The sequence below is a fragment of the Papaver somniferum genome, chromosome 7, assembly GCF_003573695.1.
Source record: "Papaver somniferum cultivar HN1 chromosome 7, ASM357369v1, whole genome shotgun sequence".
Taxonomy (NCBI): domain Eukaryota; kingdom Viridiplantae; phylum Streptophyta; class Magnoliopsida; order Ranunculales; family Papaveraceae; genus Papaver; species Papaver somniferum.
In genome coordinates, this window is record NC_039364.1 from 81699286 (window position 1) to 81771374 (window position 72089).

The 72089-nt window shown below is 37.1% G+C and overlaps 2 protein-coding genes across 4 annotated transcripts; both read right to left on the reverse strand.

Moving 5' to 3' along the window:
* Positions 1–21253: 21253 nt before the first annotated feature.
* LOC113297750 (probable receptor-like serine/threonine-protein kinase At5g57670) lies at positions 21254–24497 on the reverse strand. Of its 2 annotated transcripts, none has more exons than XM_026546325.1 (9): positions 24239–24497; positions 23995–24122; positions 23789–23919; positions 23563–23681; positions 23049–23453; positions 22680–22934; positions 22306–22463; positions 21850–22215; positions 21254–21755 (listed from the first exon to the last, which is right to left on the reverse strand). In XM_026546325.1, the coding sequence occupies exons 1-9, from the start codon at positions 24369–24371 to the stop codon at positions 21603–21605; spliced, it is 1848 nt and encodes a 615-aa protein (XP_026402110.1). In that variant the 5' UTR covers positions 24372–24497; the 3' UTR covers positions 21254–21602. The 2 variants fall into 2 exon arrangements, with proteins under 2 accessions (XP_026402110.1, XP_026402109.1); XM_026546324.1 differs by having other exon boundaries at positions 23995–24128.
* A 94-nt stretch (positions 24498–24591) lies between these two features.
* Positions 24592–27266, reverse strand: LOC113297752 (PTI1-like tyrosine-protein kinase At3g15890). 2 transcript variants are annotated; one of them, XM_026546327.1, is made up of 4 exons: positions 27108–27266; positions 26497–26644; positions 25767–25837; positions 24592–25696 (listed from the first exon to the last, which is right to left on the reverse strand). In XM_026546327.1, the coding sequence occupies exons 1-4, from the start codon at positions 27158–27160 to the stop codon at positions 25027–25029; spliced, it is 942 nt and encodes a 313-aa protein (XP_026402112.1). In that variant the 5' UTR covers positions 27161–27266; the 3' UTR covers positions 24592–25026. The 2 variants fall into 2 exon arrangements, with proteins under 2 accessions (XP_026402112.1, XP_026402111.1); XM_026546326.1 differs by having other exon boundaries at positions 25767–26029.
* Between the last annotated feature and the right edge of the window lie 44823 nt (positions 27267–72089).

Below are 72089 nucleotides of genomic sequence, written 5' to 3' on the forward strand. Positions count from 1 at the left end.
TATGCGACACATTGTACTTCCTTAACAAGCTTTGCAAGAACCTGTTTTTGAAATGTGAACCTCCATCGCTAATTATGGCTCTTGGAATTCCAAACCTTGCAAAAATATTATCTTGCACAAGATCTGAAACAACTTTAGAATCATTAGTTGGGGTGGCCTTAGCTTCCACCCATTTCGAGACATAATCCACAACAATCAAGATATAATAATTCCCACTAGAATTGACAAAAGGGCCCATAAAATCAATTCCACATACATCAAAAACCTCAACAAATTGAATAATAGTTTGTGGCATTTGATTTCGAGCACATAAATTGCCTGTTCTTTGGCACCTATCACATGTAGTACAAAATGCATGTGCATCCTTAAACAAAGTTGGCCAATAGAAACCACATTCTAGTACCTTGCGAGCGGTTCTCTTGCTCCCAAAGTGTCCTACACAAGCATAGGAGTGGCAAAAAGACAAGATAGAATTGAATTCTGATTCGGGAACGCACCTTCTTATTACTTGGTCACTACAATGTTTCCATAAGTATGGATCATCCCATATGTATTGGTTTCCTAACTTCTTAAGTTTATCCCTCTCAGCACGAGACAAGTTCTTTAGGATTTGTTTAGAAACTAAGTAATTAAAAATATCAGCGTACCATGGTTATCCAAAAGCAATTGAGAATAGTTGCTCATCCGGGAAACTTTCACGCAACGGGATAGTTTCCTTGTCCACAGCAAGACGTCTCAAGTGATCCGCAACGGTGTTCTCAATTACTTTCTTGTCTTTGATCTCTATGTCAAACTCTTGCAAGAGTAAAATCCATCGTATGAGCCTCGGTTTCGCCTCTTTCTTTGTAAGCAAGTACTTAAGCGCTGCATGATCAGAAAAGACAACAAATTTTGTACCAATTAGATAAGAGCGAAACTTTTATAAAGCAAAAACAATGGCTAACAACTCTTTTTCAGTGGTTGTGCAGTTTTGTTGGGCTTCATTTAATGTTCTAGAAGAATAATAAATGACATGAGGTATCTTCCCCACACACTGCCCAAGCACCGCACCGACCGCATAGTCACTAGCATCACACATAAGCTCAAAAGGCTTGCTCTAATCCGGTGGTTTAATGATAGGGGCTGAAATCAAAATTTCTTTCAAACGGTTGAATGTCGGCACACACTTTTCATCAAAGTTAAAAACCACATCTTTTTGCAATAAGTTGCAAAGTGGCGATGCTATCTTGGAAAAATCCTTGATGAATCTTCGATAAAAACCTGCATGACCAAGAAAAGAACGTATCCCCCTCACCGTAGTGGGAGGGGTTAGAGCACGAATAAGGTCTATCTTAGATTTTTCAACTTCCAAGCCTTTAGAAGATATTATATGGCCTAAAACTATGCCATGAGTTACCATGAAATGGCACTTCTCCCAATTCAGCACAAGATTTGTTTCAACACATCGTTCAAGGATCAGTGAAAGGTTGTTCAAACAAAGGTCAAATGAATCACCAAATACACTAAAGTCATCCATAAATACTTCGATGATGTTTTCAACATATTCTGAGAAGATACTTACCATACACCTTTGAAAGGTAGCTGGAGCATTGTACAAGCCAAAAAGCATCCTTTTATAAGCAAAAGTACCGAACGGACAAGTGAAAGTGGTTTTCTCTTGGTCCTCCGGTGCTATCACAATTTGATTGTAACCTGAATAACCTTCAAGGAAGCAATAGTAAGAGTGTCCAGCTAAACGTTCAAGCATTTGGTCAATAAATGGTAAAGGAAAGTGATCTTTTCTAGTAGTGGCATTCAACTTCCTATAATAAATACAAACCCTCCAACCGGTTTGCACACGAGTTGGGACAAGTTCATTCTTATCATTTTCCACCACCGTCACACCTGATTTCTTTGGTACCACTTGTACCGGGCTCACCCACTTGCTATCGGATATGGGGTAGATAACACCCACGTACAAAAGCTTGAATATCTCCTTTTTCACAACTTCCATCATGGGAGGGTTCAAACGACGTTGCGCTTCCTTTGTAGGTTTTGCATCATCCTCCAAACGGATCTTGTGCATACAAACGACATGGCTTATACCCTTGATATCAGCAATTTTCCATCCTATGGCCGTCTTGTACTTCCTTAGCACCCTTAGAAGTTTTTGCTCCTGTAATTTACTAAGATCGTTAGAAACAATCACAGGTAAATCTTCATTGTCACCCAAGTATAAGTACTTTAGATGACTTGGAAGAGGTTTCAATTCCAAACTTGGAGATTTAACAATAGAAGGCACAAGTTTTTTATCATTGCAAGGTAAAGAAGCATATGAAATATTCTTAATTGTTGATTTTTCCGATAATGAGTCAAGACAACCAAGGGTTTCTTTAATCTCATCACCATACTCATAACCATCGTCAATAGGTGAAGTGAGCACGGTTTCCAAAGTATCAACACCATTCAACTGAAACATTTGTTGCGCCAATGTGTCCATCACATCAATGGAGAAACAAGAGTGGACATCACTTGGATATCTCATCGTCTCGAAAATGTTGAAACATATTATTTCTCCATCAAATTCCATAGTCAACGTTCCCTTGTCAACATCAATAATGGTTTTCGCCGTTTTCATGAAGGGACACCCAAGTAACAATGGAAGAGACGAGTCCGATGAACCTTCATCCATCTCTAACACGCAAAAATCAGCTGGAAAGACTAATTGATTAACCTTCACAAGAACATCCTCAACAATAACCATTGGGTAGACATTAGAACGGTCGGCTAATTGCAACACATTTCCAGCCTTTTTAAGAGGACCCAAATCAAGTGAAATATACATGGATGCCGGCATAACATTTACGGATGCACCTAAGTCCAACATAGCTTTATTAAATGTGGTGTTACCAATTGTGACGGGAATGTCAAAGCTACCGGTATCCTTGCACTTAAGTGGGAGCTTGTGTTGTAAGATTGCCGAAGCATTCTCCCCCACACTTAGCACTTCATTACCTTTGAGCCTTTGCTTATTGGTACACAAGTCTTTCAACACCTTTGCATACTTTGGAACTTGCTTAATAGCATCAATGAGTGGTATGTTCACATGGATCTTTTTAAGAACGTCTAAAATCTCTTTTTCTAGTTCCGCCTTCTTGGACGTTGCAAATCTGCGAGGAAAAGGCAAAGGAGGAACATAAGTAGAAACCGGAGTTTTAGACTTAGAAATAGGTACCTCAGAAGTTTGGGGAGAATCCTCATTCTTCTCTTCCAAAACAGGTTCCTTTGGAGCTTCCTCTTTGCCCGAATCAGTAACTTCGGGTTGCACAAGTTGTGTACCACTTCTTAACGTAATTGCATTGACACCCTCTTTTGGGTTGATAGGTTGAGAAGGGAGTTTCCCTCCATTTTGTGCCTTCAACTGGTTCAACTCAACAGCCATAGAACCAACTTGGGTTTGCAATTCCTTAACCGTACTCTCTGTTCTTTGCATAAAAGATTTCAGCAACTCTTCCATACTTGACCCCTGATTTTGAGGTTGTTGTTGTTGTTGAGGTTGATGAAACTGTTGTCGCGGCTGGAATTGTTGTTGTTGAGGTTGAAATCCACTTGGATGGTTGCAATTAAGCTGTTGAACCGCTCCTTGCTTGTTTGCATAGATAAAATTGGGGTGATCTCTCCATCCCGGATTGTAAGTGTTAGAATAGGGGTCGTACCGTCTTTGTTGATTTGGAAAGACCGCATTAGCTTCTTCGTCTTCATAAGCTTGAGAGGAACTTGGTATTACTGCGGCTGAAACTTGTTGCATCATTGCTGTCATGTTACCCATTTGTTGACAAAGTTCCTCAACCTCGCTCACTTCATTCACTCTCCTAAGAAGCACATCCGAACCACGACTCAAGAATTGTTGTGAGTTCGCTGCCATGTTCTCAATCAACTATCTAGCTTGTGCCACCGTCTTGTTCACTAGTGCACCACCACCCGCAGCATCAAGGAGATTCCTATCACTTGTTCCGAGTACTTCATAAAATTATTGGATAATCATTGCGTCACTGAATTGGTGGTGAGGGAAGCTTGCCACTAATCTCTTGTATCGTTCCCAACATTCATATAAAGATTCTCCCACATTTTGCTTCATTCCACAAATATCCTTGCGAATTTGAGTAGCCTTTGATGCGGGAAAGTATCTCTCTAAAAAGAGTTTCTTCATCCCATTCCATGTTGTGACACTTCCAGCAGGCAGATAACACAACCAATCCTTAGCACTATCCACCAAAGAGAATCGAAAAACTTTCAACATTGCACCATCCGCATCCATCTACGCAGGAAGCATGGCCATGACAATGGTGTGGAATTCCATAAGATGCTTGTTTGGGTCTTCATTCACCATGCCATGAAACTTTGATAATTCTCTAAGCAACCCCGGCTTGATCTCGAAAGTAGAGTTTGTTTGAATACAACCCTGTTGTGTATCCAACTTGTGAGAAGCCAATTCCTTGAGTGTACGGTTTGCATCACCCATTGCTTCTTCTTCTTGTTTAAAAGGTGGTTCTTGTTCAACCGGAACCTCTTGTTCTTCTTCTTCTTGATGAAGAGCTTCGTGTTCTACTTCCAAGTCTTGTTCTTCCGTTGTGTCTTATCTTGGTTGGAGTATTGTACTTCTTCGAGTAGCTATCCCATACCTTGGATAGTTCCAATCTTTAGAAGCCAGAGATTAGGTACCTGAAAACAATTCTCACAAACGAGTGAGAAACAAGACAATAAACGAAAAACAAAGATAAAAGCAGAAATAATGATAAGAAACTAAAAACTTAATAACAAGCCGTATGCCTCCCCGGCAGCGGCGCCAAAATTTTATCGGTTGTCAGCCCGTCAAAAATAATTCACTTTCTTACTCGACAAAATTTAAATGAAGTACTAGGTAAGGAAGATTTCTTTTCCACAGAGAGGCAATTGTTGTTACAAAATTCTAGTTTCTTAATAACCAAAGGGGAAATTTTGTTTTTATTTAAGCAATAAAATTAAACAAAGCAAATAAAATAGTTGAAAATAATCAATGGAGAGAGATATTGGTCAAAGAGTTCATCTTCTATCTTAAACAAGTGCTTGCATACATGATTAGAATTATAATTTAATCTCTTTATCATCAAAAGCCTAGAGTATCAAGAGAGCGAGACAATCTATTAATTTCCTATGTTCATCAACACACACATTAGAGCTGCACCTAAAGAATAACCTAACGTCTTGCGCTAATTAAGTTCAATTCCTAGGGGCATTAAGTTGGGAAATAGGCTAATCAATGCAACTGTCATACATTGCGCATAACAATTCGGACAATGGTCAAACTCTACATATGATCACAAGAGTGTATCACTACAACCCATAATCATATCATGCTACTTGTATTCAGGGTTATCGCTTAATGAGAACTCTAAAATAGCTATGGACAAGGATGTGAATTCAATTGATTGGCCACTCAACTAAACAAACACCTAAATCCTATCATAATACATCAATCATGTGATATTAAAAACAGTAGAGATAAGAACGATAATCAAGAGAGAAAACTAATGCATTAATCAAGCACAAGTCATAGATATAGTACTACATCCTTAACCAATAGTATTAAATTAGCTACTCATGGAGCATCCATGTTTAACATATAAGAAAAGTAAAGATATATCGTTACGATTGGTGAGAACCGCTCCGAAACCCTAACTTTTGCCTCCGTTGTTATTTCTCCTCTCCAAGATTTTCAAACTCAAGTCCAAGTCTCTCTTAATGTTTTGGAGGTATCCTTATATAGTGCTCACGAAATTAGGTCTTCAAAATCCTTCCGGGCCCGTGTATTATCGAAAACGGGGTCAAAGACGCGTCAAAAGTGTCCCAGGAAGTTGTCAGGTTCGGCTCAAACGTGTGTGGACTCTTCTGGCCGAACCTGACAAGTTATTTTGACTCCGCATGAGTGTCAGGTTCGGCTCAAAAGCGGTGGAGAGTTATGATCCGAACCTAGGTTCGGCTGGAACTTTTTCGGCCGAACGTTCTCCAGAAACTTATTATATTTTCGTCCAAAACTTGCTCCAAAGTTCGGCTCACTTCATGGTTTTGTTTATTAGTCGAACCTTCTCCAAAAACTTTGTTGAAAACTCATTTATAGGTTCGGCCTAAGTCATTAGATCATCTTATAGCCGAACGTACTCCAGAAACTCTTCCGAAAACTTGATTTTTATGTTGTAGGTTCGGCTGACTCGAGCTGCATGTTTTTGAGCCGAACCTGACACTGTATCTTCAAGTATCAACTTTGTTTTGCCCATAACTTTTTCGTCCGAACTCGGAATAACCTCATTCTTTTTGCGTTATTTTCATATTATAGTACTCTTCAATATGGTATTGAGAACTCCTAGATTTGAATGAGTTGAATTTGGACTTTGGCCTTCCTTCATTGATAGACTCCACTTCCTTGCTCATTTAAGCACTTTGTAGCTCCTTTTTGGATGATTCACCTATTAAGACACATAAACTAGAAAATAATCATAATAAAAAGTAATATGCAAGAATTATAGCTAAAACAAGTATGGCATCGACATTCTAAACATGTAAATTAAGCACCTATCACTCCCCCTAAGGAAGACAGGTAGATATTCAATCTGCACGGTTTTGTTATACACTCAATATGACATGTTACTCCCCCTTAGTCTGTGCTTTCACTCTTTCGTTAGATATAGCATTCAAACACCAGTGTTCTTTTCCCTAGAGATACCAATTGATATATACCTAGTAAGATAAAATCAATGCCAGTATCACCTGTTTACTCCATATATTTCTCCCCCTTTTTGTCACAAAAATGACAAAGAAACGAACAGAATCTTACAAATCTCAGATATAGACTTGCAAACCTGTAGAGTTAGGCACGAGGGTTCCACACATCACGTTCTGATAACCAATATCAAAATCGAAACTACAAGTAGTTTTATTTTGATATGTTACCAAGGAAACAATTGCCCGAAACAATTTTTCCCATTTAGTTTAGCAAACTCCAAAAACGACTAATCACATTAGCTCATTTTATAAACCGATTGTTCAAAAACAACCGCTTAATTCAATAAGACCAAAATAAAGTATAAACTCCATTTTTCTCATCAGGTTCTAATTATCCATATACTTGGACCTTTCCATTTCAAACAAACCAAATACTAGGTTAGTTAACTAGTATTTCTTTGTTTAGGAATTCGATTAGACTTGAATAACCGAAACCTCACTTTGATAAGACAAACTAAGATCAGAATTAACTTAGTTTCTTACACGGAATTGAATTGGACTAAACAACTCATCCCGTACACATATTATTTCATTAAGCCTTAAATAATTCATACAAACCGATATAAATCAACTTGCAAAATTATTCATCTCAACCGGAAGAAATTGAATCAACATAAGACGTTATAAGCACCGCAATTGCACCGTAATTTTGTAAGCCTAAACCATTGATACAATACCAAAGCAAAATACCAAAGGTTTTTCTTAACCGGAACCAATTGAATCACACACACATCAATTGTACCGCACTTTTGTAAGCATAAACCATTGTAATCATACAAAAGCAAGATGACAATAGTTTTTCTTAACTGGAACCAATTGAATCATCACACACATCAATTGTACCACACTTTCGTAAGCCTAAACGATTGATACCACACAATAAAGTAAGATAACAATACTTTTTCTTAACATGAATCAATTGAAACACACATCCACACACACATCATGGAATAAAAATCAATTGCACCTCAATTTCGTTAAGCAAAAGCAATACATATATATAATATAAACTCATGATTTTCTTAAACAGGAAAATAATTAACTAACAACATTGTTACCTCAATCTCGCATCCATTCCTCCAATATGATAGCATCTTCATCCAGGGAGAATTGAGATCGAAATTTCCCTCGTTGTCATCCTTATACGTAAACAAAAAGAATAACAACATACCTCAACCTTTACCAGAGAAAGGTTGAAAACCGGTTTTAACTATTGCAAGCAAAAGTTGAAAACCTTCGAAACACATATGCTTTTATGCTAAACCAAAACCGATTCAACATATTGTGACTTTTTCACATATTGTTTCTATCAGAACCCCTCATAATCCTTTGATGAAGCCTACCTACTTGGGTTGGAACTTAATCCTGCTAAATCAAAAAGTCACCCAAACCATGAAGGTTCACACATATGAGATCGAATATTAAGTTAGTAAAACCGAAAACATACATCTCATAATCATACATAGCAATAAGATAAAAGCAATAAAGCACAAGCTATGTAAACCAAAAACTATCACAAGAAAATTACTCAAAAACAAATAATTTCATTCATAATAGTTTTATTCATAATAGACCAATACAATCAATGAAAGAAATCACAAATTGATGTCTATTATACTAGATTAAGTAAAACAACAAATAACTTAATCTCTAGTGGTGCTCTTGTTGTTCACCGAGGTCTCTTCAATGTTCAAACTCTTAAATCATGTCTCTAGGGACTTGTCCGCAACCACTTCTTGTTCCTCAAGTTCTTGAATTAGAGCCTTGAGCTCACAGAGACTTCCTTTTGTACATTCGTACTTTTCTTTTATCCAATCTTGATGTTGAATAGTCATAGAAAGACTGGTTTCAAGATCATCAAAACCCCGAAAGTATTGAGACATACTATCAAACTCAATCCAGTGGGTTTTGGATGGATCTTGTTTGTTGTGAGCCAACAGACATGACTCGCCTTGAGTTTCATCAGAATAATCAGAATCATAATCAGACATGATATCAGATACACTCTTTCTCTTCCTTTCTGTATTGATTCCGTGACAATCCTTCATTTTTGAGCTTCCTCCTTAATAGTCTTTGAGACACTATGAGTTACTGGAGGCATGTTCGGTTATGAACAATTATATATATAAAGGATTCCTCAGGGTTTCAAATACAGACAGGGGAAACTTTCTCTTCTTAAAAGAGAAAACTTTTTGACCAAAAGACCTCCGGAAAATCTGAAAATATAATACAATATATTACGTTTCCTTAGTCCAAGAATACTAAGTTGGAAGGTTTATTAAACACATCCGAAAATTCCAAATATCACCTACTTTTGGAAAACATGTTAAACATGAACAGTTTAAGACTCCCATGGATTCTCAGAAACCCACAATCTATCACAAAATATTTTCTGATAATCAACTACACAACCAATTGTTATCCTGTTTTATTGTGCCTTTCTCATCAACAATTATGAGCACAAACCGATGAGAAAGCACAACATTTGATACAACTACGTCGCATCGAAGTACGCTTTTTCCATCTTACAGTGAACATCAGAAACATAGTTCATGTCTCTTCCAGGGAATTTCTGCCCAAAATATTTTCTCCCAAACTGATGATTTTTTCTAACACTGAAGATGTGATCATGTGGAGAAACAGTACTAATGTGAGAATTCTCGGAGATAAATAGATCTCTCTTAATTCTTTCAATGAGATTTTCATAAGATTTTCTCATCCTAAGGACTTCCTTATTATTCACATTAGTGTGATCATCTGAAACAATTATCGGAAAATACTCATTGTTTCTTTTGGCAGAGATTCATTTTTTCCCTTCCTTTTGAAGTTGTTCCTCATCAAAACCAGAACTGTTTCGATATGGGTGTGGAGGAACCTTTTTCCAGAAGCGATTATCAACTCTTTCCTTTAATTCCTTCGAGTTGATCTTACTGGGATGTAGTATGATCTGTCTTTCTACTGAGGAATAATCTTTCAGTTTTTTAAGAAAAGAAACTTCCTTCAAAATTTTTACCACTGTATGTTGAAGAAGAACAAGTTTCCTATCAAGTGACTGAAAATTGTATTCCTTAGAGTCAACATGGAATCGGTTCAAAGTTTCCTCTGGACATGATTTCGTTTGATCATCAGTAGAACTAGAGGCTGGTTTCTCATCCTCTTCTGACTTGATGTAGTTAGGCAAACTACCATCATCGTGATCTGTTTCAAATGTGATTAAACCGGTCTTAACACCATCTGTGAAAGTCGAGCAAGGACTTTTAGTTTCCTCATCAGAAGAAATCACAACAGAATCATTGTTCAGAATCATAGGACGTATCTCTTTATCTGTAAGAGATTTACCAAGAGCTTCTAGTTTGACAGCAAGATCCAATTTCTCTTTGACTAGACAGTTCAGTTGAATGTATTTTTCTTTAATCTCCTGCTTAAGAAGATTTGACTATGTCTTTAAGGTAGACACTTTAGAAGACAGAGATTGTATAGGCTTTAGGAGTTTTATCAACTCTTTATCAGCATCTTCTTTTTCATCAGAAAAAGACGTAGATGTTTTCATCACTGATAGACGCATTTATGTGTCTATTTTGTTCTCAATGTTCTGTATTGTTAGACTCGATTAAGTACTTATTGTGTTATTTTGTGTTCTTGTAGGAAATTTTAGAGAAATAAGCCCTTGCGGAGAAATGGGCTCAAAAAGAAGTGTTTTACACCCCAGAGAAATGTACCGTAGGCACCCCAGAAATGCACCGAAAGCGTCCCAGAAATGTCCCGGAGGAACCCAGAAAAATTACTATTTCCACCCCAATTGATATTCGCACCCCAACACTCTGGATAAGGGGCACCTTCTTCAACAATTTGAATTTGTGTTTTTGGCGGGAAATGAAGTTTTCAACTGGCAGAATTTTGATTGTCAAAATGAATGGGTTAGAGTGCGATTCAATCGCTGAAAATTGGCAGAAAGATGTGATTTGGCATAAGGAACAAAGTTTGGGTGGTGGTTTCAATCAAATTTGGTTGGAATACGTGTTTTGATTCTCGAGTTCAAAACAGGGCAAGCATGCACTGGAGGATGATAATCACGGGTCATGAAGAGTTATGGACGTGTTCTGATGATGTGGAATGGCTCGAGCATCACTTTGGGTCGTGAAGAATCGATTTGGAGCGTGGAGGGAGGAAGTTTACGCAAGAAATTCCAAGTTTGGTAAGAAAATATTGTTATTCACTGCCTGCATAATGAAGAATTATACTGGAGTTATTGGCGAGATTTGGAGCTGTTGTTGGGTATAAATAGGCTCTTTGGGTCTACTAGAGAGGGGGTAGAGAGTTTTGGGAGTCGATAGGAGGGCCAGAGAAGCAGAAATCAAGAGTTTTCAGAACTCTGCTGCTGCTGCTGCTGATGATGAAGAACGTGAAGAACACGAAGAACGGACCTGCCAGAGTAGTCGTTCCTCAACTATAACAGCGACAGCGGACCATGGGTCATAGTTTTCCAACGACTACAACACTTAAGAGATATCGTTCTTTGTAACGGGTTATGCAACGATTATAAACGTTGCAAACACCTGATTTTCACCATTTTCTCTCCTTTTCATCATTGTGAACCAATTTTGAGCCATAATAAATTATTTTGAGAGCATTTTTACTATGATGAGTTAATTCACTCGTAACCAAGGCAATGGAGGAATCTATTCACGCAACATAAATGGGTAACTATTTCATTTAATTATATAATTTACCTAATCGCTGCTTTTGCAGAGTTTTAAATTGTTTGAATGATTGTCTTAATTATTTGTTATTCAGTTTGATAGGTTATGCTTGGTTTAATCTCTTGATAATCTATGCTTAAGGTTTACAAATAATGTTTGAGAATCTGTATGATTGATAGTGAATTAAAGATAAAAGAGGACTTAAGAATTGAATAGAGTTTTGAAATATTTATCATTCAATTTTGCATAATAGTGGAATCTAGTGTCTTGGTTACCTCTCGCACCCATTGTTAATAATTTTGTATATAATTTTATTAAACCTTTAAATTTAATCTTCACAAGTCCGAGAGTTTGAACCTCATTACTACAACCCACGAAAAATCATTAATCAATCACTCCTGGATCATGAATCAATGAAGTATTAACATCTTCAACATTTGAGCATTCATACTCTTGCACAACGTTAACTGAATCGGACATAGATTCAATTCTTATAGGTTGGATCGCACCAAACACAGATTGTTAGATATTTTCGTGTTTTCCTGCTCTGATACCAATTGAAAAGGCGAGGGTACCCAAATACACCTCAAGCTAAAACTTTTCCGACCTATAAGTCCTTTCCCCGAAAGTGATTGTATATGGATACGAGATCGAGACAATACAACTAATCGGTTCACACTTTGTGTGATCGTCTATGGATACGAGATCGAGACAATGCGACAAAAAAGTGTGTTTACTTGATACAAAGGTTCGGACTTAACCAAACACAATAGGATTTCTTATCAAGTAAATAGGATATTAACATTTGTGTGGTTTACTTTAATTATAATAAAACAATTATAATGCGGAAAATAAAAGTAAATGACAGAGCAAGATTTTGTTAACGAGGAAACCGCAAATGCAGAAAAACCCCGGGACCTTGTCAAGAATTGAATACTCTCAGGATTAAGCCGCTACACAAAATTACACCTAACTTCGTATAGTTGAGACCAAGTAACTAACCCTATAGTTCACCTAGTTCCGTCTGTATTCGCACGCCTCCGACCTATGAAGAAGTCACGTACTTGGAACAATCCCTTTGGTTTGTATTCCAAACAGTAAAGGAACAAGAAATCTTTTTGGTAACAACTCTATTCAACCAAGTGATATGAGTCGGACAAAGGCTCTTCCGTTTATCTTAACATAAACTCCTTCGTCAGGTCTAGATCTATCTTATGTTCAATCACCCGAAGGTAATCAGTTAAGATTAAGCCAACAACAACTTTAATCCCAAAGGAACCGTGTTGATGCCGATCTACTTCAATTAATCAATCCAATCTACCATAATGATAAACCGATTATTAATTGGATTCTCTTTTCCCAAACAAGTATTGTGCACACCAAAGATTATAAAACCCAAGTCATATCTTCAATATCTTCTTTGTCTTTAAATATTCTTTAATCTTCAATAAACACCTGCACACAATCATTTGAATCTCTTGTGATCAATCACGCACAGAACGGAGTCTGTTAACAATGGATTATTACAAGATCGTCTTTAGAACTAACAACAGTCTAAAGATCCCTGTCGAAATTTTGAACTAGTTTGAGTGAATCTTATATCAGAAAAGAAGATTCTCAAGCATAAACAAACTAGGTGCAATCAGATTTCAACCACCATTAATCAATCAAATCAATCGAAAACAAAGATAAACCGCAATTATCTAGTTTCCCACCAACGGGTCGCGCTAGAGCTTCTCAATCCCAAAGAAGACTTTAAAATGAACGGCCGTAAGAGATTTCACCTAATTAGATTACACTCCTCTCCGATAGGCGACTCCACCAGTAACAATAACAAAAGAGGAAGTCAAATTGTTACGAAGGATTAGTTTGCTAGAAAGGAAAACTTCATGTATATATAGACAAGGAAGTTTGGACACCAAGGAATTTCCAAACCGAAAATATTCTCAAGATATTCATAAATGCACAGATTCGGTTTTCATAATTCCTGGAAATGCTCTATCTAAACATATAATTGAAATCTCTTTGAAAATCTTAATTAGCAAATGCACATTACTAATTCCATAATTTCCTTCCAAGATAAATTAATAACCTTAATTAAAAGATTCTTAACTTACTTATGTTTCGATTCTGGGATTCTCTTCCATTTGGCCTTTAAGGAATATCTTTGAACAATTATAAAAATAAACATTCTCAGCACGTATTCAAAGTTTATCGAGATCTTTACTTTGTAAGTTCTCTTTCACACTTACAACTTTGAAACCGATTTGCCACACTTCCAAACAAGTTTAGAATTGGTTCATCTGACTTTCAAGAACTATGTGATTGATCAAACCAAACATTCAATCACATTCATGGGTTTGCGGTTCTACCAAAACAAGTTTCGGTTTTACCTCTACGTGAGTACTAAGCATAGTCACACTAGCTTACCAAATATATGGTTGATTAGGTACTAGGATCGGTTCCCCACATATATATGGTATCTAACTTATATGTGTTGCACCCCTTCACAGGATCGGTTCCCCTTTCTACTGTAAATTTGTTGCACCCTATACAAGGATCGGTTCCCCTATTGCACTGCACCCCTTACTAGGATCGGTTCCCTTCACCCCTTACAAGGATCGGTTCCCCTCTTCCATTGGCAGTCACAAAACCGATACATACCAAGGTGATTTACTTAAGATTGGTTTTACTAATAAAAGTTCTATCAATACAAAAGTCAGGCCTTTGTGAATTAGTTCTACTAAGAACATAACAAGTTGTGAGCGGTTCTACTCTATCACACATATTGGTTGTTCATAAGATATGCAATGAATAACAAAACCAATAATGCCCGACAATTTCCTTTTCGGTTCACAAAACAAGTTTATGAACTTACTTCCTTAGAACAATGTAAACATTGTTCCCTAAGATGAAATCCTCACCTTATACCCATACATAATCACAATAGCATTCAAATGATTATGGCGATGTCTTATCTACAAAGTTTAATGGTTAAGCAATAAACCTCGTATTGTATTCCTTAATACTATGTCTATCTAGAGCTCAAACTTTCTTCGCAGTTATGTTTTCAATATGCACGACTTGAAAGATACGTTAGGGAATGAAACAGTTCAAGTCAAATATCACTAACCTCAAGTGGAAGGATGATTGTAGTTGTTGTAGCTCCTCGCTTCTTCACATATTCAAGACTTCGCAATACTTGTAATGTCTCATATCCTAATGTTTTCAAGCTAACCTATACGAATTTTAACTCTAGTACATAATCAAGCGACTCTTAACATGAGTTTTGGTTCACTAAAATATGACAACCAAACTTGACATACCAACGCTTGGTGGGTTCAACCGAGCAATGCTCTAACAGAACTACCTCAAACCAATTGAAAAAAACCTGATTCCTTTCCAACATATGGAAGATTATAGAAGACCAAGTACCTCTCTCAAGTCCAACAACAATATCAGAAAAACTCATGCAAATTTTCATAAAGCAGCCCAAGAAATTTCTATGAACCTAATCTCCAAAATCTCTCCTCCAAGAGTTCCTCTAATGATTTTCAAATAATCACCATTGATCATCGTCATAGTCATTATTAAATTCATCCTATTCATAATAAAAGTCTCGTCCACTGGCGCTGCTGGAGGAACTAGCGATGTCATAACCTCTATCCTCATCTTCGTCATCATCTTCTTATGGATCCTCATCGCGGTATTCTGGTCCTCTTCTTTCGCTACAATATTTCCAACATCCAATCCGAGTATATACGCACCGTCAGAATCCACCTCTAGGGATTTTGACATGGTTCGAGCAAATATCCAAGGGAGTCTCTTCTCGGCCAGATAACACCGGTACATGATATTTTCAACACGTTTCTGCCTTTCCCCCTCTCGTGCTACTTCATATGGATTTGTTGAGGATTCGCTATCGCTTCCTTATTCTTCAATTTCGTCTGCATCTTGTTCTTCTTCTTTGCTATCACTTTTTATTGCTCTACTTATTTTCCTCCAATAAGACATGTGGTTTTCCTGACTTTCCTGCCTCTCTATCGCCTTCCTTGCACTTCTTTCAGCGTTTTTTCTTATCCACAACTGACGATCGAACTCTTATTGATTTCTCTTCTTGTATAAATCCTGATTCAGAACTGGTATCAATTTCCATATCTGATGTAGTTTTTACAGTGGTAAAAAAAGGGTTTGATTCTCGGACTTGTAAAGTTGTTGATTTTAGACTTAATTATAAAACTAAACTAGTGAATAAAAAGAAGGATGATGACAATATTGAGAGATTACTGGGAATCAACATTTCACCAAACTCTTATTCTATGGTTTCAATTTTAATTCTTAGACAATTATAGCTCCAAAAACAATGATTACTGACTCTTAATCTTTGTCAAGGTAGATTTTATAAAACATTAATTGTAAATGGTAAGCATGAGTTATCAAAACACCTAAGCTAAGCATAACTCATCAAACTAAATGACAACGAATTAATTTAAAATCATAATTCAAATTATTTTTATGCAAAAGTCATAAAAAGAATTAAATAAAGTTACCACAGTGATGAGAATCGGCTTCCTCCGTCATCCCAGTGTTGGGGTTTAGCTCTTCATATCAAAAACACGATCAAAAGATTTATTCATGGCTCAAACGGTGTTTTTATTGAAGAAATATGAGAAAGAGAATCAAAGCCGCTCAATCGCAACGTTTATAGGTGTTGCAGAGGCTGTTAAATTAAAACAGAAAGAATAAGACTGCTGTGAAATAGACTGTTTGTACTGTCGAAGTTTTAGCTACAGTATCCGAGACTGTCTTCGTTAGTCAATGTTCTTCAGCTAGGGTTCTTCAGAACAACACTTTTAGCGGGTCGTCTGCAACTCTTCTTCTTCTTCCTCACCTGCTACTGCTGCAACTCCTCCTGCAGCGTTTCTTTCTTCACCGGAACCTCCCAAAACTCTCGATAACTACCCCAAGGTCTTGATCCTCCTCTTAGACTCCCTGAACTTGTATTTATACATTGAAGAATCCTAAAATCCCGAGTATCACCCTTTTTCCTCCTCCTCAAGCCACTGCTTTTCTCCATAGAAAGTTACGGATTCTTTCCCATTTATTCTCTGGTTTCCGTCGTCAACTTTCTTCTTAGGATAGAATCAAATCCAACAAGTGATATTATCTTCCCTTTCTGTACGTATTTACCAGAAATAAACAAACTTCCCATAACTTCTCTCTTGCCCTGTTTTTACGAGAATAAGTTGAAACTTCTTTCATTTCACGATTCAAAGCCAGCTTCCAACCCTGTTTGGGCCTAACCAATCAATCCCAATCCAATTCCGCAAAGAAATTACCGAAAACATGGGCCAAATTCTCTTCAGCAAATCTCGCAGGTGAATACTCTATTTTCCCGCCAAAACTGTTCATGAAGAATGGGTGTGCCCTTAAGCAAATTCTGGTGTGCCGATAGCAATTGGGCGCAAATAGTGAATCTGGGGTGCAAATAACGATGGGATGGCCCTTATCAACGGGGTACCCCCTATCCAAAATGGCGATCCGAATATTAGGTGTCCTCCGGGTGCCTTTATCAACTTTTCGAGCCAATTTCACCGCAAAAACATATTTCTCCAAAAACACCTACAAAAAAAATAAAATAACCAAATAAGTACAAAATCGAGCACTAATAATACACAGAATTGAGATCATATCAGACACATAAATGTGTCTATCAATCCTCATCGCGGTATTCTGGTCCTCTTCTTTCGCTACAATATTGCCAACATCCAATCCGAGTATATCCACACCGTTAGAATCCACCTCTAGGGATTTTGACATGGTTCGAGCAAATATCCAAGGGAGTCTCTTCTCGGCCTGATAACACCGGTACAAATATTTTCAACACATTTCTGCCTTTCCCCCTCTCGTGCTACTTCATATGGATTAGTTGAGGATTCGTTATCGCTTCCTTATTCTTCAATTTCGTTTGCATCTTGTTCTTCTTCTTTGCTATCACTTTTTATTGCTCTACTTATTTTCCTCCAATAAGACATGAGGTTTTCCTGCCTTGCCTGCCTCTCTATCGCCTTCCTTGCACTTCTTTCAGCATTTTTCTTATCCACAACTGACGATCGAACTCTTATTGATTTCTCTTCTTTTATAAATCCTGATTCAGAACTGGTATCAATTTCCATATCTCGTGACCGATAATGGTTCAATTTCTTTTTTCGCATTCTCAATTTCAAGCGAATCAATTAGATTATCTACAATAGTTTCATTATTTGCAACATTGACTGGTTCTCCCATCTTTTAAACTTCTAAACTTTGGAGATTTTTTTTACTTTTTGGTGCTTAACTAAAATTAATAGTGAAATTACTCGATTTTCTTCTAGAATGATGAGGGTACCAAGTACACCACAATCTTTTTGATATCTACCTATAGGACCAATACCTTATGTGGTATAATATCGATAGAGGTTGTCAAGAAAATGGCAACAACAAGTCATACACTTGGTACATAGTACAAGTCTGAAACCGTACCTAGTTATAGGTATCAATCCAAGTGTTTTGATTAACGTACAAGTGAAATTACTTTAATTATGACTAAAAGATAACGATAAATGCGGAAAGTAAAGTAAAAGCATTCAACAAGATTTTGTTAACGAGGAAACCTTCGAATGCAGGAAAAAAACAAGGGACCTAATTCAGTTTTCAATACTCTCAGAGTTGATCCGCTATACAAAGACCACTACGAACTTCGTATAGTTGATGCCAAGTAATCTACCCCTAGTTACCTAGTTTCCTCATTATCCCTGTGCCTACAACCAATCTGGCCAACGCACGTCAATCCTAAGATATACTCCATTATCTTAAGTTGCTTCAGCAACTGTGAAGACTCCAACCACTCAAATATTTTGGATCGTCTTCTGAAACAATAAAGGACTAATCTGTTTGGTAACCACTCAATAAATATCAAGAAGTAAATCATAGATTATTTTGGAGTTCAACAAAGGTATCTTCTGTTTGATCTAATAAACTCCTTTGTTCGGTTTAGACCAACCAAGATCTAGGTTATCAAGATAACCAGATATAGGTTTAGAAATTATCAAATGTATAGGTGGAAGCTGCGATAGGTGGAACTCAAATCTCATGTAAGATATTTTCTCAACTTAAATGGCTACAATTATCTCTTCTATTAATATTCGTCCTAATTAGAGAGATGTTTTGGTTTGGAAGTTGGAGAAAGATTGCCAAATAAGAAGATTTATGAGGAAATATTTAGGGGGTCCATCCTTAGTCAAAGCATGCATAATCTTTGGAAGCTTTTATGGTCCTTACCTGTGATTCCTAGAGTCAAATATTTCTTATGGAAATATCTGCTTAACACTACCTACAAGGGAAATGCTCTTCTCGACTACCAGCAATATGGATATCTCATGTCCCCTCTATAGTATGGAATCTGAAAGTTATTCTCGTATTACTCTGGATTGTAATTATTCTAGAGCAATTTGGTTTGGTGTTTAGGTATGCACATCGATAGTCAGATGACTATTATGTATTTTATCACTAAATGACTACACCAGATTCAACGAGGTTATAACATTGCAGAAGACATTAGCGAAGGACAAACATTGCTTGGAAAATCTGGAAAGGAAAGATGCAACAAAGTTTTTCAGGTTAGAAGTGTTGGAATTATTAGGCATAATTCCTAATCATTTGAATAGAAATAAGGGAACTATGCCAAGCGTTGGCAACAGGTTATTACTTGGTTTCAAATATAACCGACAAACAGTTCCTAACTTCTTGTTATGCCTTCTTCGAGAGGAGAAGTGTCTGTTTGAGGAGCAGATGTGGTGCCTCTTTGCAACATACTCCTGTCTCTTCCTTCAGTCACCATTTTCTCCTATAAAATCTGATTTGATTTCTTATTTCAAACGCATCAAAAATTCTTGCTTCCGCGTGTTAAGTTCAATTGTCAAAGAGATTACATATTTGCACAATTTAGTTTGCTAAGTTTTGATTGTTTGAAGTACCGCATCAATCAAGAAGGAGATTATTGTATCCTGGGAGACGAGCGCCAAATCAACCATACGGCATCATTGTGGGGGCGTAATCGTTTTAAGGACATAGTGAAGTTCTCTAGCCTCAATCCAAGTTACACCTTGTTTGTTTACTCCTGACTCATCTGAGTCGTCTAGATCTGAGTGAAATCACCTGACTTGAGTCAGATTTGACTCAATATGTTTGTTTTGAATCAGATCTGACTCAATTGACTCAAAAATATGTGAGTCAGTGGTTTGGTCCCATGAGTCAAGGGTATTTTGTTACCTGACTCAAACGGGTCCGAGTCAGAGGTTAGGTCTGAGTCAGAAGTCGAGTCAGATTTGGCTCAAAGTAGAAAACAAAAAATCTGACTGCTGACTCGGCGCGAGTCAGGAAGTTGAGTCAGACCCAGATGCCGAATCAGCTACAAACAAACAAGATGTTAGTGATTTTCAATCCTCTCTGTCCTTTTCTTTTCTTACGAATAGATTGTGAATGAATGGTTGATTTACTTTGATATTTGGATTGCTGTTTTCGTTGAATCATTTCTGAAATAGGGTATTGATCGAATACAGTAAGATTACATTTGTGTTGAACATTGCTATCGAATTAAAACAACATCCATATACACTTTAGTGCAGACAAGGTGTTTGTGAAAACACCACAGTGGCCTTTTAAGTTTCTGACACTTATTAAATTAAATCATTTCATCATTATAACTCGTTTTGTTTTGAGTACTTAGTATACAGTTGATAACAATCTTAAAACGATTAAAATTATTAGTTAGAATTTGTACTAAGTTGTATACTTGAAGGTAATGACATTGATGAGTGACTGACATAACCTTAAGTTAAGCCAAGGCAAGTTCTTTAGAGAAGAATCAACTGCCAGGGCAGTTTGTGACAAAACTTTGTTGCTGATTGCGATTTCTGAAAGTAATATGGTCGACAAACCAGTTGGATGATGGATAGATACCGGGCAAGTCGGCACATATGTTCAGAAAAATCTATGTTTGCAACCTATCAAACCACCACCGAAGTAGAACCAGTGTTCATGGGCAAGAACGCCTCTTCAAATGTTGAAGGTAAAGGAAAAGTGCTCAAGATGAATTCGGGCAGAGAATTAACTCTAAATGATGTATTTCATGTCCCTGAAATTCAAAGAAATCTTAGTTCAGGATCGTTGCTAGTTAAGCATGGTTTTAAGATAACTTTTGTATCCGACAAAGTTATGCTATCTATGCATGGAGGTATAAAACTAATATTTCGTAATCTTGCAGGTGAATCAGAAGGATCCAAGTGGAATTTTGCTGTTGTTTCATTAAGTCCAGGACATGTGGAAGGAATAGCCATTTGGGAGACAATGAAATGGCCTCAACGACTAGAACTGGTTGTTGTAAAATTTGAGACAAAATTCAAACATCATTGTGGATGCTATCACAGAGAGCCAATTCAGATGGCAGTCTCATAGTTTTATTAGGAGTTTAATCTTTATTTTTTAGCAATACAAGTCTTGAGAGTGTAATTATATTCCAAAAGAACAAAGTAACACTTTTCCAGAAGCGGAGGGAGTATAACACATAGAAGCACGAGTGAATGGTCCGGTTATCCACCAAATTGTTGAAGGTCTCAACACTTGTCTGAAGGTCGTCTTCTTCTTAAGTAGATTTTATTTCGTATCAAACAAACCAACAAAAAGAAAAAAGGATGAATGGAGAAATCCATTAATTTCATAGAAGTTTGTTGCAAAGTGTTTTTATAGGTAATCCAAACCAGGGCTTAAATGGCAGTTTCTACGTATTTCACTCTTACAAAATCTGAAGCGCAGGAACTTACAAGTTGTTACAGCAAGAATTCTATGGCCTATTGGCCTAACCATATGTATTGCAATTCAAAGATGACCAAAAATTTGAAGGATTCATAATAGGAGGATAAATTACTCACTTGCATTCGCAAGTTCTTTTTTTTAGTCTTACTTTTTTTTAGCTCAAGCGAATGTCTCCTTTTAACTAACAACTAGAAATCCAATAAAATAAAGTTAAGGGAACAAAACTGTTGAGGTTTTCACTTTTCACCGTACTTAACAATCATCCAAGAAACTTTGATTAGCTGGAAACAGTTTATCGATATCGATGCTACTGGAATCATCAACCTCGTCAACCACGTAATCTGACATTCCCCAGCTCTTTACAACTCCGGATTGTACCTCGTCATCCATTAGAAGTTGGAACACCTAGATGAACAAATTTGAAAAGAGTTATATAACTGATGATTAAGAGCACTTCATAGTTGGGAGAAGATGTACTTTGGAATCTTAGTTTGTTTACCTCATCCATCGATGGGCGCCATAATGATGATCTTCGAACACAATATGAAGCTATTAGAACTAATTTGTACATTTGATCGACGTCATAGTTTCCGTCAAGTTTTGGATCTGCCAGTACCGCAATATCTTCAGACTCGATAAGTGGTCTTGCCCAGGCAAGAAGATTTTTCTTTGACGAGTCGACAGGCATTCGACCAGTTATAATCTCCAGCAGAAGAATTCCAAAGGCAAAAACGTCGGTTTTTTCATCAACAATACCATGCATAAAATATTCCGGTGCTAGGTAACCAAATGTACCCTCTACTGGAATCGCTGAGTAATGATTCCAATCCTTAGGAAGCCATTTTGCAAGTCCAAAATCTGAAATCTACAGAAATTCAATGAAGATGTCAGTATTGGTGTTATTACATGTTTTAACCTTCAAATAGACAACCCTTTAGCCGAATTTGTCTTTTACCTGTGGTTCAAAATTGCTCCCAAGAAGTACATTTGAAGCTTTTATATCACGATGAATTATGCGATGTTTGCAGCCTTTATGTAGATAATGCAAGCCTCTAGCCGCTCCAACGGCAATCTTGCGCCGAACTGGCCAATCGAGAATATCGCAGCTTCCACCTATACAAGAAGCAGATCAACTGAAACATATGACTAATTGTGAATCGGGATAAAAAAAATATTAAGCCGCACATTGAATTAGAGCGTATACAACATGAGTGTGTAAAGATGTGGCACATCTCTCTATCTCTACTTGCCCTCAGGCGATTTGAGATAACACTCTGCCCTTGACTTGCTATATGTATGCTAGAAATGCATTAACTCTGCGTTGCTTACCGTGCAATGCCGACTCCAAACTACCATTTGGAGAGAAATTGAAAACCAAATGAAGCCCGTTTTCAATGCAGCAACCAATCAAGTGTATTGTGTTGGGATGATTGACATGGCCTAGTACACCCAGTTCTATAAGAAACTCTTTCTGTTTAATCTCATTAGTGTTGTCTTTCGATAGTCTCTTAACTGCTATGGTTCGTCCATCTTTTAGATCACCTTTATAAACTTCTGAGTATCCTCCTTGTCCAACCATATTATCTGTCATTGTAGGCAACCAGAAATCCATTTTGAGTTTAAGAAAACCTTTAGCAAACCAGCATCAATCAAATGCTATACAAATAATAACCCAAGTTTTTGTGTGACCGTTTTTACCTGGGTGAAAGTCATTTGTAGCATTTGATATCTCATCATAGCTAAAGCACTTGGATGACGAAGGAGGCTGGTTTTCTCTGTGAGAACAGCTCTTACTTCCATCAAACGAAGGTCGGCGAAATGACAATATGTGCCTGAATGATGTTAAATTTTTCCAAATATTGGATCGACCTCGCGAAGTTTGTGACAGTGGAGGAGATCCGCTGATGCTAGAATATCCAAGACTAGAGTCATCTTCCTCTATTTCAGATGTTATTTCCTGTTCTGGTCCATCAAGAACAGCTCTGGGTGAAGGCTTCTCCCAGATGCTTTCAGTTGGGAATTTAGCCTCGTTTTGGTTTATAGTAATAGACTTCGTTCCAAAATGCCTTCGGAGTGACCATCTCGAGCTCGACCGGCGAAATTCTGATAAAGTATAACCGATCAATGAACATAATCTACAGGCAAAAAAGAAAAGACAACAAGAAAATCTTGCGACCAATATATATATATATATATATATAATCACACGAACCATGAATTGGTGGGACTTCAGTCTCTAACTCCAAACTCCGCTGAGCTCGTCGTATTGATAGCACGGAACAACCCTCAGGAGCGTGTTCCAAGCAAGACTTTGATATTTCGAGTGCATTTCTAAGTCAAAAGGAAATAAAGTAAATTCTGAAAGGTTCTTACAATAATGAATTGAATCAAAAGCAGTTACAGTATTTTTCTAGAAATTTCTGTATAATTGTTTGTACCTATATGATAATGGGTTTTGGTTGTTTGAGCCTCCTCCAACAATGAGAAAGGTAGCCCTCATCGATGTTGCTTCATCAATTAGTCCTTTCACGACGCTTGTACTAGTTCCAACTTTGGCTTCTAAATGCACCTGTATTTTATGATCAGATTAAATCGAAATGAGATTACACCAAATCTAGGTTCATGGGTTCTAGTATATACGCACCTGCTTCGATTGACATACTTCGGTATATTCTCCGAGAATTGATATGATAAACGCTCTCGTAAGGCGAAGCTTTGTCCTATTAGATATCTTCTTGGTAGATTCTACCTTCTTTGATGACTTTTTATTTGCTGCAACTAAACAAAAATGTAAAATGATGATAGCTAGTATACAAATGAATATGCGCTAAGTGAAGCCATTTTTGTACTAAAATTCACTGAGATTCAATAAAAATGAAATTACTAACCAAGAGCATGAAAGGCAACTATGGTGTCATCGGGACGAGCTGCAAGTTGGATCGCCAACGAAAGTAGTTGTTTGCTCACGTCGGCATTAAGGGAGATACCAATTAGTATTTTAGTAGGATTGGGAGATATCATGCTTTATACGAGTCAAAAATATAGTAGTAGAAAATGTTGGTTTTCCGATGGACTAAATTTTGAAAATGATGGTGTAACCAAACTTCAATGTTGATAAATATATATGCTAGAGACAGACGGGCAAAGAGGACCTAGGTAGTTAGGTTAGTTAAGTTTCATTCAAATGTGTCTTGTTTATGAAGCATACTTGAGAGAAAATTTTGGTAGTTGGAGAAAAAGTGATCACAGTGAGCTGCTGTATTTGTCTTAGGTTGTTGGTGTTTAAATTTAGAAAAAGTGTGTTGGATAGGTGATATTTGTGAAACAAGCAAAGTGCTCGTCTGTGTATGCGAACGAGATAATGTAAATGATTCTGCCTTGCTTTGGAAGCCAATGAAAGCCTAATTATACAAAAGACACAAGTAGTGATAAGGGTTTTCATTACATTTGGTAAGAGTCATAATTTGCACTCAAATAGTATAACCAACTAACCAAGTATGCAACAAGTAGAAAGAAAAGAAAGGCATTAGGAAATATATGCATACCCTACTTACACATCCGAATAAAACTATTTCCATTGCTGTTTTTTTATGTAGAAACCGGAGCCAAAATACCTTGAAGTTTACCTTATCAAACTGTAGAAGTGGAATGAATGTGTTTTTTGTTTTGCTTAATCTCACCCAAATATCCTTTTACTTCCATCGTTTTTCCTCACGTAAGGATCATTCATCTTTTGTATCTCCATTGCACCAAAAACACCATACCCATCGCTTTCGTCTCCAACAACTTTGCCTCTTCGATCCACATTGTCATTGTCGTTATCATCATCAGTAGTTCCTTGATCATCTCTATACTTGACACTATCAATTCTCATTTCCAATATTTTATCTTTGCCATCAGAACCCTTAAGAAACTTGACAACTTCTTTCATATTAGGTCGATTCTCGGGGTCAGTTTGAACGCACAATGCTGCGACATTTATCGCTTGTTTCAATTGGTTTATATCGAAATTCCCACGTAATTTTGGATCAGCCAAGTCTTTAAACCTTCCTTTCATTATATACGGTTCAGCCCATTCCGTGATGGTTCTCTTTACTCCTCCGGGCAATCTCTCTATGGGCTTTCTTCCTGTGAGAATCTCCAGTACAAGGATACCTAAACTGTAGACATCACAGCTCTCGGATACTCTACCAAACATTGCGTATTCCGGTGCTAGATAACCATCCGGGATTAACTTGGCAAACCCAAAATCAGCCACTAACGGATCGAAATTTGAATCTAAGAGTACATTACTAGCTTTTATGTCTCTGTGAATTATATGGGGTGTCACTTCTTGGTGCAAGTACCTACATTATAGAATGATAATCAATACAATTTATCACTGAACAATATTCATCTAGGAAGTGTTGTACTTACAAAAGGCCTTCAGCTGAACCAATAATCACATCCATTCTCCTTTTCCAGTCCAGTTGAACTTCACTTGCAAACTGGCCAGGTAGATGAGATAGCAAGCTAAGATTTGGCATGTAATCATAAACTATAAGTCGTTGGTCTGTTCCGGCACAGTAACCCCTAAGACCAAGCAGGTTTTTGTGCCGAACTCGTCCAAGAACTTCAACTTCCACAGCAAATTCCATCTCCGCCTTTAAGTTCATGGCTTTTAACTTTTTCACAGCAATCTATACGATAAGTACTCGTGTTAATAAAAAACATAGAATGAAAATTGTCACATGTTTATATGACCAAATCAGATTAGATATTTTTGCAGTTTCTCTTCTTCTGCCATAGTATGGGTTTGAAACTTCTAGTCTTGATTACACACCAGTCCCGTGGGCTTGGATCAACTACTCGCCCTCTGAAGAAGAAAGTCATCGATGCTCATTCTTTTGGGAACTGGGGATCATTAAGTAGAACACCCATGGTACCATAAACGGGAAGCCTAATCTCCTAGTTTACATCAGACACTCAGACTCAGGATCAAAACATAAATGAGCAAATGTTGGAAAACTCTAGTTTGTTTTAAGATTACATATCATGACATGAGACATCCAGCTGCATCTTTGAGGCATACAACGAGAAAATGTAAAAGCTGATTTCTTCGAAAACATGTAAGTGGGGTATTACTGAGAATCGTATGAAGTGGTACCTGAAGACCATCAGAGGTTTTTCCCCAGTAAACACTGCCAAAGCCTCCTTCCCCGAGCTTGTTATCTTCACTGAATCCATTTGTCGCAGCATTCAGTTCCTTGTACGTGAATATCCTCCAACCATGGGCACCCACATTTGGTGAAAATCTGAAACAATAAGCAAATGCAAAGAAAATAGAGATAAAGAATTTACAGTTATTAAAAGTAAATTCCTGCTGATCATTCAAAAATAAAGAAGAAGATATAAATCGTTTATTCGTTTGGATGAGTCTGTTTAAGTTGGGTTTGCCATTTAATGCCCTAATTTAAAGACGGACCGGACCGAACCTTCGATGTCCTCGAGTCTACTAGTCTAATCATAGGCCTTATCAACATCTAGTGGAGATATGCATCTAAGGTGTACGAGCACTGATGAAGCATATTTTCTTTTTGAAGCATCTGATGAAGACTTTACATTTCTTTCGTAGATTAGACTAATTTTTTTTCGTTCATAAAATCGTCTAAATTTGCAAATGTACAGGATGTCCAAAATATTTATCTATATGTCACAAGCATCAGTTGTAATGAACGATTCAAAACAAAGATGTATTTAGAATACAAAAAGACATACCCTCCACCCTCATCAACCTTCTCACCAGCACAGCAACTTGAAGATGAACCCATCTGTCTTGTAGAGATGCGTTACTCTCTCCGTCTCCCTGATTTATCTTTTCCCAATCTTATGGTTGTATAGACATTTCCAAAGCTTAATAAGTTTTGTTTAGTTCTCTTTCTTCTTTTTCTAAACTTGAATTTTGAGCTTTCAACAACTAGGTAGAAATAGAATGGTTTAATTTGCCGTCTACAGCCGGCGTGGTTGATAACCACGTGTCGAAACCGGTACACTTCTCATTAATTTTAGACGGAATAACATAAGATTTGTGACCCACGTTTAGATTCAGCTGTTTGTGCAAGTAAGAATCCAAAAGCCCCTGTAATAGGTTTCAAGTTTCAACAAACTAGACAATTTAACTTGACAAACAAGCTAAAACCCGCGGGTTAATCCGTGCCCGGCCCGTGAAAACCCGAACCCGGCTCGGCTTGTTTTGAAACAAGCCGGGTTCGGGTTGGAGAAATGTCGGCTTGTGAGTAAACGGGTTAACCCGTCCCGGCCCGTGAACCCGCGGGTTCAACCCGTAAACCCGTGACTGAGCTATCTTCACCTATAAAAGACACGGATGAATGAATCATATCACTTGAAAACTTACTTATAGGTATTGTACTGAGTGAATGTTGGTTGATCTAAATATATTTCATTTCTGTAGATGGTATGTCTTGGCATTAGGTACTACTGCCAAGTTCTTGCATTTCCCTGATTCTTGCCATGGAAGAAGAATTTTGCATAAACCACAATTCAATACACTCTCTTCGATGTACTTGTGTTTTGTGTAAGATCTCCACCCTGAAATTTTGCGATGTTCCAATATCGTAAATGCAGAAGCTTGGCAAAGGGTCCCTCAAAACAAGACTAAACTAGTTCCTACCACTGGGAAGAGCTCATAAAGTCTCCTAGCATCCACAAATGTAAGAAGAAGTAACTTAAATACCTCTTGTGCGTCCTGAGCCACTATAACATACAATTCAGTTACTGAAACCCGAATAACATTTGCCACCACAAATGTGCGTAAGACTTAGTAAAATGAAATGACAACAATACCAGAACAGTGGTTAACTCATACCATTTCCATCTACAGCGAATACGAAAACTACTGCGCATATTCTGGACGGCAATTCTTGCGTGGCTATCTCTTCACCCAGGGAAATGACTGCAGCCTTAGCAGCAGCGAGAGAAGGAAACATGCAAGATGCTCTAAGTGAGAGGAAAGCTGTTGAATATCCCAATCTAAGATATCCTGAAACCAAACCGAATAACAAACTTACAAAATATAGGTGATTCTCTTAGAAATTTATACCAATCATCCAAATTAATCTATGTAGAAATATATAATCTTAAAAAGTGAGTCAGATTTTACGCTTTCCTAAACATGTAAAAAATCATTTAGTCCATCTCTACCCAGAAATTTCCCAAATGCAAGCAATCTCTTGCCATGATCCTTTTCAGACAAATTCTAACAGCACAATCAAATAAGAATTAGTACTATTGGTTACCAAATTCTCATTAAAAAATATAATTTGAGTAAATAACAACGGACAAAACACGAAGGAACCAGTATCAAGATCAACGTACTTCATCTAACAAAGGAATGATTTCCTTCTTCAGTTCCTTATCTTTAGTTCTGAAACGGGCGGGCTAACCCGTGAACCTGCGGGTTCAACCCGTTACGGGCACAGGTTGAAGAAATGACAACCCGTGAAGAATTTCAACCCGCGGGTTTCAACCCGTATTAACCCGAACCCGTGGAACCCGTAACGGGCAAGCCCCGACCCGCCCGTTTGCCAGGCCATGTAATATTATTAGAGTGGGCATCCAATCCATTGTCAAGGCCCAAATGGCTTGAGCCCTTCTAAGCGGCTTAAACAACATTATTTATTTTTGACAATTGATTTGCTACAAAACCTGGTGTAGCGCAAATTCGCTAGGTGACAAAAAAAAAATGGGATGTTTTCCTAATCCTCAAATGTGTTCCTTAACCTTATAAATTATATTTCCTATTTTGCCCTTTCTACAACCCATTGTCATTTGCGTTACACGAAACATCTGGGCCACGGTATATAACATATTCGATGATATGAAGGCAAAATTTCATCCATTCACTGTTTGATTGAAATCACCCACTATCTATTTTTTTCCAAGTTCTAGAGCTCACAGACCAAAAATGGTTGAGATACGGTCATTATATTTCTTATAAAACGTTATTAGTAGCTCAACAAGTTCCGACTATCATCCATTATGAAATAAAACAACATTATCGGATGAGTCATGTAAATAAGTTTGATTATCTTATTTTTCCAGAAAAACACATAGAAGCTCAAAAACATCATTAACGGCAGGAGATCTTTTTTTTTTATGTCCGGTCGATTAACAAAGAACATGGCCGAATCTCTGATGTTTCGTATGAGTGGACAAATGTCAGAACTGACAATATTTAATTCATTGACGCATTTGTTCGTACTTGATCGACTTGTTCACTGCCGAACCGTGTTAATTTGACATTTTGTGTCAAAAAAAAAGTTACATACATAGTAGGAATTACGTGTGCCTACGTAAATCGATTTAAGATCGACTTGTTCACTGCCGAACCGTGTTAATTTGACATTTTGTGTCAAAAAAAAGTTAATTGATTGAATCACTTAAGGTAACATACATAGTAGGAATTACGTGTGCCTACGTAAATCGATTTAATCTTTAATCACTAACACATTGCAGTGTTTATTTCCTTGTAGAAGAGATTAAGATGACTATCTAAGACAAAATGCTAAAGGTTCCCAAATTCTTTTTTGAAGTCGTGTACAAAAGAAAAACAAGTAATTTCAAAGGAAAAACGAACTATATAATATATCCAGAGAAATAGAGACATGAAGGTTTGCATGAAAACGATAAAAGTAAAACTGAACAATAACAATATATACGCAGAAATTTAAGACAGAAAAAGACAAACATCCAACATAATAAGAACAGTTTTGTTTCCGAAATTTGATTTCATTATAAATATTCTAGTAATTTCTTAAACCAAAAAACAAAAAAAAAAATGAAGACAAATTATGACTAAATAAATTAAAATCGCAGTTGTGTTGTACTGGTCATCGTCCAAATAATATTGTTCCCATTGTTGAATACATTTGCACTCGTGCTCCAATTGAACCAAAGTGACGCATTTTCCATCAATATGTACACTATCATTCTTCGCCAGTAGCTTAAAATCAGCAAGATGTTTGAAACAAAGCAGAAAGACACTGCAGGAGTACCTTGAATGAATCAGACAGAAATTGTTAACATCAAGGTGATAGTCTTTTACAAGTACATCGACAAAATTTTGTTTCCTCACAATATCAAAGCACTCACCAGAAATAGCAAGAACCTTGTAACCATAGCAACCAATTTTCTGACAAATATCGAGAAAACAGAAGAGAAGATTAGAATTTTGAAAGATTTACTATCTCTATACTCAGTCCTCTCTAATCCTAACATAGATTTATATAGTATACCCTAAACACAAATTAAGCTTTTCAAAATCCTCGAAAGTACATCTACCCGCATTTAATGTATAACATGTACATGCTTAGTTCCAAGTACGGTTAGGTTCATAGAATGTACCCGCTGCGAGAACAAATGTACTTGGTGTGCTTCTAATTAACTAATTAAATGTAGATGTAACCTCTATTAGGAATGACATAGGAATTTGTTCTAATAGACAACAAATCCAGTTATATTACTTATCTTAGTCTCCGAACTTATTGTTACATGCAATAGTATTGTTTGTTCAGGGTTTAATTTCTTAGGAATTCTGAATACTGGTGGATATTGTTAGAGCACTGCTCGGTCGAACTCGCATGCGTTGCTATCTCAAGCATGTTTGTCAATGTTAGTGATCAAAACTATAAGTCTGGATTTCTAGTCTATTATAGCTAAGTCTCGGACTAGGATAGAAAGTGTAGTTGAGCTCAAGAACTCCATGGTGATCATCATACAAGACGAAGAACTACTCAAGGAACCGGTGGAACTTCATCGACTAAAAGGTATGTGGAAAATTGAACTTATCTATCACTCAAAAGTCTATCTACTCTATCTCCTATCTTGAGACAAAAGTCGTTTTGCTATATAGACTTTAATTATACACATTTGCTATTTCTAGCCGAGTTTATCTCGCTTATCTATTTCTCGAAATATGTGTTGGTAAGCTTTCGCTTTGGCCAAGTTCATCTTTACCTAGTGACGAAAGTCATGTTATGTTTCAATCATTTGAAAATGGCTTTGACGAAAAATGGTTTGTGAATAACAACTATATAACGTCCTCTAAGAATGTTTCAATGATTGAAATGAGAGTTTAGATTGTATAACCAATGTCGGATATAAGATTGTGTGGTAACACATACATGTATAAGTCCTTATTCCTTGAACCAAAGTATGCGTACTTTGTTGATCAGGAAAACCGGAACAAGAGTCTGCGAACCCAGACCGCGTACCCAGTCCGCGTACTGTCGGAGGTTCTCTTCCCGAGAAAATCTGCTGGAGTTCGTGAACTATTTACAAACTTATTCCGGGTACTTAAGTCCTCGTACCTGGTCCGCGTACTTAGGTTGGTTATATTCTAAAAACAATTATTCGTGAACTTATACTTATATTAACTAAGGAATGCAAGTTTGCAAACCGTGGCTATAAAGTTCATGAATCGATTCGAGTGAATCAAATCGTTTTTTCTTCGATTGTGTTTTGTATACTTCTATAAGATCTAAGCAATTGATCAACTCTATAACTAGTTCATTTGAGTCATTCGAACTAGTTATCGTAAAGAAGAATATGGTTGATATGGAAGTGCTCATATGGCTAACCATTTGGTTAACTACTGTTGAACTAACTAAGTGTACATGTTTGAGTATGGTTACACAAAGCTAAATAAACGTGCATTTCATTTGTGTGTAACAAGCTAAGTTCAATCTAACGGTTGAAAGATATTAACTTGAATCTAATCAGGTTTTCATCTAACGGTGAATATTGAATGCTTTGTTACTAAGCTAACATTGATTGCAAACCCTGATTTGAAAGATTATATAAGGGAGAACTCTAGCAACTGGGAAACCTAATCCCCACACCTCCTGTGTGATACTAGTTGTATAAGCTAGATTCGGTTCTCCTTTAACCTTAGGTTTCTACCGAGACTCTATAGATTAACGACTTGAAGACTTAATTGGGATTGTGAAGCCAGACCGATACTACTTTCTTGTATTTGTATGATTTGATCTTGCTGTTTATATCGTATTGACTACAATCGTAAAGATTGGCTTGAGATTGATATCTCTGATAGGAAAGATATAAAAGTAATCACAAACATCTTCGTCTCATCGTTTGAGATTCCACAATATCTTCTTTCGCCGCGTCGATTAAGATTATTGTGAGGTGATTGACAATACTAGGTTGTTCTTCAAGAATATAAGTCTGGGTTATCAATTGGTTCATGTTCACCTTGATTTATCAAAAGACGGAACAAAACTTGTAGGTATTTCTGTGGGAGACAGATTTATCTATTACCGTAGACTTTTATGTGTGATACAGATTTGTTTATTAAAGTCGTCGACTTTGGATCGTAGCAACTCTTAGTTATGGGTGAGATCAGCTAAGGGAATCAAATGTGTAGTATCCTGCTGGGATCAGAGACGTAGGAGCATAATTGTGCCTTGGATCAGTGTGAGATTGATTGGGGTTCAACTACAGTCCAGACCGAAGTTAGTTTGTAGTAGGTTAGTGTCTATAGCGGCTTAATACAGTGTGTGTTCAATCTGGACTAGGTCCCGGGGGTTTTCTGCATTTGCGGTTTCCTCGTTAACAAAACTTCTGGTGTCTGTGTTATTTCTTTTCCGCATTATATTTTGTTATATAATTGAAATATCACAGGTTGTGCGTTTGAATCAATCAATTGGGAAATCTGACCTTTGGTTGTTGATTGAAATTGATTGATACTTGAACATTTATTTTTGGTACCGTTCAAGTGATTTCTCTTGTATTCAATTAGACTCAAAAATTTCCATTTGCTTGAGTAAGAATTTAATCGAAAAAGAGAGATATAACTCTTTGATATACTTTATTAAGATTGAGTCTAGTTGATTCTCTTGAAAGTATATTGGAGTTAGTCCATACATATTTCTAATCGAAATATTAGGTGTGGTTGTTATACCCCCGCTTTTTCAATTAGTATCAGAGCAGGCAAACACGTTTAAAGACCTTATAAGTCTGTGTTTGTAGTGATCTGACTCTATGGAAAAGAGCACTATCTCTGATAAACACATCACCAGAAATAAATTTTTTGTCTCGACTCCATCTATTAAAGAGAAAGATTTGTCGATCTCAAATATAGACGAACCTTGTGTTCTGACGAGACAGACAGACATTGACATGCGTTATCCCGATTACCCTTCAAAAGAGTCTATCTATATTAATGAAAGGGAAACAACTGAAGAGAGTAAGTTGATTCTAAATCTTGTTAGAATTCAAGCTGATAGATTTAATCGGTTGAAAAACAATGGCAATGTTCTTCTTGGTGTAGTACGAGACTGTAATTCCAAAAATGTTGAAGTTGGATCTTCACGTATCCTACTCGAGGCAAGCCTCAAAAAGGATGCATTGGAAATTGAACATCGCTTGAGTAAACTCTCGATTCAAGGATGTTCCAAAAAGTCCTCTTCACCATTTACTTCTATTGCAAGTGAGAAAACTCCAGTTCCGGAAGTAAAACCAATATCTCTTTCTATTGGAAAGGATGTGCCTGTAATCTCTCCTGATCAAGGATGTTGCACATCAAATGGGAGGAAGAAATCTTCAAATGATGATGTTAAGACGGAACTTTATAATCACTCTTATGATCAGAAATTATGTCTCTTTTGTGATTCAAAAGGACCTGCTAAGCAAAAGAGAAACTCTAGGTTGAATAAGAATTCTTATATTCAACTTCAACACACCTTAAATTTAATTCTCAAAGGTGTAACTGACATTCGTATGTCCAAACCAATTGGTTTTCGTACTTACCCTGTGTATGCTACCAGGAAGGTCAGTTCAATGAGTTCCTCGAATGCTCAGAAGCAGAACAGGCGTCTTAACAATCGTCTAAGGAAAAATCAAGTCTTTTCTTCAAAAAGGGGAGGAGATAACGCTATTTTTAACGTGAACAAAATTCCAGGAAAAAGGGAAAAAAATGATGATATGAATGATAACCTGAAGGAGATGATTAAAGGTTATAAAGAAATTTTCAACAGGTTGTCAACCTCGTCAAGTCAAAATCCTTCTGGTAAGAACTCAAACTATGTCTCTAATTTTGATGACAGTAAGTTCTATGATAATTTCTCGCATCAAAAAGGATTCCTTCCTAGATTTGAAAAGAAAAGGAGACCCAACCACAAACACAGTTCATTTAATGAGCTTAGAGCTCATACTTGTGTCAAGTAATCACAAGGATTGAAAATTTACTCATAAAAATCATGTTGAGTAAGATGTGTTAATAATCAGGTATACTGTTGGCAAAATTGCTTTCTGATTAGTTGAGCTATTTTCTTATCGTCCATAACTAAACTATTGCCGAAAGCTTTGCTTAATGTTTTGGTTGTGTCTGATGTTGTTGTTCTTTTTTGTGTTGAGTGAAACTATGTTGTGTGCTCTAAATTATTTCTCAATGGAGATATAAAATTTATAGAGCCAAAAAATCTTGTGATATTTTTCACATAGCAGAAATTCTGTTTTGTCGTAAAAAATACGACCAGTTGCGTACCTTTGTTGTTGGGTCAAGATTGTGTTCGTACGAGTACCCGCGTTACTGTCACGAAATAATTTTTAGAAACCTTAAAAGTTACCTTCCCTAAGAAACCATTTAAATACCAAAACCCTTGAGTCTCGTACGCATACTCTGGGATTTTTTTGTGGTTTGTCAAGAATGTCTTCTTCTAACTCTAGCGGTTTTGCAAAAGGGTTTCTTGACAAAGGTATTGGTTTTGAGTCCAAGGGAAGGAAGAAAAGAACCCTTGTAGAAGATGATCATCCTAATGCCTCATGTTACTATGCTTATACACATCGGGATGTTTAGAATGAGGATATGGTCTCTGCTGAACTGGTTCATGATTTTCTTAAATATTTTGAGGAAGCAAAACTGCAGCTCGTTGATACTTTGAAGAGTCTTGATGTGTTAAGAACTGAGTTGAAAAAGGTTACTTCTGACCTTGGTCTCATAAAGACACATGTTAAAGATCTTATCAATGAGGATATCTTTTCTGAAGATGCAGTGGATACTGTCAATCACAAGCTTAAAGACCTCAAGGCTCGTGAGGATTCCGAAACGTCTATGTGATTTCATTTCGTGTTCGGATGTGATGGTTTAGGAGTCTGTTTTTTCTTTTTAGCTTGTTGATTTTATTTTTCCTAGTAAATCTTCGGATAAGAATTTTATTTTCTTGTTTTGTTTAAGAAGAATAACTAGAGTTTGGAATAGCCATTATTGTGATTACACATAGCTATGTCCAACATTTTCATCTTCATGTTTTTAGGTTTATTTGTTTAAATTCTAAAAAGTTGTTTGGAAGATGATTTTTGCAGTATTAATCGTTATGATTCTATATATTGCAATTTGTTATGGGATATGTGTGTTTGCGTCCGTGAACTATGATTGTCCCATACCTTGTCAAAAGTTAAGTCTTTCGTATGTCGATACACATGTATTGATAAAAGAATGAATGAGCTTTTGACATCACAAAAGTTTGAAGCCTATTATTTCATTATGCAAATATTGATGGAAGATAGGATGAAATTTTGTTTTCAAGGATTATGTCTATTGCATGTCATTGTGCAAATAGTAATGGAAAAATATAATGAATCCTTGTCTATTACACAGTATTGATCTTCCCTGATCCATATTTTATGTATATACTGTGAGGATCCGTAAGTTCTCTTATGTTGAGCAATTCTGATTAGATTAATTATGAGGTCTCTTGTGGTTAATCTAATTGAGTATTTTTGGATTCAAATTCATATTCGTATGTGATTTGTTATGTCCAAAGAAATCCTTCTTTTCTTATGAAATTAAGGTCGCTCTTGTTGTTCTTTCGGGAATGACATATTATGGGGGAGAGTTATTAATTGAACTTGTGCTTAATTGCCAAATATTTGTGGGGAGTGCGGTTGTGGAATATTATAGGAGTTATCTTGTATCTTTATAAACTCCTTGATGAAAGCATTTAGCTTCGGCTATATGATTGCATCTAAACAAGTTGATATGTGCTTTCTTTTGGTCATGAAATGTCTGTATGGAAATTTTTATTAGGATTCCGTTTTCGTACCTTTGCCAATTTATTGACAAAAAGGGGGAGAATTAATGTGTAGTTCATACTACAAATACATATGGTTTTCGGATCATTATGTAAGGGGGAGTGGTTTCCATGTGAGATGGAGTATTGACTAAGGGGGAGTGATACATATCACCATAGTATTGTTGTCGAAGTTATGATACAATTGAACATTCATGTTGTACAATAATACTATGACACTGTATAACAATGATTGAGAATTCTTGTTTTCTCATTGTTATAGCTACGGATTTTCAACAACGATGATGCTAAAGTTACAACCTTTGGAATCATTAGAGTACTTGGAAGTGACAACGATTTCGAGTAATGTTGAAGATTAGGCATGTGGAAGAAGAGCTATAAAAGTTTATTTATCTATTTTTGTATTCCATATGTATTGATAGTTTTGTCACTAAAATTGACAAAGGGGGAGATTGTTAGAGCACTGCTCGGTCGAACTCGCATGCGTTGCTATCTCAAGCATGTTTGTAAATGTTAGTGATCAAAACTATAAGTCTTGATTTCTAGTCTACTATAGCTAAGTCTCGGACTAGGACAGAAAGTGTAGTTGAGCTCAAGAACTCCATGGTGATCATCATACAAGACGAAGAACTACTCAAGGAACTGGTGGAACTTCATCGACTAAAAGGTATGTGGAGACTTGAACTTATCTATCACTCAAAAGTCTATCTACTGTATCTCCTATCTTGAGACAAAAGCCGTTTTGTTATATAGACTTTGATTATACACATTTGCTATTTCGAGCCGTGTTTATCTCGCTTATCTATTTCTCGAAATATGTGTTGGTAAGCTTTCGCTTTGGCCAAAGTTCATCTTTACCTAGTGACGAAAGTCATGTTATGTTTCAATCACTTGAAAATGGCTTTGACGAAAAATGGTTTGTGAATAACAACTATATAACGTCCTCTAAGAATGTTTCAATGATTGAAATGAGAGTTTAGATTGTATAACCAATGTTGGATATAAGAGTGTGTGGTAATACATACATGTATAACTCCTTATTCCTTGAACCAAAGTATGCGTACTTTGTTGATCAGGAAAATCGAAATAAGAGTCCGCGAACCCAGTCCGCGTACTTTCGGAGGTTCTCTTCCCAAGAAAATCTGCTGGAGTTTGTGAACTATTTACAAACTTATTCCGGGTACTTAAGTCCGCCTACCTGGTCCGCGTACTTAGGTTGGTTATATTCTAAATACGATTATTCGTGAACTTATACTTATATTAACTAAGGAATACAAGTTTGCAAACATTGGCTATAAAGTTCATGAATCGATTCGAGTGAATCAAATCGTTTTTGCTTCGATTGTGTTTTGTATACTTCTATAAGATCTAAGCAATTGAACAACTCTCTAACTAGTTCATTTGAACTAGTTACGGTGAAGAAGAATATGGTTGATATGAAAGTGCTCATGTGGCTAGCCATTTGGTTAACTACTGTTGAACCAACCAATGTACATGTTTGGGTACTGTTACACAAACCTAAAACGTGCATTTGATTTGTGTATAACAAGCTAAGTTTTTGATCTAACGGTAGAAAGATATTAGCTTGAATCTAATCATGTTTTCATCTAACAGTGAATATCGAATGCTTTGTTACTAAGCTAACATTGATTGCAAACCCTGATTTGAAAGACTATATAGGGAGAACTCTAGCAAATGGGAAACCTAATTCCCACACCTTCTGTGCGATACTAGTTGTATAAGCTAGAGTCGATTCTTTAACCTTAGGTTTCTACCGAGACCCTGTAGGTTAACGACTTGAAGACTTCATTGGGATTGTGAAGCCAGACCGATACTACTTTCTTGTAGTTGTGTGATCTGATCTTGTTGTTCCTATCGTATTGAGTACAATCGTAACGATTGGCTTGAGATTGATATCTCCGATAGGAAAGATATAAAAGTAATCACAAACATCTTCGTCTCTTCATTTGTGATTCCTCAATATCTTATTTCGCCACATCGATTAAGATTATTATGAGGTGATTGATAATACTAGGCTGTTCTTCGGGAATATAAGTCCGGGTTATCAATTGGTTCATGTTCACCTTGATTTATCAAAAGACGGAACAAAATTTGTAGGTATTTCTGTGGGAGACAGATTTATCTATTACCATAGACTTTTCTGTGTGATACAGATTTGTTTGTTAAAGTCTTCGACTTTGGGTCGTAGCAACTCTTAGTTGTGGGTGAGATCAGCTTAGGGAATCAAGTGCGTAGTATCCTGCTGGGATCAGAGATGTAGGAGCATAACTGTACCTTGGATCAGTGTGAGATTGATTGGGGTTCAACTACAGTCCAGACCGAAGTTATTTTGTAGTAGGCTAGTGTCTGTAACGGCTTAATACAATGTGTGTTCAATCTGGACTGCGTCCCGAGGTTTTTCTGCATTTGCGGTTTCCTCGTTAACAAAACTTCTCATGTCTGTGTTATAATATAATTGAAATATCACAGGTTGTGCATTTGAATCAATGAATTGGGAAATCCGACCTTTGGTTGTTGATTGAAATTGATTGATACTTGAACATTGGTCTTTGGTACCGTTCAAGTGATTTCTCTTGTATTCAATAAGACTCGCAAATTTCACTAGTAATGTGAAACCAAGTGATGCAAGTAATCCCACGATGTAGAGACATGATTGTTCGGTACTCTTCTTGATTATCTCATCAACATCATTAATGCCGATTACTTTGGATGTATCACAATTTAGGATGATGCCTTGCCATAAATTTTCATTTAAAAGCAAAGAAAAAACTTGTCCCAACATAGTTTCTCAATTAAGAAGGAAAAAAGTCGCCATTATAAAGCTTAATCTGTCAAATAATCCTTATCTTGCTAAAATGTCTTGTGATACTAATAATTCACTTCATATCCAAGGCTAACACAAATTCATTGGGAAGCAATGATCCAGATGTTCATATATACACAAATGAAATTTCCGATGTTTTCGTATCTGATCGAGTGAGACCAGTTATTGATGGTAGACAAAGTTGATCCAAGAACCGTGGCGCCGATGTTGGTGGTAGTCAAAACCGACTTAATAACAGTGGTGGTGGTGGTGGTGAAGGATGTAGTCAAGGTAGTGGTAAAATGGTTTCCCATGATGATCATGATGAAAGTGGTGATGATGATAATGAAGATGGGGGTCCTTCAATCCTCTATGTGTAGTTACTCCATCAATATAAGAATGTTGCTTAAAAACAATGGGGATGTTGGTGATTACAGGGAAACGATGATTGATAAGGATGAAGTTATTGTACTTGTTGGGACTCGAAACATGGGTTTCGATGTTGCAGAAATGGATGTTTTTTACCGCGGTGGAAATCCAGAGTTAGGCATAGAACCCTTCATTTCAGCAGGAGGAAAAGTGAAAGATTTTTTTCACATCCTGTATTTGAAGAAAACATCGTCGGAGATTCTGCACCTCCCAAAACTCGAACTGCTCCATCCACAAGTGGGAAGATGCAGGTTGACAAGTGAACAATCAAATTCATATGTTTATTTTTTCTTATGTTATGTTTAAGGATCATATGTACAATTTTTTTTTTGTTTATTACTGTTGATGTTGATTTTGTTGTTTTTTTCCCTCCTTGTTGTTTACTGTCTGTTTATTTCGTCTTCTATTTTTATTTTATAACTTAAATATACCATGCTCACGGGACAGAGTTAATGAATGCAAGAATGTCGTATGTTATTTTTGTGCTTCTATAAAAGAATCTTGTATAGTATTTGGTAAATAATGTATGTCTGTTATAGTTGATGTATATGGTGTAAAACTACAAATAATTTACAGTTGGCCCTCCCCCAATTATAAAAAAATAAATAGAAAGGATCGTACAAATATGAAAAAAGGCGAAGATGTTAAAGCAGAAGTAAAGAGCTTACACCAGAATATATTAAAATCTCAAAAACCAAGGTTGCTACGAGAGGAAAAATTGTGATCCGATACAAGGAACAAGTTCTCATGACCCTAACTGTTGTTGATTCATAATAATAATTAAAAAAAAAAAGTTCGAAACTTCGAATAAGTGATGGAGGTATGTTGTATAGTTGTGTATTTAAGATATAAGGTATATGAACATCAACAAGGAATGTGGGAAGATAAACTAACAACTTAGAATGAATGTCATCATTATATATGGGTAATTATGGACTAATTATATGACGCATTCCATGTGATAAAATAGAAGGTCGATGCGGTTTTGGAGGTATATTTGTTCTGTAGACCCGAAATCGAAGACATCTCTTTATTTTTCTTTGGTGGTGTTGAATAGGACACATTTACAAAGCCGAGAAAACAAGTTTCGGATATTGAGGCTCTTTTAGGCATTGCAAAAACCTTAGTGGCATGTGTTAAAGCGCAAAATAGCGATGGTGTAACTCCCAATGATTTCATTACCTGTCTGTTCTTACTTTTTGAAGGAAAATGGTGGAATGCCCCCTATAAAAGCCAAATAATCATTGGGTTGGAAGGATGTAGGTGTTGAAGTATGACATATCTTCATGAAGGTTCCAGGATGTTGTACGATGTAAGCAAAATAACTACCAGGAGAGGATAAATTGTGATTTGAGTAGTGATATACCATTAAAGACATGATGCAAAAACGGTATGACCGTAACGTAATGTATATAAACATATATTTTTTCCTACGGTTGGATTGTATAAGAACAGTTGTAGACATAATGACTAGTATAAATAACCTAATCAGTTTCGAGGATTCAGATTCGGTTACTGCACAACATTAGTCATTGTCATTTAAGTACAATTCGTATACCATGTATAATTATATAACCAAACAAAATACTTCTTAAGATTATACCAGGTTTCGATTTAATCTAACGTTATTATTCATAGTTCGTTAATTATTCATATATCAGACAAACATACAAGACGAAAGATGTGGAGCTAAATGTTATTATTAATTAATTTTCGCATGAACATTGATTTCAAATGTTCAAATCACAGAATTACCAAGGTTGGAGTTTTTAAACTCTCTTCAAATCCATAATCCTTTTTTTTAAACAAGACAGTAAAAATGAAAAGTAAGATTGTAACCAACTAATTTAATGTATCCATAACACCACCAATAGTATAACAAATATTGTTCTCGTTGTTGAACCCCAACGCCACCTTGACCATCATTGATTTCCACCATGGCTAGTGCATTTGGTTTTGAAAGTCTTGGCTTTTCTTCTTTTCGGCTTAAATCCTTAAGCTGATGCTATTGTCTTCCTTCCCCTCTTAGCGTCAGCCCTTGGAACAAGCTCATGGATAAAACGAGCTTATAGAAAGTTGACACCTTCGCAACCAAAGTTGGAAATGGTTTCAGTCAACTTCTTCTTGGTTATTACCTCGGTGTCTTCGACAACATTGTAACAATCCAAGAAATTCCTAATCTGTACCGCCTACATGATTTAAAAAATGACAAAGGTTCGAGCAAACAAAGGACAAATCGAAAGGATCTTACAAATCTATAAGGCTTGTACAACCTATAATAGTTAAGCACGAAGGTTTCACAAACCATTTTAGATAACCAATATTAAAATCGAAACTATAAAAGTAATTTAGTTTTCATATGTTACCAAGGAAAAAATTTCCCGAAGCAATTTTCCCTTTAGACCAACAAATTGACTAAGATACTTAAATTCTATTGTCGAACCGATTGCGTATGTACAACCGTTTATTTCGACAAGACACAAATAGAGATCAGAATTAACTATATTTCTCTTATCAGGCTCTAATTATTTCAGAAAATAACTTAGACCTTCCCCTTTAGACAAGACAAACACTAGGTTAGTTAACTAGTTTTTCTTGTCGAGGCATTCGATTAGGCTTAAATAACCGAATCCTCCAATTGATAAGTCTAACTAAGATCAGAATGAACTTAGTTTCTCTTATTCAGAATCAAATGGACTAAACAAGTGACCCCGTAACTTTTGTTAAGCCAAAAACAATAGATGCAAACCAAAAGAAATTGACTTGTCATTGTTTTTCTCAACCAGATCAATTGAATAATTATAATCATTATAGCACCGCAATTGCACCAAATTTCGTTAAGCAAAAACATTCGATACCAAACAATAAAGAAGATAGCAAATTATAAGTCAAATAGATTGACACGGTTTTTCTTAACCGGAAACAATTGAATCATAAAAATCAATCCAAAGAGAAAAATGGAACATATCAATTGTCCCGAAATTTTGTTAAGCAAAAGCAAAATATATGCAATATAATCAGGCTTTTCTTAAACAAGAAAAACGATTAACTACCAAATAAAAATCGTTACCTCAATTTTCGCAGCCACTTCTCCCCAGAAAGATATGTCATTAAGCGAAATTTCAAATAAGAACTCTCCCCATGTGTGTTGTCATCCTCTCACAAGAACAAAGAACAAGAACAAAAGCAACCTTTACTAGAGAAAGGTTGAATTGGTTTTAACTAATGCGTGCCAATATTAAAAGTTTAAGCCCGAATACATATGTTATGCTAAACAAACTTATTTAACATAAATTGATTATCAACATATTGTGACTTTTCACATATGAGTTTCAATCGGAACATCTTATGATCCTTTGATAAAGCCTACTAATATGGGATAGAACTTAATCCCGCTAAATCAAAAAGCCACACAAATCATAAGGGACATCACCATATGAGATCGAATATTTAGGTCAATAAAAACCGAAATCAAACATCTCATAAATCCGAAAGCACATAACAAAAATATAATCATTCATACACAGGCGATGCAATCAGAACTATCAGATAATGAAACAAAGGTTATAAAATAATATTTTTATTCATTCATAATAAATATTGATAGTTTTATTCGTATAGACCTTATACAAAATATCGAAATAAATCAACACATTATTGTCTATTTGCTCATTAGATCTTTGAATAGTTTTTCTCAAAGATCGTCCTCAATATCCTCAAATTTTTCGGGATCTTCGTCTACAACATCACGACTGATTTCACGGATTCTACACACAGTACCTTGATTATGTTCACAGGTCAAAGCATTAACCTTCCGATTAATATTCCTTGTATACTCCATATTAACGATTCCAAGTTTAATCAATTTTCTTTGGTTACAGATAACAGTTCTTAGTAATGTTGCATATTTATGATGAGTTTCAACAGTACTGATGAGGACTTGGCGAAGATTGAGAATATCAATCTTAGCATCCAAACTATTTTGGACAAGAAGATTACTATCTCCTGCATGAGATGTCACATCTTCATTCTATTTTCCTTTATCCTCACTACCAAATTTCTTGAAGGAATCAACAAGATTAATAGTTTCACTAGAAACCATTTCACTCAAGGCTTTCAGAATCTTGGCTTGAGATCTGATTTGAGGATACATCTTTTAGTATAAGTTCTCAAACAAGATAAGTATATATACCAAAGGATTTCAACATACAAACATAGGTATCAGCATTAAATAAGTAATTCTGACCAGAATCGAAAATAAATTCGCATCTTATGTGTCTTCACATCCTAAAGATCTTTTCGGAAAAGTATTAATCATCAAAATCATGTAGCTAAAAATACTTTAGACAAGAAAACTTATCCCGTTTACACAAGTTGTTTTTAAGACAACTTTTATACAAAGCAAGAATATATTAATTCTCCAGTAGATTTTGTATTCTCTCTATATTGAATAAGAGATATTAACAGGATTCCAGATGCCCAGATACTTGTGCTTCCTTACATCAAAAGATTGGGAATTGTAAGAATTCACTTTCCAACACTTTTAAATGTTAGCGTGATAAGAACCTTCCTCATCAAGTATATTTGGAGCAACATCTTCCTTTTTATCTTTAAAGACATGATCTTGTGTCCTTGTATGGGTTGAAAGAGATTGATTCATCCTTCTTATTATGATTTTCCCACGATGCTATATTCATGATTACCTTTTGAGCCTAAGATGGTAACTCCTTTTTATTTAAACCCACATAGTCTTGGTCAGATATCTTGCAAATAGCATAAACCTTTGATTCGAGACTTTAATATGTCTATTTAAGGTATCAAAACCTTGTTGAAGATGTCTTTCTGAGGATTTTCCAAATCATACCTCTTGACATGTCTCTGTAAGAATTTCTCTTTCAAGAAGTTTATTCCTTACTTGTGAATGATCCAGCGATTGTGTAAGACTCTCACACTCTGAAGTTTTTTTATTCACTTTTTTACACAGAGCTAGTTTGAATTCCAAATAATCTGCCACATTAATTTGGAGGCTAAGTGTAGCACGCTTTGCTTCACAAATTCTTACATTTAATTAAACAATAAGTTCAAAGACATATTCCAGACAGTCAATGGATTTTCTTGCTTCTGAGAAACTTTTGACTTTATTGAAAAACTTTTGCAATCCAGTCATAAACTCAGAATTAGGGCAGGAAGGTGGGTTTTAAATCTTTCTTACAGTCTGAAATAGTAACAGAATATTTTTTACCGGTAATTACAATCGGATCCAAAAAAGATTTTCAATCAGGTACTTGAACATGAGTCTTAATCAAGTGTTTATTAGTCATAGACTTCGTACTTGATTTTAAGAAAGAACTACGAGACTAATTTCCATTGACGTTTTTTAGGAGATTATTCTCAAAATCTTGATGTACGCTTACTGAGTCTTTTATAAGTTTAGCTTTAGTTTTTTTATTTCGACTCATCTCTTATAGTTTGGATCGCACCAAACACGGATTGTTAGATATTTGCATGTTTTCCTACTCGGATACCAATTGAAAAGACGTGGGTGACCAAATACACCATAATATTTTAATTATCCACCTATCAGTCCTTTACCGAATGTGATCGTCTATGGACAGAATCGAGACAACAAAAAAAATTTGGTTCACACTTCGTGTGATCGTCTGTGGATACGAGATCGAGACAATACAACAACAAGATCACTTGTGTGATTGACTATGGATACAAGATTGAGACGATACGACAACAAAGTGTGCACTTGATAATAGGTACAATATTAAACCGAAACTATATAGGATCAATATCAAGTGCTACGGAGTTAATGTTGAAAAAACGGGGGTCTAACAATCACACCGAATATTACGTTCGGCAATCTGTATGGACTAAGTCCAATATAATTCCAACTAGACAGTCATACTCAATCAAGGAAATATATCCAAGATTTATATCTATGTTTCTCAATGTAATCAACAAATCAAACAGATGGAATCCGTAAGCCTGATTATTATGAGAAACAATTTGAACGGTACCAAAGACCAATGTTCAAGTGTCAATAAATTTCAATCAACAATCAAAGGTCGGATTTACCAATTGATTGAACTACGCACAATCTGTGATATTTCAATTGTATAAACAAATATAATGCAGAAAATAAATAACGCAGACACCAGAAGTTTTTTTAACGAGGAAACCGCAAATGCAGAAAAACCCCGAGACCTAGTCCAGATTTGAACACCACACTGTATTAAGCCGCCACAGACTCTAGCCTACTACAAGTTAACTTCGGACTGGAATGTAGTTGAGCCTTAACCAATGTCACACTGATTAAGGTACACTGGCGTTCCTTACGCCTCTGAATCCCAACAGGAATCTACGCACTTGATTCCCTTAGCTGATCTCACCCACAACTAAGAGTTGCCACGACCCAAAATCGAAGACTTGATAAACAAATCTGTCTCCCACAGAAAAGTCTATTCTGATAGATAAATCTATCTTCCACATAAATACCTATGAAGTTTTGTTCCGTCTTTTGATAAATTAAGGTAAACATGAACCAATTGATAATCCAGTCTTATATTCGCGAAGAACAACCTAGAAATATTAATCACATCACAATCACTTAACTATATGGTAGTAGAACAAGTTATATCTTACCTATCGGAGATAAATCTCGAGCAAATCTTAGAGAAGATAGTAGTCAATACGATAGAACAATTAAGATGAGAACACACAACTACAGAGAAAATATTTAGGTCTAGCTTCAGAATCCCAATGAAGTCTTTAAGTCGTTAACCTATAATGGTTTTAGGAAAAACTTAGGTTAAAGGAGAATCGACTCTAGTCACAACTAGTATCACACACGAGGTGTGGGGATTAAGTTTTCCAGTTGCTAGAGTTCTCCCTTATATAGTCTTCAAATCAGAGTTTGATAGCTTTGAAACAAAGCAATCAATATTCACCGTTAGATGAAATCCTGATTTAAGATTCAATCTAAGTTTGCTTAAAACCAAAGCAATATCTCTCAATCGTTAGATAGTCTTAGCTTATTACACACAAATGAAATATACCTTCATTTAGATATGGGTAACCGTACCTAAGTGTATATTGAGTTGGCTCAACAATAGTTAACCGAAGTTATCCATATGAACATTTTTGTATTAACCACATTCATCTTAACACTTCTAGATCAAATGATAATCAAATTAATCTAATTGTGTTACTCATAGAGTTGTTCAATTGTTTATATTCTCATAGAAGTATACAAGACACAATTGAAGCATAATGGGATTGATTCAAAAGAATCAGTTCATGAACATTTTAGCCACGGTTTGCAAAGATTGCATTCCTTAATTTATAAATGCATTTGTTCATGAGTATGAAATCATATTTAACCGATTTTAGAACTTAAACCAATTCAGTTTGCGAACGGGTACGCAAACTAGAGTTCCGGACTTTGATCTTTTTCGACAGTTCGCAAACGGGTACGCATACTGTCGTTCCAGACTGAACTCAGGTGAAACAGTTTGCAAACTGGTACACAAACTTGGTTCCCGGACTTTAACAGTTAAAACAGTTCGCATACGGGTATGCATACCTGGTTCCCGTACCTGAATCATTCTTACAACAGTTTACATACGGGTATGCATATTGTGCTATATCCAGACAATGGTTAATTGTTCTAACCTCCCATTTCAATATTTGAAACATCCTTAGAAGACGACAATAGATGTCTCACACAAACTATTAGCTCATATGTAATTTTCAAGTGATCGAATGATCAATACGAAACATTCTAAGTCTACATCAGATGACTGTCTCACACAAATCATGTAAGATATTTCAAGGCGATTTTCACATGATCATATTTTGACTCATTATTGTTTCCAACAAATAAATTGTTTCCAACTAAAATCGTCATGTATAATAAATTGTTATCAAATGTACATAATGTAAAGTCTATATAGTTATACGACTTAGTCTTAATAGGAAATAGAATAGAATAGACTTATGACTAATAGATGAGTTTAAGTCTCCACATACCTTTTGTTGATGAAGTTCCTCCAAGCTACCCTTAGTACATTTTCGTCTTAAATCAATGAACGCTGTGAATTCTAAAGCTTAACTACATATTCTATCCTAATCCGAGACATAGCTATAAGTAGACTAGAAATCAAGAATTATAGTTTTGACACCTAAACTTGACAAACAAGCTTGAGATAGCAACGCTTGCGAGTTCGACCGAGCAGTGCTCTAACAAACGTACATGTGTAATTTACTTAATTATAATAACAATTATAATGCGGAAAACAAAGTAAATGACACAACAAGTTTTTGTTAACAAGGAAACCGCAAATACAGAAAAACCCCGGAACCTAATCCAGCTTTGGATACTCTCAAAATTAAGTCGTTATACAAAATCTAATACCAACTTCGTATAGTTGAGACCAACTAGACTACCCCTAACTACTTAGTTTCCTCAGTATCCCTGCGCCTTCGACTTCTAGAGTCATGCACTGAATATCAAGACCTTTGGATCGTATTCCAAACAGCAAAGGAAGAATCTGTTTGGTAACCGCTCTAACCAATATTGCTAGAAGATATTAATGAGTTGTTGATAAAGGCTCTTCTGTTTAATCTAATAAAATCCTTTGTCTGGTTAGATCAATCTAAACTTTCATTACCGAAATGATCAAGTTCTATATTCGCAATCAATCAATATAGATCTCAAAGAGAAACTATAAAGTGGTGTCGATCTCACGCAACTTATCAATCAAGTCTACCAAAGATAAACCGATTCTAGTTGGATCCCAGCCGATCAAGGTTTTTGCACTAAATCCACAAGATACGGAAACTAATAAGAATTCTTCTTCATCTTCAAATATTCTATTGCTTTCAATAACCTACACAAGACAACTTGAATCCTTTTGTGATCAATCACACACAGATGTCTTTAGATCCGAAGATGGTTCTAAAGATCCCGTCAATATTTTGATCTAGTTTAAGTGAGCCTTATATCAGAGTATAAAGTTATTAAGAATAAACAAACTAGGTGGAATCAAAGTTTCAACAACCGTTAGTCAGTCAAATCAATAATCGAAAACTAATAAATCTGCAATTATCTAGTATCCCACCAACGGTAATCGTAGAGCTTCTTAATCTCACAAAAGTCTTTAAACGAGCGGTCGTAAGAGATTTCGCCTAATTAGGGTACTTTCCTCTCAGGATAGACATCTCCACCAGAAACAACAAGAATGAAGTTTGTTAGAGAATTGCTCGGTCGAACTCGCAAGCGTTGCTATCTCAATCTTGTTTGTCAAGTTTAGTTGCCAAAACTATAAGTCTTGATTTCTAGTCTACTTATAGCTAAGTCTGGGATTAGGATAGTAAGTTTAGTTGAGCTTTAGACTCCATGACGTTCATCGAATGAAGACAAAGAACTACTCAAGGGAACTTGTGGAACCTCATCAACAAAAGGTATGTGGAGACTTGAACTTATCTATCACTTAAAAGTCTATCTACTCTATCTTCTATTTGAGACAAAAATCGTATTGCTATGTAGACTTCGATTATACACATTTGCTATTTCGAGCTGAGTTTATCTCTCTTATCTATTTCTCGAAATATGTGTTGGTAAGCTTTCGCTTTAGCCAAGTTCATCTTTACTCGTGAAGAAAGTCATATTATTTCAATAACTTGAAAATCGCTTTGATGCTAATAGTGTGTGGATAACAACTATTTTAACATCCTCTAAGAAAGTTTCAATGATTGAAATGAGAGTTTAGAAAAAGTAACCAAGTTTGGATATAAACATAGTGTGTTTCTCACATTTGTGTAAAAGTCCAAAACCGAGAACCTAAAGTATGCGTACTCGTATGCGTACTGGCGGTTGTTGGAAATCCGGGTAAGTATGCGTACCCGTACGCATACTGGCGGAAGTTTCACGTCCATGAATTTCTGCTGGAGTTTGAAAGTAAAATACAAACTCAATCCGGTTACTTAACTACGCGTACCCATTTTCATACTTAAGTAGTTTACTTTCTAAAATCGGTTTGTTCATGAACTAAAACATATATATAATAAGGAATACAATCTTTGCAAAACGTGGTTATAACGTTCGTGAATTGATTCGAGTGAATCAAAATTGATTTTGCTTCGATTGTGTCTTGTATACATCTATGAGATCCAAGCAATTGAACAATTCTCTAACTAGTTTCTTTTGAGTCATTTGAACTAGTTATGGTGAAGATGAATAAGGTTGATATGAAAGTGCTCATATGGCTAACCATTGGTTAACTATTGTTGAACCGACTAAGTATACACGTTTAGGTATGGTTACTCAAACCTAAATGTAGGTAAATTTCATTTGTGTATAACAAGCTAAGTTCGATCTAACGGTTGAAAGATATTAGCTTGAATCTAATCAGGTTTTCATCTAAAGGTGAATATTGAATGCTTTGTTACCAAGGTAACTTAGATTGCAAACCCTGATTTGAAATCTATATAAAGGAGAACTCTAGCAACTGGGAAACCTAATCCCCACACCTCTTGTGTGATACTAGTTGTATAAGCTAGAGTCGATTCTCCTTTAACCTTAGGTTTTTCACGAAACCCTGTAGGTTAACGACTTGAAGACTTTATTGGGATTGTGAAGCCAGACCAAACTATTTTCTCGGTAGTTGCGTTATCTGATCTTGCTATTTTCTATCGTGATTGAGTACAATCGTAAGATTGGCTTGAGATTTATATCTCCGATAGGAAAGATGAAAAAGTAGTCACAAACATCTTCGTCTCATCATTTGTGATTCCACAGTATCTTGTTTCGTTAATCAATTAGAGGTGATTGATAATACTAGGCTGTTCTTCGAGAATATAAGTCTGGGTTATCAATTGGTTCCTATTCACCTTGATTTATCAAAAGAAGGAACAAAAACTCGTAGGCATATCTGTGGGAGACATATTTATCTATTCAATAGACTTTTCCGTGTGATACAGATTTGTTTATCAAGTTTTCGACTTTGGGTCGTAGAAACTCTTAGTTGTGGGTGAGATCAGCTAAGGGAATCAAGTGCGTAGTATCCTGCTGGGATCAGAGACGTAAGGAACCCGACTATATCTTAATCAGTGTGAGATTGACTAGGTCTCAACTACATTCCAGACCGAAGTTAGATTTGTAGTAGGCTAGTGTCTGTAGCGGCTTAATACAGTGTGGTATTCAAATCTGGACTAAGTCCCGGGGTTTTCTGCATTTGCGGTTTCCTCATTAACAAAACTTCAGGTATTTGTGTTATTTCTTTTTCGCATTATATTTTGTTATATAATTGAAACATCACAGGTTGTGCGTTGAATCGATCAATTGGTAAATCCAACCTTTGGTTGTTGATTGAAATTGATTGATCCTTGAACATTGGTCTTTGGTACCGTTCAAGTTATTTCTCTTATGTTCAATCAGGCTCGCAAATTATTATTTGTTTGATTGCAGATTGAATTGAGAAATTGAGATATAACTCTTTATACTTTTCTTAAGATTGAGTCTAACTATCTAGTTGATTCTCTTGAAAGTATATTGGAGTTAGTCCATATAGATTACTAAGGGAAATATTGGGTGAGGTTGTTAAACCCCCGCTTTTTCAAAGTTTGCATGGCTCTTAGGATAGTATGCAAGAAATGAAAAATCAAGTATTTATAGACCAAGGTTGTTTGGACAACAAGGGAATTCCAAAACCGAAAATATTCTCAAGATATGCATTAAAGTACCTAATTTCGTTTTCCTATTTCCCATTAATATTAACCAATATTTCCGAAAACTCTCATAGAAAACTTCCATTACTAGCCTAACACATTAACTAATAATATTTTCCAGAGGATATGCTTTAATTGCTGGTAATTAAAACATATACGATGAAAATCATAATTAAATGTTTTTCAATATTTCGGACCAGGATCACCTTGAGCATTAGGGAATATCTTTGAAAAATTAATGATAAGAGTTATGTACATGTTCAAATAATGTCGACATCTATAAGCTTCTCATCTCACAAACCCCAAACCCTAATTCACACACACCATGAAGAAATGTATGAACCATGGATACTTGGTTTTTCTCATGGAACCGATTAAACCATCACTCCAAAATATGTTGTGACCGGTTATAACCTGATTCCAAATATAGGTTATAATGGGTAACACCTTTCTTCCTAAAGGTAGCTTGCGACTGATTACAACTAACTTCCTAATTCATCTTGTGACCGGTTATACCTTGAAATCCAAAGTAACTTGTGACCGGTTACAAATTGCATTCCAATATAGCTTGTAGTCGGTTACTACTTGAATTCCAAAGTAACTTGTGACCGATTACAACTAGCTATATGTTATAGGCTATGACCGGTTGTACCTCAAGTCTCAACATAAGTTAAGATATGTTCTACCTTTGTCATCTTCCATTGGGAATCCAAAAGATATTCAATAAAGAATAAGACCAATCATGATTTCCGTTTCGATTATGAAAACAAGTTTATACATCTACTTCCTTAAACTAATGTAATAATACATAGTTTTCTAGGATGAAATCACACCTATATAATGCACACATAATCCAAAAAATACATATAATATATTATGTCGATGTCGTATTTACGAAGTTCCAAAACATAAACATTTATACTTCTTAATATGTTTCCTTGATACTTTGATCATACTGTTATGACCAAGTCTCATGACTAGATATTATATACAAATATATACAGCTTCGCATGTTATGTTTTTCAATATAGCACAACTTGAAAGATACGTTAAAAACAAGATCAAGTCAATATTACTAACCTCAAGTGGAAGGATGATTTCGTCGTTGTAGTCATTGCTTCTTCTCATTCTTCAGGTCTTTGGAGTAATACTTGTACGTCTCAACATTCCTAGACCTTCTAGTCTAACCTAGACGAAGTTGACTCTAGTATTTAATCAAGCGATTCTAGATGAGTTTTGATACTAAAATATGACAACCAAACTTGACATACCAACGGTTGGTGGGTTCAACCGAGCTATGCTCTAACAAAACCAACACTAGAAAGTGGACCTTGCGCTAAGAGTCTAACTACTACGATTAACCTAAATTCATAAAATATAAAGCATTCGACCAAATTACACTTAGAGTACGCTACCGCTAGGTGGTTTAGACGTATAAAATCTGGTATTCGAGCACTTCGGTGTCCAGTGACATAAGTAATTTTGGGGATAACACTGTGCTAGCTGTTATCCTACGGCTGGTGATAATCTATGATCTGTGACTAATAGATGAATATATTACTTCAATGATTATTTAGTAACGAAGAAGGATTCCTCGATCATACTTCTCATCCTTGATTACATCTTTATTAATTGTTTTGTTATTTACTTTTATTTATATTCAATCTATAAAAAAAACCATTTGTGACTTTTGACAACTAAAAACTCACTTCTCTTCGTGGGGAACGATCCTTTCTTCCATTATATTACCATTTAGTTGTGTGGAAATAAGTGATTTAATTTATTGCACTCACGGCACGCATCACTGGGTCAATATGATTGGTTATGTATATGGATTGGTGATTTGGATTTTATCTGATACTATATTTATTTGTGTTCTCTTTATGTTGGAGTATAGATCGGATAAACCCACCAAGCGTTGGTATGTCAAGTTTGATTGTCGTATTTTAGTGAATCAAAACTTAATTAAAGAGTCGCTTGATTATATACTAGAGACAACTTCGTATAGGTTAGGCTAGAAAGATTAGGATTATGAGACATACAATTATTACTCGAAGACTTAAAGAATGTGAAGAAATAACAAGCTACATCGACATCATCATCCTTCCTCTTGAGGTTAGTAATATTGTGACTTGAACTGTTTCATTCCTAACGTATCTTTCAAGTCGTGCTATATTGAAAACATAAGTACGAAGCTATGAATGATTATACTCTAGTAGACATAGTGTTAAGGAATTAGAATACGAAGTATAACACTTATCTTTTGAACTTCGTATATAAGAACAGACATAATCGTATGGATGCTATTGTGATTATGTGTATGGGTAAAGGTGAATATTTCATCCTAGGAAACAATGTTTACATTTTTTTAAAGGAAGTACATTCATGAACTTTGTTTATGAATCGAAAGGGAAATCGCTAGGCTTATTGGTATTGTTATTCATTGCATATCTTTGGATTACCAATATGTGTGAGTTAGTAGAACCGATCATAACTTGATATGTATCTTGGTAAAACTAGTCATAATTCCTGACTTATATACTGGTATGACTTTTGTTAGTGTAACCGATCCTAAGTAATCACCTAAGATGGTATGATCGATATTTGTAATTGGTGTAACCGATCCTGGTAATTGGTATGACCAATCACAAAAGAGTTGTGTAATCGATCCTTGTAATTGGCGCAATCGGTCCTGGTAATTGGTGTAACCGATCCTAGTGACTAGTATAACCAATCACAAGTAATACCATGAGAATATGGTAACCGGTCCTGGTAATTAACGTAACTGATACGGGTAACTGATGTAAGCGGTCCCAGTAACCATATTAAGGTAGAACCGATCCTTGTGTTTGGTAGAACCGTAAACCCATGATTGGTGAATTGATATTTGATCAATCACATAGTTCTTAGAATTCAGATGAACCAATTCTAACTTGTTTGGAAGTGTGGTATAATCGGTTCCAAGATTGTAAATATGAAAAAAGATTTACAAAGAAGAAGATGTCAACATACTTTGAACATGTTCAGTAACTCTTATCTTTTATTGTTCAAAGATATTCCTTAATAACTCAAGGAGATCCAGGACCTAAATAAATTGAGAATCTTTTAGTTAAGGTTGTTAGTTTCATATGCTTTTAATTACCAGCAATTAAATGCATATCTCTGGAAAATAAAAATTGGTAATGTGCATTTACTAATTGGGGATTTTCTAGTGAGATTTCGGTAATATTGGACAGAGCATTTCAAGGAATTATGGAAACCGATTTTGGGCATTTATTGCATATCTTAAGAATATTTCGGTTTTGTAAATTCCTTGGTGTCCAAACTTCCTTGGTCTATAAATACCCAAGTTTGCATTTCGAGCAAACTATCATAAGAGCCAGCAAAACTACCTTTTTGTGTTGTTACTGGTGGAGCCGTCTATTCGGAGAGGAAAGCACCATAATTAGGTGAAATCTCTTATGACTGCTCGTTTAAAGGCTTCTGTGGGATCAAGAAGCTCTACGAGTACCGTTGGTGGGAAACTAGATAATTGTAGTATTATTAGTTTTCGATTTGATTTGATTGACTAACGGTTGTTGAACTTTGATTGCACCTAGTTTGTTTATTCTTGAGAATCTTCTCTTCTGATATAAGATTCACTCAAACTAGATCAAAGTGTTGACGGGATCTTTAGAACTGTTTGTAGATCTAAAGACATCTTGTGATAATCCATTGTTAACAGACTCTGTCCGGTGTGCAATTAATCACAAGAGATTCAAGTTGTGGTGTGCAGGTGTTTATTGAAGATTAAAGAAGATTTGAAGACAAAGAAGATTTCTTATTGGTTTCATATCTTTGGTGTGAACAAAACTTGATCGGCTGGGATCCAACTATAATCAGTTTATCCTTGATAGATTTGATTGATTAGTTGCGTAGATCGACATCACAATATAGTATCTTGGTAGATTTTATTTTTGATTGCAAAATTTTAACTCTGCTACTTTGGTAGTTGTTGGATAGATAGATCTAAACCCGACAAAGGAATTTATTGGATTAAACATAAGAGCCTTTGTCTAACTCATATCATTGAGATTGAATAAAGTTCTTACCGAACAAATTTGTCGTTCCTTTACTGTTTGGAATAAGAACCAAAGGAATTGTTCTAGTGCGTGCACTTATCGAATGTCGGAAGCGCAGGGATACTCAATAAACTAGGTGAACTATAGGTTTAGTTGCTTGGTCTCAACTATACGAAGTTGGTTTGATTTTGTATAGCGGCTTAATTCTGAGAGTATTCAATTCTGGACTAGGTCCCGGGGTTTTTCTGCATTTGCGGTTTCCTCGTTAACTATATCTTGTTGTGTCATTTACTTTTGTTTTCCGCAATTATAATTGTTGTTATTATAATTTAAAGTAAATTACACAAATGTTAACTATGTATTACTTGATAGTGATCTTATAGAGTTTGGTTAAGTACGAATCTATTATCAAGTAATCATACTTTGATTGTTGTATTGTCTCGATCTCGTATCCATAGAAGATCACATAAAGTGTGAATACTGATTCGTTGTATTGGATTGACTCAGTCCATAGACAATCACTTTCGGTAAGAGAATTTATAGGTGGAAAAGTTTAAGATTGTGGTTGTTGATGGTGAATTTTCAATTAAGGCTAAAATTGTAAAAGACAAAACTATGCGCTAACATCCTGCAAAGGATAAAGCCACTGATAAAGTGGAGAATGCTTCTTAAATATAAACTTATATCATTACCAATTAATGCATGACCAACCTTGTATTTCCTGTACAGCTCCATTCTCATTATTGGTGCGATATGACGACTGAGTGATCACTCTCAGTAGAGCAACACGAATCTCCAAGCATTAAATAAGGAGGCATATACGAAATACCCGTACAGGCTATAACTCTCGGAGTGTTATACTAGCCCGATCGAGCATCTGGACTGTCCGTATCAGTCTCAGAAACGATCACGACCTTCCACTTCACCAGCATGATTGGATGGCTTAGATCGAATCCATAACCCTCAAGCAGGTATTGGAATGTTCAACACCGGACCAATGCGGACCCACATGGTCGGCCTCCCCAAAGGGTAGCATGGATTGCCAATTCGTCTAGCCAAAGCAGCGTGGACGAGAAACCCTAAATTAGGGTTTGCACCACATTACATGTGTCGCAAATCACTCTCAACCATCCATCTTCGCATGCATAGATGGAGGGTGTAGATGTAGATTCAAAGGGTCCAGAGCATGTCAACACAAACACCATGGGCCCGCCTACATACATAACCGATCGGTCAGGACCAAACATGGATGGTCTTCCCAATTCGTGCGTCCAAACAAGGCATGACGCACGGCTGGCAGAACCCTAATTAGGGTTTTCGATCACGAGCGTCCATTTTTACCTGATCGAACGAAGGGTTTAGGAGTCGATTAAGCAGGTCTAGTAAGTATCAACATGATCACTGTGGGCCCACATATCTCCACACCCGAAGCCTGGTCGTCTCGATTCGCACGCCCAAACTAGGCGTGGTCACACCTCCCAATTGCAAACTAATATCGACCACTCAACTTTGCAGGACAAATTGAGTGGCTCAGATCACGTTTCTATGGGGTATTAAGGTATGGACGTGTACACCAGTCCGCCGTCTGTATACCAGACTGATCGGCCAAGACCGACCAAGCTTGGTCGTCTCGAAACGCGCGCCCGAAGTTGGCAGACGCGAGGCTTTTGCGGCACCGGATTTCTGTCGCAAATCGATCTCAACCACTCAACTTCGCCGGACAAATTGAGTGGCTTAGATTACACTTTCACGAGACAATGAGGTATGGGCGCCTACACCGGCATGCCATCTACACGCATGCACGATCGTCCCGGCCAAAATTGCGTCCCAAGATTGGTTTCGACCAAGCTGAAGAGTGATGCTCGCGCACCTCTTCATAAACCCTAATTCCGCTAACGGTCGCAGATGAGTGTCTCAAAGATCATCTCGTCCGTTCAACTTCACCTGCTTGGTTATACAACCCTGGTCAGGAGTTAACTGGTCAATGAGGTGTCGTGGTGATTATCATTCGCCACTTTACCACACCATGTGGTCGGCCAAGTCAGGACTTGCTTGCGCAGCCTCTAAACCATCACATGAAGTAGGCTGGACATGAAGCTATTTTAAGACGCTCAAACAACGATGCTTCATACATGCTGAGTATATTCGATGCATTACTTGCATAAAATACACACGATACTTCACAAGTATCGACTTTCTAAATAACTTAGTTATTTAATCTAGCATCACATGTTGCTTTCTGTGGGTCCCACGATCCACACACTCGAGACATCAATCATGTCACAAACTGGGGGATACATACTGGGGTATTGGTCTGGCGGTTTACAGCGTGCAGCGCACAACGCGCCATCACAAGAACGTGTCAGGAAGTCATGGACGGATAGTGATGATGGGAGAAGTGGGCAAGACTGATCGTGTAACACTAACACACGCAACTCCACTACTCCATCACTCCACTTTCTCCACTTCCCATGAGAGACGTGGGTTAGGCTCAATGACTTGTATAAATAGGTTCTCCTCCATATTTTCAAACAAGACAAGACAACAGAAACCAAGTGTTGATACAATCGTATTCAAACACCAGAACTGATAGCTTATACTCTGCAAGCCAGTTCGGTCTTCTGATACAAGTCATACATAACCAACACCTTCACAATCTCAACACCTTCTTCGCTTCCCTCCCTAAGACTAACCCTATCTCCTTCACTTTGTGACCGAAACAAGTCTGGAACGACCATTTCTTGGTTTAGGCTGGACTTGCACAGATTGATTTCTCGAATCACAAGCACTCCCGTGCAGTGCATTTCTTTAAGGTTTACATTTATTTCTCATCCACATACCCCAAATTACCAAAACCGGCAGAAATAGTTTTCACCCATAAAAAATTGGCGACCACAGTGGGAGATTAATCTCTCGGTTGCAAAATTGAATTCTCAATATTCATCCCAATTTCTAGGATAGATCTTGGGTCTGATTCAATCATTAACCTGTTCAATTTCGGTTTTTGTCTTCATCTCATGATGTACCCTCGCCCGGAAACCACAGATGGTTCAGATATCATGGGAAGTGTGGCTAGAATGCTGGAGGATGTCTTGGAAAATCAAGCTGGTATCGCTAGAAGGCAGAGCGAGACATTCCGCCTTTTGAATGATATAGCAGCGCAATTACAAGAGGAATCGACAGATATTTACCCAGACAATGCAAGAAACGCTGAATCCTTATCCGGAAGTCATACCTTTACCAATGGAGATGCAGAAAGAACGCGTGGCCACAGGGGACTCAGGAGAAACGAACAACATGGTCCATCCGGCGATAGAGACTCGAGACAACTCCATAGAAGAAAAGACTTGTCCGGGATGCCACAACGTCTGCCGGATAAAGAAAGGGAGCCTGTAGCTTACGGAGCCTTGCTGGAAGATTTATATCTCAAGACTCTTGCCGAAGCTCAGAAAACTTCCCGATCCACAACGACCTTTCAGCCAAGTGAAGAAATGCTCGAGGAGGGAGAAATCAACCAAAGGACGCGTGAGTGTGGCGGATGGGAGCATTCAACTCATTCACTCAGCAGTGATATTACAATGCCTTCCGCATTCCGTCACCCAGTCAAGCGAGCCGCGGATATGATGACACATGCTGGTTTACCAACTCCATCTCCGAAGCGTGCTCCATATCAAAACCACAGAGAGACGTCACGACGTCCACTAACGCAAGAGAATCTAGACTCAAGATATCCACGTTTCCCGCTTCCAATGGAGAAGATATTAGAATTGCTGGAGGCATGGGTACGAGACGAAGAAGTGAAACTGCCTTCTGTGTGGCGTCCGCCGAATAATCAAGAAATGACAAACCCGAGGTATTGTCATTATCATCAATTCCTTCATCACCCTACCAGTGAATGCAACGCCTTGAAGCGCATCGTTCATGAGAAGCTTAATTCGGAGGAGTTGACTTCCCTCTCTGGAAATTAATGCGTACGGTTTCCTTGAAGAGGTTGCTCGGGAAGATTCGTTTTCATACAAGTGAGGATTCAAAAGCAAGTAATAACTATTAAACAATTTTACAAGAAAGATAGTTTTAGAATTCACTGGGGACTTGGCATCTCACACGTGGGGAAAGAGGTTCAATGATCAAACGCCATGTTTGTTTCCCTTCATACTTTCCTTTTTGCACGACATTTGCAATTTCATATGACATGTGCAATCATTCATAACCAAGATGCAAATTCCGTATAGAATAAATCTCTTTCAGAAAATTCATTCACAAAACTATCTCAAAATAAACCAATTCAACCACCTATTAGTTCAAAACCTGAAATCAAATTGTGAAAGGAAATCCTCACAATCACTCAAAAGCATCTAAAGAAAGAACACAAGTAGGCGGCACGAATCCTTCAAGGAAAGTCCTTCAGCAGCAACTCATCCTTCTGAGCAAGATCAGCTTTCATCCTTTGGAGTGCGGCCTGTTTCAGCTTCAACTCCTTAGACAACTTTTCAACCTCTTCTTCCTGGCATGCAATACAGTCTGCAGAAGGAGCTTCGTCTTGCAATTTCTGAAGCTCCTGGATTTCAGAGAACCCTTTGAAGAACCAAGGAGCGTTGAAGTGGTACTGCACAAACACATCCCAATGGCACTTCCAGTCTTCAATCACCTCCTCAGAAATACTGCGACCGGTCGTGACGCTCATCCCTTGAATGGAGAATAAAGCTTCTTGGACGCGATTGACTAATGCAAGGCGACTTTTGAGCTTCGTGGTGGTAGCAATGTGGTCGTGCTTCTTCCATATAGCCGTGTACAACTCCTCTAACTGAGCCGGACACTGAACCCCCAACCAACACATGACCTGGACGAGGGACATCAAAGGGAGGATCGAAGATATCCCAAGGAACAACAGGTTGCCTTGCCAATGCTTCATCAGGAACCTTGTCAGCTGCAAGAGGCCTTTCAGAAGAAGTCACCATGACTGCCTTATCAATGGGAACCTTCTCGGGAAGATCTTTAAGGGGAGCCGCCTCAGCATTAGCAGATGTTTCCTCTCCTGCATTCCTACGGATGTCCACTTCACTCTGAATGCTGATTTCCGTCACGACCTCGTCTACGAGCTCACTAAGGTTACCACTTGGGGAGGCATTCTGTTCAGTCGAGCTTGCACCATCTTTGTCATTATCTTGAAGAGGATCAGTATCACCAGACCTCTCATGAAGACCAGCATCGCCAGACTTCTCATGAAGACCAACATCGCCAGACTTCTCATGAAGACCAGTATCGCCAGACCTCTCGTTATGACTACGAGCCAGTCTTGCAAAAGCATTTTCTTTCGATATTCCCTGATCGCCAACAAAGGATTACCTTTAGTGAAAGTTTCTCAGGAAGAACGAAACCAAGGGATCAAACATAAAGAAATTTAAAATACCTGCATATTGAAGGAATTGAGGATCACCGAACCACATGCCTGCTTCTTAGACCTCACTCCTGCTTGGGGACTGCAGTCATCAGCTCTGGTTCGTTTACCTGGGAGTGGTTTCAAACGAAGATGCTCCTTCAAAACGTCAGAAGATGGTTCGCCGCGGGAATCTGTCACAAACTCCTCCGAGAATTTCTGAAAGGTTAACAATTGCTCCCTCCAAAATTCCTTATACCTGTCGGTTACCGCTGGTTTTCTTCCGATATGAAAGAAAGGAAGGCTCTGCACTGACAAAAATGTGTCTGCATTAAGAGTATCTGGGAAAAGTTCTTTTGGAGCCTTCGACGGACGAAGAAATGGAACACCCTGGTCAAATCCCATTTGCCGAGCAGCCCTGTCAATATTGTACGTAGTCACGGTAAATTCTTCGTCAAATAAAGATGGGACATATCCCGGAGTGCAGCTTCGCAAGTAAATGAGTTCTCCAAGACTTGCGGTTTCAACATCATTACGCAACACGACATCAGGAACAGTATCAAAAGTCTTTGGCTGAACAATGGAAGGATGGATCGGGCCCCATGGACGAAAATCTATGGAGGACACATTGTCGAAGACATCCACGAGCTTCACTCCGTTTTTGGGACGTCTCTTCTGCCAACGGAGTATTCTCGAACCACCATACAAACTGCTGAGCGAAGTTGTAGGAACACGAGCATAACTTTTGAAATGTTCCCACAAAAACGCCTGAAGAAAAGCGATGTGGATATGCGACTCTACCTTCTTGTACCCGTTGGAAACATGCATGTCTTTTGCTAAGGCGTCCAGATGAGAATACAGTGATCCAAGGAACAAGGCGCCTAGGGGAAGCACCTCACATTTTTCCAGCCTTATGGCAAACCTAACAAGGTCACCTCTTATGGTCTTCTTTCCAGGACCATCGTCAAATATGTCTCTAGATAGCCACAAAGACAGGAATGCAATCACGCTAAGCTCGTCTTCCAACTCCTGACCTGGTTTCGGGTCTGCAGGAGACCACTCCGACGCCCACCAAGTGTAAAAGCATCTCAAATCTTTCTTCTCCTCCTTATCCAGATCATCGAATTCTGCCGCCTTTCGAAGTATAGCATCATAATTGCGACGTTCTGCATCAGAAAACTTGTAAAAGAAGCTTCCGGCGATAGGCAAGTTCATCAACGCGGCTACGCTCTCCAAAGTAATAGTCAACTCTCCCCATCGACATATGGATGTATGAGTAGAAGGGCGCCACCTAGAAATGAAAGTGATCAAGCCTGCAGCATGTTTCTTAACTTCAAGAGTAGCAGATGCCATGACTGCATTGAGTATTTGCGCTTTGATCAAATTAGCTTTAACACTTTAATTATTCAGCATGCGTCTCATCCATCCTTCGTAAGAACCCAGTGGAGTGTGACAAATCTTAAAGTCAATAGGTGAAGGCGGATATTCATTTCTTCGAAGACAGAACCTCATCACAAATGCTGAAAAAGAGGATGGATCAGCTTCCATATTTTCTGAACCAAAGAGCAGGACTATCTTGTTACTAGGATGTTTCCTAATGTTCGGAAAAGGCACGGTGAAAAAATCATCATCTATATTCGGCATATTTTTGAGGCTGTCAACACTCCCTGACTTGGCAACAACATTATCCTTAGAAGACATTTCAACAACAGTCTTTTTGTTTATCCTACAAAAGACAAGAGAGTCAGTACTTGTATGAAAACGCATGGGATGTTTAGTCACACTCGACAGGAAACACATTCACTTTGAAGTACACAAAGCGGGAAAGCAAGCAGGCTGGTATAAAGTCATAGCAGCCAAGACCGGTCAAGGTTACTGACACGGGTTCACATGAAGACAAGACTGGTCACATCAGTCCGGTATTGGTCAACGTCAAAGTCAGGTATCGGGCCACGTCAGCAAATAAGTCAAGTCATAAGGCTGGTGTTGATCAAGTCACGAGTCCGGTATTGATCAAGTCACAAGTCCGGTATTGATCAAGTCACAAGTCCGGCATTCATCAAGTCACAAGGATGGTATTGGATTCAAATGAGACTGGTATTAAGCCACGACAACATACAAGACTGGTATTACTCAAATCACAAAGCCGGTGTTGATCGAGGACACAATGCTGGTATGAGGTCGACTTTCAGTCAGGCATATGCGGTGGGACCTATGTTCAATCAAACACGCATGGTGGGTCCGCGTTCATGTGCACGTATTATAACACGGTTTTCTTATACTCATGGGAATCGTGTTTACGAAATTCAAGCCAAATTTCTTTCCAAGCTACAACCTAAAAAGCTAGGTTTTCATGCAACAATGAAAAAGAAGCAAAAACAACATATTCATGGATTCACGACCAAGCAATCCTAGCAAATATTGGGAGTTTTTTCTATCAATTTCGATGGAAGAACTAATTATGATATATCTTGCAAAAGGTTTTCCTAAGAAATTAGGGTTTTTTCCTTAAAAAAAAAAAGGAAAGCTTACCTTGCTGCGGACAAACAGACGGCGGCGACGAGCTCCGGCGACGGGCGGCGTGATCTGTGGCAGAAGCTGCGGGCAGAGAAGGGAGCTCCAAACAAAAAAAAAATCGTGAGAAAAAAGAAAAGGGGTCGGCCCCTTTATAAACAAAAATTGGAAGAATCCCAATAGGAAAAGGATTCGTCTTTTGATTGGATTCCTCTTTTTATTCAAACACCCAAGGAAGGAAACCGGTCCCACCAAAGGATTCCATGCTTGCACGACGACGTTTACATGGACAACTACTAGTGGTCGGTCAAAGTTCTTCCGGGTAAACTTCCTTTATCTTGTCTTTCTCACATATATATGCCACCATCTCATACCTACCCCACAATAGTGTAACCATTATGTGCTAGGCAGAGGACTTAATGTTGATGGTGGATTTTCAATTAAGGCTAAAATTGTAAAAGCCAAAACTATGCGCTAACATCCTGCAAAGGATAAATCCACTGATAAAGTGGAGAATACTTCTTCACTATAAACTTATAGCATTACCAATTAATGCATGACCAGCCTTGTATTTCCTGTACTTCTCCATTCTCATTATTGGTGCGGCATGACGACTGAGTGATCTCTCTCAGCAGAGCAACACGAATCTCCAAGCATTAAATAAGGAGGCATGTACGAAATACCCGTATAGGCTATAACTCTCGGAGTGTTATACTAGCCCGATCGAGCATCTGGACTATCCGTATCAGTCTCAGAAACGATCACGACCATCCAACTTCACCAGCATGATTGGATGGCTTAGATCGAATCCATAACCCTCAAGCATGTATTTCAATGTTCAACACCGGACCAATGCGGACCCGCATGGTCGGCCTCCCCAAAAGGGTAGCATGGCTTTCCAATTCGTCCAGCCAAAGCAGCGTGGAACCCTAAATTAGGGTTTGCACCACATTACATGTGTCACAAATCACTCTCAACCATCCATCTTCGCAGGCATAGATGGAGGGTGTAGATGTAGATTCAAAGGGCCCAGAGCATGTCAACACAAACATCATGGGCCCGCCTACATACATGACTAATCGGTCAGGACCAAACATGGATGGTCGTCCCAATTCGTGCGTCCAAACAAGGCATGACGCACGGCTGGCAGAACCCAGATTAGGGTTTTCGATCACGAGCGTCCATTTTCACCTGATCGAACGAAGGGTCCAGGAGTCGATTAAACAGGTCCAGTAAGTATCAACACGATCAATGTGGGCCCACCTATCTCCATACCCGATCGGCCAAGGCATATCATGCCTGGTCGTCTCGATTCGCACGCCCAAACTAGGCGTGGTCACACCTCCCAATTGCAAACTAATATCGACCACTCAACTTTGCCGGAAAAATTGAGTGGCTCAGATCACGTTTCTATGGGGTATTAAGGTATGGACGTGTACACCAGCCCTCCGTCTGTATACCAGACTAATCAGCCAAGACCGACCAAGCTTGGTCGTCTCGAAACGCGCGCTTGAAGTTGCATGACGCGCGGCTTTTGCGGCACGGTATTTCTGTCGCAAATCGATCTCAACCACTCAACTTCACCGGACAAATTGAGTGGCTTAGATCACACTTTCACGAGAAAATGAGGTATGGGCGCCTACACCGGCATGCCGTCTACACGCATGCATGATCGGCCCGGCCAAAATTGCGTCCCAAGCTTGGTTTCGACCAAGCTGAAGAGTGATGCTCGCACACCTCTTCATAAACCCTAATTCCGCTAAAGGTCGCAGATGAGTGTCTCAAAGATCATCTCGCCCGTTCAACTTCACCTGCTTGGTTATACAACCCTGGTCAGGAGTTAACTGGTCAATGAGGTGTCGTGGTGATTATCATTTGCCACTCTACCACACCATGTGGTCGGCCAAGTCAGGACTTGCTTACGCAGCCTCCAAACCATCACATGAAGTTATTTTAAGACGCTCAAACAGCGATGCTTTATACATGCTGAGTATATTCGATGCACTACTTGCATAGAATACACACAATACTTCACAAGTATCGACTTTCTAAATAACTTAGTTATTTAATCTAGCACCACATGCTGCTTTCTGTGGGTCCCACGATCCACACACTCGAGACATCAATCATGTCACAAACTGGGGGATACATACTAGGGTGTTGGTCTAGCGGTTTACAGCGTGTAGCGCACAACGCGCCATCACAAGAACGTGTCAGGAAGTCATGGACGGATAGTGATGATGGGAGAAGTGGGCAAGACTGATCGTGTAACACTAACACACGCAACTCCACTACTCCATCACTCCACTTTCTCCACTTCCCATGAGAGACGTGGGTTAGGCTCAATGACTTGTACAAATAGGTTCTCCTCCCTATTTTCAAACAAGACAAGACAACAGAAACCAAGTGTTGATACAATCGTATTCAAACACCAGAACTGATAGCTTACACTCTGCAAGCCAGTTCGGCCTTATGATACGAGTCATACATAGCCAACACCTTCACAATCTCAACACCTTCTTCGCTTCCCTCCCTAAGACCAACCCCATCTCCTTCACTTTGTGACCGAAACAAGTCTGGAACGGCAATTTCTTGGTTTAGGCCGGACTTGCACATATTGATTTCTTGAATCACAAGCACTCCCGTGCAATGCATTTTTTAGGGCTTAGATTTATTTCTCATCCACACACCCCAAATTACCAAAACCGGCAGAAATAGTTTTCACCCATAAACAGTGGTATATTTGGGTATCATCGTATTTTCAATTGGTATCAGAGCGGGCAAACACGAAAAGATCTAACAATCTGTGTTTGGTGCGATCCAACCTATAAGAATTGAATCTATATCCGATTCAGTTAACGTTATGCAACATTATGAGTACTCAAATGTTGAAGATGTTAAAAATCCGTCAACTCATGATCCAGGAGTTACGAAAACATCTGATTCAATCTCTGATGGAAAAGAAGATTCTGATAAAGAGTTGGTAAAATTCCTAAAGCCAATAAGATCTCTGTCTACTCGAATGCTAATATTAAAGACAAAATCTAATCTTCTCAACCATGAGATCTGAGAAAAAGACATTCAACTAAATGCTCTAGCCAGAGAGAATTTGGATCTCAATGTCAAACTAGATGCCCTTGGTAAACCTCTTACTCATGATCAAAAGACTCATCCGATGACTCTGACTAATGATTCTGTTATAATCTCTTCTGATGAAGAAATCAAAATTCCTTGTTCGACTTTTATAAACTGTGACAACAAAACTTGCTTGATCACATCTAAAACAAATCATGATTTTTTTTGAAGCATGCAGATCATGATGATGGTAGTCTAACTAACTACATCAAGTCAGAAGAGAATGAGCAACCAACTTCTATATCTACTGATGATCAACAGAAATCTTGTTCAAAGGAATCTTTGAACCGATTTTATGAAAGAGATCTTAAGGAATACAATTTTCAGTCACTTGACATGAAACCTATACTTCTTCAAAATACAGTGGTAAAAGTACTAAAAGAAGTTTTTGGTCTTAAAAAACTGAAAGATCATTCCTCAGTAGAAAGACAATTTTTACCCAAATCCGATAACATCAACTCAAAAATTTCAGGAGTAAGAGTTGGTAGTCGGTTCTGTAAAAAGGTTCCTCCTCACTCATGTCGCAGTTGCTCTCACTCACATGAAGAACGATTCCAGCAGAAAGGAGAAGAAAAATTCTCTGCGAAAGGAAACAATCACGAATTTCCGATAATTGTTTCAAATAATCATACTGATGTACATCATAAGGAAATCCTTGGAATGAGAAAATCTTATGAAAATCTCATCGACGGAATTAAGAGAGATCTGTCTATCTCTGAAAATTAACACATCAACACTATTTATCCACATGATCATACCTTTAGATTAAGGAAGGATCATTTTCTTGGGAGAAATTACTTTGGACAGAAATTTCCAAAGAGGAACATGAACTATGTTTCTGATACTCGCTGTAAGCAAGAAAAGGCTTACTCCGATGCAACCCAGTTGTATGGAGACAGTGCACTCTCATCCTAGTTCATGCTCATAACCTTTGGTATGAGAAGCACATAAAACAAGAGCACATTTTTTATTTGTGTTTTGTATCAGAAAATTTTTGTGATAATCAATGGATAACTGTGAATCCAGTTTTGTCTAAAAAGATTGTTCATGTTTATCATGATCTTCCAACATTAGGTTTTATTTGAAAATTTTCAAATTTTAATAAACCTTCCAGCATGAGAAGTTCGAACAAAGGAAACAAAATATATTATGTATATATTTTAGGAATTTCCCAAGTATTTTCGGTCCGAAAATTGTCTCTTCTTAAGAGAAACAAACTCTTGCTTGTATTAAGAAACCCTGATCAATCCTTATTATATACCTAGCAAGCCTCCAATAACTCGAAGTATTACAAAGGTCAATAAGGAGGAAGCTCAAAAGGTTAAGGATTTTCAAGGAATCAATACAAAAAGGAAGAAGAAAAACATATCAAAAATCATGTCTGATTATGATTCTGATAGTTCTACTGGATCTCAAGATGAGTCATGTATGTTGTCTTACAACCTTCAAGATCCAACAAAGACCAAGTGGATACGTTCTGATAGTATGATCGACTATATCCAAGCCTTTGAAGAACTAAGAACTAACCTGAAAAAGTGGGGGTACAACAACCACACCCAATATTTAGCTTAGCAATCTGTATGGACAAACTCCAATATACTTTCTAGAGAATTAACTATACAGTCAGACTCAATCTAGAGAAAAGTATATTGAGGAGTTAATATCACTCTCACTTGATTTGATCTTTACTCAAGAAAATAAGATTTTGCGAGTCATTATCAAATACAAGGATAATAAACTTGGATGGTACCAAAGACCAATATCCAAGGATCAATCAATTTCCAATCAAAAACCAAGGTTGGATTTCACAATTGATCGATACAACGCACAACCTGTGATATTTCAATTATATAACAAAATATAATGCGGAATAGAAATAACACAAACACCAGAAATTTTGTTAACGAGGAAACCGCAAATGCAGAAAAACCCCGGGACCTATTCCAGATTGAACACCACACTGTATTAAGTTGCTACAGACACTAGCATACTACAAACTAACTTTGGTCTGGACTGTAGTTGAATATCAATCAATCTCACACTGATTCAAGGTACAGTTGCGCTCCTTACGTCTCTGATCCCAGCACGATACTACACACTTGATTCCCTTAGCTGATCTCACCCACAACTAAGAGTTGCTACGACCCAAAGTCAAAGACTTTAATGAACAAATTTGTATCACACAGAAAAGTCTATAGAATAGATAAATCTGTCTCCCACATATAAACCTACAAGTTTTGTTCCGTCTTTTGATAAATCAAGGTGAACAGGAACCAATTGATAAACCAGACTTATATTCCCGAAGAACAGCCTAGTATTATCAATCACCTCACAATAATCTTAATCGACGCGGCGAAAGAAGATATTGTGGAATCACAAACGATGAGACGAAGATGTTTGTGATTACTTTTATATATTGCCTATCGGAGATATCAATCTCAAGCGAATCGTTACGATTGTACTCAATACGATAGGAACAGCAAGATCATATCATACAACTACGAGAAAGTAGTATCAGTCTGGCTTCACAATTCCAATGAAGTCTTTAAGTCGTTAACCTGGTTTTTAAGAAGAAACTAAAGGTTAAAGGAGAATCGACTCTAGCTAATACAACTAGTATCACACAGGAGGTGTGGGGATTAGGTTTTCCAGTTGCTAGAGTTCTCCCTTATATAGTCTTTCAAATCAGGGTTTGCAATCAATGTTAGCTTGGTAACAAAGCATTCAATATTCACCGTTAGATGAAAACCTGATTAAATTCAAGTTAATATCTTTCAAACGTTAGATCGAAAACTTAGCTTGTTACACACAAATGAAATGTACTATTTTGGGTTTATATAACCGTACACAAACATGAATATTTGTTGGTTCAACAATAGTTAACCAATGGTTAGCCATATGAGCACTTTCATATCAACCATGTTCTTATTCACCATAACTAGTTCAAATGACTCAAATGAACTAGTTAGAGAGTTTTTCAATTGCAAGGAAATCTTACGTAACTACACAAGACACAATCGAAGCAAAAACGATTTGATTCACTCGAATCAGTTCATGAACTATACAGCCATGGTTTTCATTTAGCATTCCTTAGTTAGTAAAAATAAGTTCACAACAATCGTCTTTAGATATAACCAGCTTAAGTTCGCAGACTTAGTTCGCGGACTTAAGTTCCCAGAAGGAGTTCTCAAACTCCAGCAGATTTTCTCGGGTGGAGAACTTCCGCCAGTTCGCGGTCTAAGTTCACGGCTCTTGTTCCGGTTCTCTTGATCAACAAAGTTCGCAAACTTCGTTTCAAGGAAAAAGGACTTATACATATATGTGTTTCCACACAATGCTTATATCCATCATTGGTTATATAATCTAAACTCTCATTTCAATCATTGAAACATTCTTAGAGGACGTTATATAGTTGTTATTCACAAACCATTTCTCGTCAAAGCAATGTTCAAATTGATTGAAACATAACATGACTTTCGTCACTAGGTAAATATGAACTTGGCCAAAGCGAAAGCTTACCACCACATATTTCGAAAAATAGATAGGCGAGATAAACTCGGCTCGAAATAGTAAATGTATATAATCAAAGTCTATATAGAAAAACGACTTTTGTCTCAAGATAGGAGATAGAGTAAATAGACTTTTGAGTGATAGATAAGTTCAAGTCTCCACACACCTTTTAGTCGATGAAGTTCCACCAGTTCCTTGAGTAGTCCTTCGTCTTGTATGATGATCGCCATGGAGTTCTTGAGCTCAACTACACTTTCTATCCTAGTCCGAGACTTAGATGTAGTAGACTAGGAATCAAGACTTATAGTTTTGATCACTAACATTGACAAACATGATTGAGATGGCAACGCATGCGAGTTCGACCGAGCAATGCTCTAACAATCTCCCCCTTTGTCAATTTTAGTGACAAAACTATCAATACATATGGAATACAAAAAATAAATGAATTAACTTTTGTAGCTCCTATTCCACATGCCTAATCTTCAACATTACTCGAAATCTTCGTCACTTCCAAGTACTCCAATGATCCCAAAGGTTGTAAGTTCAGCATCATCGTTGTTGAAAATCCGTAGCTATAACAACGAGAAAACAAGAGTTCTCAATCATTGTTATACAGTGTCATAGTATCATTATACAGTATTAAAGTTCAATTGTATCACAACTTCGACAACAATACTATGGTGATATGTATCACTCCCCCTTAGTCAATACTCCATCTCACATGGAAACCACTCCCCCTTACATAATGATCTGAAAACCATATGTATTTGTAGTGTGAACTACATATTAATTCTCCCCCTTTTTGTCAATAAAATTGGCAAAGGTACGAAAATGGGATCCTAATGAAATTTCCGAAAGAGACATTTCATGACCAAAAGAAAGCACATATCATCCTATTTAGATGCAATCATGTAGCCGAGGCTAAATGCATTCATCAAGGAGTTTATAAAGATATAAGATAACCCCTATAATATTCCACAACCGCACTCCCCACAAAGATTTGGCAATTAAGCACAAGTTCAATTAAGAGCTCTCCCCCATATAATGTCATTCCCAAAGGAACAACAAGAGCGACCTTAATTTCAAAAGAAAAGATGGATTTCTTTGGACATAACAAATCACATACAACTATGAATTTGAATCCAAAATACTCAATTAAATTTACCATAAGAGAACCCATGATTAATTTAATCGGAAATGCTCAACATAAGTAAATTTATAGAGATTCAAAAATATTCAATTAGATTGATCACAAGAGAACCCATAATTAATCTAATCGGAATACACAACCAAATTAATCACAAAAAGTAATCAATTTAATCGGTCATGCTCGACATAAGAGAACTTACGGAGCAACAACTAAATAACAAACGAAAATGATTAATTTAGTTGAACATGCTCGACATAAAGTAACTCACGGAGCATCAATTAAGCTAAGAATAACTCAGTCGATTGTGCTCAACATAAGTCACCTTATGGAACAACACAGTATGTACATAAAAATTGTGGATTGAAGGTTGACCTTATTCCGTGGAATAAACAAGGATTCATTATATTTTTCATCACCATTTGCACGATGACATACAATAGACATAATCCTTGTGAACAAAAGATTTTTACCTATCTTCCATCAGTAATTGACATAATAGGCTTAACTTTTGTATTTGTCAAAAGTTCATTCCTTCTTTTATCAACACATGCATATCGACATATAAAGGACTTAACTTTCGACAAGGTATGGGACAATCACAGTTCACGGAAGCAAAGATACATATCCTATAACGAATTCAATATATAAAACCATAAAGATTAATACTGAAAAAATCATCTTCCAAACAATTTGAGAATTTAAACCAATAAATCTAAAAACATGAAGATGAAAACGTTGGACATAGCTATGTGTAATCACAATAATGGCTATTCCAAACTCGAGTGATTCTTCTTAAACAAAACAAGAAAATAGAAGATTTACTAGGAAAAATAAATAAAACATCTACTAGAAACCGATCGCAAGCTGAATCAAGGTTCACGTTCGCCAGCTTCACG

Bases quoted from the DNA above. Each gene is read 5' to 3' on its own strand.
- LOC113297750 (XM_026546324.1), bottom strand. From the start codon at position 24,371: ATGATATCTCCCAATCCTACTAAAATACTAATTGGTATCTCCCTTAAT. The intron at 22,464-22,679 runs GTAAGCAACGCA...CTTCTTGTATAG, and splicing joins TTTGGAGTCGGCATTGCACG to GTGGAAGCTGCGATATTCTC. The intron at 21,756-21,849 runs GTAAACAAACTA...TTGTTCATCTAG, and splicing joins GGCGCCCATCGATGGATGAG to GTGTTCCAACTTCTAATGGA.
- LOC113297752 (XM_026546326.1), bottom strand. From the start codon at position 27,160: ATGGGTTCATCTTCAAGTTGCTGTGCTGGTGAGAAGGTTGATGAGGGT. The intron at 26,645-27,107 runs GTATGTCTTTTT...TTATTGTTTCAG, and splicing joins AAGGTTGATGAGGGTGGAGG to ATTTTCACCAAATGTGGGTG. The intron at 26,030-26,496 runs GTACCACTTCAT...CTTATCGTATAG, and splicing joins AAACCTCTGATGGTCTTCAG to ATTGCTGTGAAAAAGTTAAA.